The sequence below is a fragment of the Aegilops tauschii genome, chromosome 7 (assembly GCF_002575655.3).
Source record: "Aegilops tauschii subsp. strangulata cultivar AL8/78 chromosome 7, Aet v6.0, whole genome shotgun sequence".
Classification (NCBI taxonomy): Eukaryota; Viridiplantae; Streptophyta; class Magnoliopsida; order Poales; family Poaceae; genus Aegilops; species Aegilops tauschii.
In genome coordinates this window covers 43,258,983-43,331,071 of record NC_053041.3, presented here as the reverse complement: position 1 = coordinate 43,331,071, position 72,089 = coordinate 43,258,983, and the positions used below count along the sequence as shown (strand labels likewise).

General features: G+C 46.9%; 2 pseudogenes; both read left to right on the top strand.

Moving 5' to 3' along the window:
* The first annotated feature begins 44,072 nt into the window (after positions 1-44,072).
* On the top strand, positions 44,073-62,355 carry LOC109749069 (uncharacterized; annotated as a pseudogene).
* An 8,039-nt stretch (positions 62,356-70,394) lies between these two features.
* On the top strand, positions 70,395-71,855 carry LOC109749067 (BTB/POZ and MATH domain-containing protein 1-like; annotated as a pseudogene).
* Positions 71,856-72,089: the final 234 nt, after the last annotated feature.

Sequence of the window (72,089 nt, the reverse complement as noted above, 5' to 3'; positions counted from 1 at the left end):
AGATGGAGAAGTTCGATGATTATAGAAAACTCAGATTTTCCTCGTTATTAAAGAATGGAAACAAGAAGTTCAAAAATAAAATAACAAGAAGTTCAACTATTAAAAATAGAGCGCTTCAAAATTCATGAAAAGGGATTAAGAAAAATCAGATTAAAAATTCATAAAAAAAACTCAACTATTTTCACGTAACCGAGAGAGGTCCAGGTTGATAACTGCCAGAAGTTCATGTACTACACGGTGTGCATTTTGTATTGAAAGAAGAATAAAAAAGCAAAGGCTAAAAGTTTTGTTGTTATAAGTTCAAGCACTTCGTCAGAGAAAGTTAAAAAAATTATTGTTAGAGAGATTTGTACAAAAGGAATATCATTTGTGTAACACTGACGATGGATGAGAAAATTATAAACGAAAATACGTCACAGAAGTTCAACTGAAAATAGCAGGAAGTTCAATTACTACAGTGGATGAATTTCAGATGAAAAACTTTTAAAATTGTCGCGAGTATGAAAAAACGATCAACACGATAAAATTGCGTGTTTACATCAGCTTTCCACCGGTATATTACTTGCTCAATTCCGATGAGTGTTCCAGTGAGTGGATGGAGAGCTACGGGCAAACAAAGCACGTGAAAAACAGAGTGAAGTTCTAGTAGACATGCCGAGAAGTTCAAGTTCTTCACGCGGTGCATTTTTGAAGAATCTATTTCGCAATAAAAGCAGAATGAATGATCTCGTCATTTTTGAAATTACTTGAAAACGGCTAGGAATCAGAGAAAACCATCAACATGAAAAAGTTTTGCATGTTCCTTAGCTTTTCAACGGTATGTTATTTGCCCCATTCCGATAAAGTTTGTAGAAATTACGGTGAAAATACGTTTTTAGCCATTTTCAAAATAGACTTAAAACAATAAGGAATTGGGAGAAATAATATATACCCAAAAGTTTTGCATTTCCTCAAGATTTCCAACGCCATATCATTTGCTACATTCGGACGTGCGGTTAAAAAATTAGCTCGAAAATACAAACTCGGTGCAACTTGGACAGTTTTCTAAATTACTTTTAAACCTTTCAAAATTAGAAAAACTTTAAACATGAAAAAGTAGCGCATTTTCATAAGCTTTCCAACGCCATATCATTTGACTCAATTGGATTAGCCATTTAGAAACGACATCGAAATTACGAACTCAGCTGTTCGGTTTGCGAAATTTTACGATTTTCCAAATTACTCTCTAACCGTAGGGAATTAGAGAAAACTTTCAACATGTGGAAGGAGCGGTTTTGCAGCAGCTTTCCAACGCCATATTATTTGCCTCATTCCGATAAATGGTTTTAAAATGCGATCAAAAATACGATTCATGTTTTTTGTATGAAGAAAAAACGGTTTTCAAAACTGCTCTTAAACCGCTTACATTTTGCCAAAAACTTAACTTGGGTCATGATACTGGTGTCCTTAGTTTTCCAACGGTATATCGCGAGCCCCATTTGGGCAATGTTGGCCGAAGTTCAACCTAGCACTGGGAGAAGTTCAGGTCGAACAACTCGGACAGTAAAATTGCAAAAAACGCAATTTCATCACGACCCGAGAGCAAAATCCGCCAACGAGCAACATTCCTATTTAAAACCGGTATTTAGTTGCTAAAAAACGTTTCTAGATTACAGTAACATTATATAGAACACAACTAACCAGAATAATTCGCGGGGGAAGCCACGGTTGCAAAGATAGCCCGAAGGTCGGGTTCGTGCAGATGGAAGTTCAGGCGCGTTACTCAGGCAGTTCAGGTTGTGAGCAGAATATTATTCTGAGTGATCAGAATAGTGTTTATGTATGTATGTATATATATATATATATATATATATATATATATATATATATATATATATATATATATATATATATATGCGTAACGCGTACAATATGTAGTATCGTAAAATATAAGCAAACGAAAAAGAATTAAATGGAAAACACAAAATTAAAGGAAAGAGAAATCATGAACCCAACCCCCCCAACCTTTTAGTACCGGTTGGTGTTACCAACCGGTACTAAAGGGCTCCCCGCCCCCGGCGCTGGCTCGTGCCACGTGGTGGCCCTTTAGCGGCGGTTCGTGCAGAATCGGTACTAAAGGAGGGGACCTTTAGTCCCCATCCTTTAGTGTCGGTTAGATAACCGGCACTAAAGGGCCTTACGAACCGGTGCTATAGCCCGGTTCTGCACTAGTGGTCCACTGATGTGCCATCTACTTCTTGTGTGCCTTATTCCTCATCTCAGCCAACTTATGGTCTTCGACCTCGGCCTTGTCCTCCTCCTGACCGTTATTATCCTTCCCAATATGGTCTTTCGGCTATACTTGAGCCTACCTCTTATCGCGATGCTATTGTTCATCCCGAATGGCAGTTTGCGATGGCCGAGGAGCTTGCTGCTCTTGAGCGCAACGGCACATGGGATCTTGTTTCTCTTCCTCCCGGTATTCGTCTCATTACTTGTAAGTGGGTCTACAAGGTTAAGACTGGCTCTGATGGTTCTCTTGAGCGTTATAAAGCTCGTCTTGTGGCTCATGGCTTTCAGCAGGAGCATGGTCGTGATTACGGTGAGACTTTTGCTCATGGACCCATATGACCACTGTTCGCACACTTCTTGCCGTGGCCTCTGTTCGTCACTGGTCTGTATCTTAGCTTGATATTAAGAATGCCTTTCTTAATGATGAGCTACGTGAGGAGGTTTACATGCAGCCACCACTTGGGTATTCTGTTCCGGATGGCAAGGTCCGTCGTCTTCGTCGCTCTCTCTATGGCCTTAAGCAAGCCCCTCGCGCCTGATTCGAGCGTTTTGCCTCTGTGGTGACTGCCGCTGGCTTTTCAGCGAGTGCTCATGATCAGGCGTTGTTTGTACACCTTTTTGATCATGGCAGCACTGTTCTTCTTCTATATGTTGATGACATGATCATCACCGGTGACGATTCTAAGTACATTGCCTTTGTCAAGGCCCGTCTCAGTGAGCAGTTTATTATGTCTGATCTTGGTTCTCTTCGTTACTTTCATGGGATTGAAGTTTCTTCCACCTCTAATGGCTTTTTTATTTCCCAAAAAAAAGTATATTCAGGATCTTCTTACTCGTGCGGCTCTTAGTGATGAGCACATTGTTGAGACTCCTATGGAGCTCAATGTTCAAGTTCGCGCTTCTGATGGTGAGCCCTTGTCTGATCCGACGCATTATCATCATCTTGTTTGGAGTCTTGTCTATCTTGCTGTCACTCGTCTAGATATCTTCTATCATGTCCATATTCTGAGTCAGTTTGTTTCTGCTCCCACTTCAGTGCACTATATTCATCTTCTTCGTGTTCTACGATATCTTCGTGGCACGATCTCTCATCGTCTCTTTTTCCCCGTTCTAACTCGTTACAGCTCCAAGCCTATTCAGATGCTACGTGGGCTAGTGATCCTACGGTTCGCCGTTCACTTTCTGCTTACTGTGTTTTTCTTGGTGGTTCTCTCATTGCCTGGAAGACGAAGAAACAGACTGCAGTTTCCCGTTCGAGTGCAGAGGCTGAGTTACGAGCTATGGCTCTTCTGACGGCAGAGGTGACTTGGTTACGATGGTTACTGGAGGATTTTGGTGTTTCTATTACTACACCTACCACCCTCTTGTCAGACAATACATGTGCTATCAGTATTGCACGAGATCCCGTGAAGTATGAGCTTACCAAGCATATTGGTGTTGATGCTTATTACATGTGCGCTCGTGTGCAGGATCATGTTATTGCTCTTCAGTATGTGCCTTCTGAATTACAACTTGCAGACTTTTTCCTGAAGGCCCAGACTAGAGCGCAACATGGATTTCACCTCTCCAAACTCAGTGTTGTGGATTCACCATGAGTTTGAGAGGGGGGGGGGGGGGTTGTTAGAGTTATATTACTCATGTCTTTTGGCCTTTCATTCTAGTCTCTTGGCATCCTCTTGTAGCCTTTTGGCATCCCTATATATGTGTATATATGTTGGCTTTGGCCTCCTAATAATACAAGTTGCATAATCATAACAAGATCAACACTCTCATTGCTGATAAACACAAGACATTAAAATATAATGAATGCAGCTCAAGCATAGAACATGAAAACAGTACGTCTAACGTACGTGCAGACCTTTCATGCAGAGCTCCTATTCAAAATTTGATTCATTCTCACACATTAGAAATCCCTTTTCTGCTGCTTAGCCGACACATAAATTAGCATAACTAAAAACAGGATCAATAGCTCACAGGAAGAACCCCCTACGTTTTTCATTTATAGCGAAATGCATAGTCTAAAACCTGCGTTTTCCTATTATTCCTAATTATCAAACGCAAAATTCATATATGTGTTTATGGCACCCTGACCATGTCTCGACTCCCTACGTAAATAACAACACTATACAACGATATCAAGAAAAAGAAAACAAAAGGTCAGGTAGGTGAACGTGGAGTAGGGCGTTACATATAAACTAATCATTGTGGCATGATAACCCTGATTAAACATACGAGCGAGGAGGCATGAAGAATTGTCTCAGTCCCTACACATATTTCACAGGACGTAAGATCCAGACAGTTTATTCGGAACGTGGATATCCCCCAGTCTATGTATCCATTGATCCATGCAGTTACAATGTGTTTGATTATCAACATTGTTTTTTTTTTGCTTCCTTGCATCTGTGGCTCAGTGTATTTTATCCAGCTAGTTAACAATTGAATAAACGACCATACACTTATTTTGTAAAGAAACTTTGCATTTTCCCCAATAAGTTTTCTATATTCAATTATTCATGCGTGCTCTTTTGCAATGGTCTTTTTCATGCCGTCTCCTCCATTTACGTGGTCACGGACAGCCGTCTATTCATAGCTATGACACTATTCACTGCAAAAGTAAATATTTTGATCCGACGGCCGATGTCTCCCAGGAGCGAGATCTGACAGCTGGCATCGCATCAAGAAAAGGATCCGACGGCCACCATTCATTGAGTTCTGAAAGAGCCAGCATTCTCCCACGGTTCTTATTACACCGGTATAAACGTCAAACAAAAAACTGAGATTAATGTCACAAGTGCCACTGATTGTAAGAGACTCAAGGGAGTTTGGATGCCTCTTTGATTGCCGGGATTCACAAAAATATAGTAGAAATAGGAAAAAAGCAGTATGAAAAAACATGTACACTTGAACACAAGTAGAGGACGGTGGTTGCTTAGGCCCTGTTTGTTTCATAAATCCTAGAACTTTTTTAAGTCCCAACTTATAAGTCCCGAGTCCCTACCTGTTTGTTTACAGGGACTTATCATGGGCTAGAGGTTATTAAATGACATGCCAAAAGACCTAAATCATCACTATAAGTCCCTATAAGTTCCTCTCTGAGAGTCTTTTTTGATAAGTCCCAAATCACCACTTTAAGTACCTATAAGTCCCTCCTGTTTGGTTTAGATGGGACTTATAGAGACTTTTTTAAGTCCCTAAACCAATAAGTCCCTGGAAACAAACACCCTCTTAATTCTTTACCAATCCCTAGTGCTCAATCGCCTGTTCTACAAGAGGGTGGTAGCCATTTGATGCATCTGTACTTGTTCAATCACGTGTAATTGATTACTCTTCATAGAGGTCGTTGCTCACTACTTAGGTCCACTGTCCAGCCGCCCCCTCGAGTATGCATCCATGAGCTTTTGCTAACTAGCTTCTACTGCTCCTCGTCAACTTACCTCTTCAGATTTCCATCGTAAGCCCGCTTCGGTCCACATATTGTATCCATTTTTAAATGTACCATAGGTTGTTCGCTGAGACGTATACGCCGTATGTTTGTTCATTTGGAGAGCCCAACTCTGTGCTAACAGACGCCCCCCACGCATCCTGGGCTCGGCCCATTAATATTTTCTTTAACATTCTCGCGTCCTGGGCTCGACCATTAATATTTTCCTTAACATTCAAAATAGCTGCTGGTAGTGAGATTCAAACTCGTTACCTACCTCTCAGTATCAAGGGAGCAACTAGTTAACGAGCGCTCCTTCGGAAGCCTCGCAACGATCAGCGCCACACTAGTAGAAAAAGGGTCATCTGTCCCGGTTGGTAAGGGCCTTTTGTCCCGGTTTTTGAATCGGGACTAAAGGGTCGTTACTAATGCCCTAGCCCTTTAGTCCCGGTTCTTACACGAACCGGGACAGATGGGCCTCCACGTGGCCGGTGCGACGAGCCCAGGCAGGAGGGCCTTTGGTCCCGGTTGGTGGCACTAACCGGGACCAATAGGCATCCACGCGTCAGCATTTCAGGGGCTGGGGTTTTATTTTTTTTAGGGGGGGGGGGGGGTGTTGGGGGTTTTGGGGAGTTAATTTAGGTGTTTCATATATTGTGTTAGCTAGCTAATTAATAGAGATAAGTGTCCTCTCTTATCTCCGTGCTTGGTCGACGCTACGTACTATATACGTATAGAGAGGACTAGACACGCTAGCTAGTAAGAAAATGAAGGAAACAGAAGATCGTCATGAACATATGCATACAGAGAGAAGTGATATCGACCACCTCTCCTTCTCTGAGAGATTGGTCGAACAACAAGTTCTCGTATATCTATCCGACACTACTGGCTACATATATACAATAATTATCTCTTACAATATAATCTCCTAATTATATACGAAGTCAAGGTCCACATGGTATTCTCCGTCTTCAGCGATCACGTGGTCAAGGAAGAATGCCGCCAATTCCTCTTGAGTTGCTCGCATACGATCTGGTGCTAAGAGTTCATCCCGCATCCGAAAGATCTAATTTGAAGAAGGGGGTCAATACATATATATATATATATATATATATATATATATATATATATATATATATATATGAATAAATGAAACTCAACACAAATGATGGTAATAAAATAAAATTGTGAATATTACTGCCTACGCACTTCATATTGTTCGTCAGAGTAGCCCCGCTAACAGGGTTGTGTGGCGGATGGACTCGCAAACGTAGTATCCACAGAAATCATTCCCTTGTTCCTGCCACAACCACTTTACAAGAAATAGAGGTCAATCAAACTGATAAGCAAGCATGCTAAATGGTATTGATGAAACTAGCGCTTGAATCACTAGGAGATGCGCGGAACATGCTACTATAGTACTTACTTTCGGGTGTCTAAATTGCAGCTTCTTCGGCAGTCCCGGAGCTTTTTTGGTCGATTTTCTCCAAACCCTGCCAGACAAAGAATATAATTACTTGATATCAGGAAATGAACAAAGTTGCTGATATGGTGGATAATGATTGATTTAACTTACTTCTCGAGCATTTGAGTCATGTCTGCATAGTCCTAGGGATCTTTTCGTCTCGAGTCTAAGACGGTTACTACTCCCTGCTCAAGCTTAATCTCTAGGAGAATATAGTGAAAGCTGCGCACGCATGCATAAGTCATCAATTACATTACTATAACATGGACTAATAAGGGAAACCGAATATGCACAAGACAGTAACACTCACTTGAAGTTGTAAGGAAAGAGTGTTATATCTTTGTTTTCATTTATTACCAATGATCGTAGCAAGTTGGCCTCGGTATTTTCGGCATGATATTTAACCTCAGTTGCATCTATGAGATTTGTGTTAATGAATCCAATATCACCAATTTGTCTTTTCTTCAATTCGGCGATCTTCAATCTGCATAATATAGTGAGGATAATTATAAATACATGCAATGAAAGAGTTGACCTATATAGAGAGACTTAATGACAGAAGTAGTACTACTTACAGACAGTAGCAAGTGACCGTTGATTTATCGAGGGCCTTTTGATTGAAAAACTGGAAGAACTCCTCAAATGGAACATTCAACAGTTCAATTCCAACGAGGTCATGCTCCTCTTTAACTCTCAGCATCAAAGTATCCCTCCCCCCAGACTCTCTGCAGGTTTTCATGTACCAATCATGTAATCTTCGCATCATCGTTGTTACAGATCTTTCATCTTTGACGAGAGGCTTCCCGTAATGGTATTTGTGTTCGCCCACCTCCAAGAAATCATAATGTGCATCGTCGGGCAGGTAATCTCCAAGATTGCTATAACCGGCCACCATCCTCGGATCATTAGCGACGATGTCGCTAGACACCTTGAGCGGGGGGCACGATTGGTTCGCTTGTTCGCCGAGCTGGGCAATTTTTTTCCCAGCTCGTCGTTCTTTTAACCTTTGATCACTGACAGTACTTCCCGACCGCTCGGCTTCGGAAAATGTCTTTCCAATAATGCGCTCATAGTTGCCTTTCGGCGGAGACTTTGGTGGTTTTGTCAGGGCAGCCAGAGTGCGCTTCGCTTTCACCGGATCTACCTTCTCCTCCGGAGGTGGATGTTTCTTTGCTTTCACCCCTTCAAAGAAGTTCTTCACTTCGGCTCGCACGATCTTCGTGGTTTCCTCCTCGGTCCTCTCGTATGGTAACTTCTCTGGAGTCTTCAGAGAAGGACCGAATCTGTATTGCCTCCCGCCTCTGGCTGTACTGCTAGCCGCCGGCAGAGCAGACGGAGCGGCTGCGACTGTCTTATTTCCTTGCTTACGAGGCGGAGGAGAAGGACTACGACGCGTCGGAGCAGCCGGAGCGGCGGCGGGTCTCTTCCGCCCATGCTGACGAGGCGGAGAAGGAGGAGGCTGGCTGCTCCGGCGCGCCGGCGCAGGCGGAGAAGGAGGCGGAGTGCTGCCACGCGCCGGAGAAGGAGGCTGAGTGCCCTGATCACTCGCCGGAGGAGGAGGCGGAGTGCCGCCACGCGTCGGAGAAGGAGGCTGAGTGCCCTGATCACTCGGCGGAGGAGGAGCCGGAGTGCCCTTACTCGCCGGAGGCGTCCAGTTCGGAAGGTTGATGAGCTCCTTCCGCCATAGGCATGGAGTCTTCCGAGCAGAACCCAGCCGAGTCTCCCCTTCACCGATAGGGTGGTCAAGCTGGAGGTCCTCAAATCCCTCCGTTATTTCGTCCACCGTCACCCTAGCATATCCTTCTGGAATCGGACGACAGTGAAAAGTTGCGCTGGGTTCAGGAGGTCGAACAGAGTCGACAGCCGCCTTGACTTTGAAGTTCTCCCATCGCGTCATAAGGTGGAAATGTTGAGACTCCGTGATAGCATCCAGGGGGTAGCTAGCAGGAGCCGTCAAGACATGCTCCGGCTGAAGCAGCTCGGTGGAAGCCATGCTGCTTCTCCGCTGAGATGGCGGGGTAGCTTCTGGGGTAGTTTCGGCAGGTCAATTGCTGCGAGCTACGTCTCGTTCCTCTAGCGCTTGAACCCTTTCGTGGAGCTTCTGAATTTGGGTCTGCTCCACTTTTTTTCCTCCTCTCCTGGCATTTGTAACCGCCTGCGTCCGGAAAACCAGCCTTCCACGGAACGAAGCCTGGCGTGCTCGTGTCCGTCCAGGGTGCTCAGGATTGCCGAGGGCCATTGTGAGCTCGTCGTTCTCTCTGTCTGGAATGAACGTCCCTTGGTGCGCTGCATCGATATAGTGCTGAAGCCTCTTGACTGGTATTCTCATTTGCTCGTCCGTCCAAACGCACTTCCCTGATACAGGGTCCAAGGTTCCACCAGCCCCGAAGAACCAAGTCCGACAACGGTCTGGCCAGTTCATTGTCTCTGGTTCGATCCCTTTATCAAGCAGATCATTCTCAGCCTTGGCCCACTTAGGCCGGGCTTTGAGGTAGCCACCTGACCCCGTGCAATGGTGACGCTTCTTCTTCGCAGCATTTTTCTTGTTTGTCGCTGACAACTTCTTACTCTTTTCCGATGTCTTGTGGGCCACAAATGCGGGCCAGTGATATCTGATCTTCTCATATTTGCCGATGAATTCTGGTGTCTCTTCTTTGTCGACAAACGTTTTCAGCTCATTCTTCCACCTCCTGAATAGGTTTGCCATCTTCTTAAGAGCATGAGACTTGATTAATTGCTCTTTAACTGGCTTCTCCGGATCCTCCTCTGGCGGTAGGGTGAAATTTGCCTTCAGCTCAGTTCAAAGATCATCTTTCTGCATATCATTGACATAAGACACCTCAGGGTCTTCCTTCTTAGGCTTATACCATTGGTGGATACTGATCGAGATCTTGTCCCTAACAAGAACCTCGCACTGAGCAGCAAATGCTTCCTTTGTCCGGATGGGTTCAATCGGTTGGCCGTCGCGCGCGATTGCTGTGATCTCAAACCTTTCATCCAAGCGCAACTTTCTCTTCGGGCCTCGTCTCTTTACCGAAGTTGTGCTCAATCCGGAGGGCTAGAAAAAAGAAGAAAGACGAGAGTTAATTAATATGTGTACATACCAAAACAATGAATTCATCAATTAGCTAGTCAGCATAGGCTTAACTAATATATTTACCTGGCCGGACTCTGTTCGGTCACCGGAGCCGTCACCACGGGCTCCTTCTTGCACAAGCATTGGGTCACCGGAGCCATCATAATCATGTCTTTCCTCCTCCACTCTTCGATCACCGTAGCCTGCTTCTTCACCCTGTTCTTCCAGACCATCATTGTCGTTAAGATACAACAAGACATCACCTCCGGCTAAGATTATGTCCCCCAACACCTCTTCTGCTTCCTCGTCTCGTCCCTGCTCCATTGTTTCTGCAAATATTACAACATGGCAATTATTACACAAACATGACAGCAGGTGGATATATTAGTGCAAACGTAGACCTAGCTTATTCCTGGTTTGGGGTGGCCTCGGCAACGCTTCAAGGGTAGGGGCGCGGCGGGAGGGGGTAGGAGACCGACATCGTTTTTTTCTAGGGTTTGGGTGTCCTCGAGAGTTTTGGTCGAGCGAGAGGGCCGGGGGTGCTCCCGTGGTATAAGTTATCACGGTCGAAGTTATCCGGGAGGGGGTTATATCGACAACGACGACATACATACATGGGAAAATAATGTTATCGGGGAGGCGGTAGGTCGAACCCTCCCCCCTCGTGTTGAAGTTATCGGGACACGAGGTATATCGACAACGACATATCCGATAAAAAAAATAAGAAGACGAACAAGAAATAAAAAGAGGAGAAGAAGATATTAATAGAGGAGAAGATTGAAGAAAAACAAGAAGAAAAAAAGAGGAGAAGAAGAAAGGAATAGAGGTCTTCCTCTTCTTCTCCTCTATTCCTTTCCTCTTCTCCTCTTCTTTTTCTTCTTTTTTCTTCTTCTTATTTTCCTTCTTCCTCTCCTTATTTTTCTTCTTCTTCATTATCTTCCTAGCTAGATATATAATACTTTTCTAAAAATGTAACTTTTGCATATATAAAACTTTTTCTTCTTCTTCCTTCTTCCTTCGCTTCCTTCTTTTCCTAAATATATAAAACTTTTCTAAAAATGAAACTAACCTAAAATGTACCCAAATGTACTAAAAATCTAACTTTTATATGCACAGAGAACATACATACATATATACATTTTTATAAAAATGCAAAAAACAAATCATCATATATATGAACAGAGAGGAAGGCCGGCAGCCGGACCGAACGTGGCGGCGGCGTGTGGTCGGGGCAGGCCGGGGGCGTGGGGCGGCGTCGGGGCAGGGGCTCGGGCCGGGGCAGCGCGTCGGGGCAGGGGCGCGCGGGCCGGGGCGGCGCGTCGGGGCAGGGACACGGGCCGGGGCGGCGCGTTGGGGCAGGGCAACGGCGCGGGGCGACGGCGACGAGGAGTGGGCAGTGACGAGGAGTGGGCGGCGGGGCGGCGACGGCGAGCACGGGCAGCCTGGCGGCGTCGGCGAGCACGGGCAGCAAGGGCGCGGGGCGGCGACGGCGAGCACGGGCAGCCTTGCAGCGTCGATGAGTTCGGCGTCGTCGGGGGGCAAATGTTCGATGGAACTGGAAAATTTACAAGTCCTGCTTATATACGGAGAGCATTGGTACCGGTTCATGGCAGCAACCGAGACCAATGCCCCTTTTAGTCCCGGTTGGTGCCACCAACCGGGACCAAAGGTCTCTTTTGAGCAGCCCAAAGGGCGGGAAGCGGTGGCCTCCTGTTGGTGGCACCAACCGGGACTAAAGGGGGGGCATTGGTACCGGTTAGTGCCACCAACCGGTACCAATGCACCCCTTTAGTCCCGGTTGGTGCCACCAACCGGGACCAAAGGCCTTGTGCTGCTGCGCCCGCGTCGAAAGTTTAGTCCCACCTCGCTAGTTGAGAGGGGCGCGCAGTGGTTTATAAGCCCCACTGCCGCTCCCCTCTCGAGCTCCTCTCCATTGCACGCTTACGAGCCTAATTGTCACTGCTATGCCTGATGGGCCTACTGGGCCTTCTGCGGGCCTGAATCCTGGCCCATTGATGGGTTTCTAGTCGTATTCAGGCCGTGGTGGCCCAGTAGGTGGCATGTTTTCTATTTTTTGCCTGTTTTTTGTTTTCTTTTTTGCTTTTTTTTTGTTTCTACTTACAACAAGCAACTTATTTATTTTATTTTGTTTTGTTTCTAATTACTTATTTATTTTACTTTATGATAATTCTTTTTGCTATTAAAGTTTCTAACAAAAAAAGTTCTTTATGAAAATTCTTTTTGCTTTCAATGATTTTGAACAGAAAATACTTCGATAATTTTAGTTGCATCAATTTTATATAATTTTAGTTTCAATAATACTAGAGGTTGCTTATAATGTTTTGAACAGAAAATACTTTGATAATTTTAGTTTCATAAATTTTATTTATGTTATTAAAGTTTATTTTATTTTGTTTGTACTTATATATTTTATTAAAGTTTATATTATTTTGTTTGTAATTACTTATTTATTTTATTTGTTATTTTTCATCAACCGTTTTCATGCATTTACTGATTATTTTGAGCTATAAGACCCTAAAATTGAAAAGCATTTCAAATGAACTCTGAAAAGGTTGAAAGTTGGCATGGTATCATCATTTCATCCACATAGCGTGTGCAAGAAAGTTGAGAGGGTTACGGCAAAAACTGGATGCACTTGATGTACAAAACGGACAATCTCTTTCGAAGTATCAGGATTTCATACGGAAACTCGTCTGTTACAAAGGGATTTTATTTTTTAAAACTTATTTGAACTCCTGACTTTTTGTGTGTTCAAAATGCACCATTCAAAGCCACATCATCAATTTTCAACCCTTTCTGATTTCATTTCTTATTTTTCATGCATTTATTGATTATTTTGAGCTATAAGACCCTGAAATTGAAAAGTATTTCAAATGAACTCTGAAAAGGTTGAAAGTTGGCATGGTATCATCATTTCATCCACATAGCATGTGCAAGAAAGTTGAGAGGGTTACAGCAAAAAACTGGATGCACTTCGTGTACAAAACGGACAATGGTATCATACTCGTCTGTTACAAAGTTGGCATGGTATCATCATAATAGTTGCGGGAGAAAGTCTTCACTTTTTCTTCGCTTGTGTCATTTGCTTATTGCGCCGTAACCATGGATAATCTTCATCGTTTATCAGGATGCTTGGGTCAGCCTTGACTTTGAAGGGAGGAATTTCATTAAACTTTTCATAATCTTCAGACATGTCTTTCTTGCCCTCCACTCCCACGATGTCCCTTTTTCCTGAAAGAACTATGTGGCGCTTTGGCTCATCATATGATGTATTCGCTTCCTTATCTTTTCTTTTTCTCGGTTTGGTAGACATGTCCTTCACATAGATAACCTGTGCCACATCATTGGCTAGGATGAACGGTTCGTCAGTGTAACCAAGATTTTTCAGATCCACTATTGTCATTCCGTACTGTGGGTCTACCTGTACCCCGCCTCCTGACAGATTGACCCATTTGCACTTAAACAAAGGGACCTTAAAATCATGTCCGTAATCAAGTTCCCATATGTCCACTATGTAACCATAATATGTGTCCTTTCCCCTCTCGGTTGCTGCATCAAAGCGGACACCGCTGTTTTGGTTGGTGCTCTTTTGTTCTTGGGCGATCGTGTAAAATGTATTCCCATTTATCTCGTATCCTTTGTAAGTCAATACAGTCAAAGATGGTCCCCTGGACAACGAGTACAACTCATCACAAACAGTGTTGTCACCTCTGAGACGTGTTTCCAACCAATTGCTGAAAGTCCTGATGTGTTCACATGTAATCCAGTCGTCGCACTACTCCGGGTGTTTGGAGCGCAGACTGTTCTTGTGTTGATCGACATACGGGGTCACCAAGGTAGAGTTCTGTAGAACTGTGTAGTGTGCTTGAGACCAAGAATGCCCGTCCCTGCATATTATTGAGTCCGCTCCTAGCGTGCCTTTTCCAGTCAGTCTCCCCTCATACCGTGATTTAGGGAGACCTATCTTCTTAAGGCCAGGAATGAAGTCAACACAAAACCCAATGACATCCTCTGTTTGATGGCCCATGGAGGTGCTTCCTTCTGGCCTAGCGCGGTTACGGACATATTTCTTTAGGACTCCCATGAACCTCTTAAAGGGGAACATATTGTGTAGAAATACGAGACCCAGAATGACAATCTCGTCGACTAGATGAACTAGGACGTGCGTCATGATATTGAAGAAGGATGGTGGGAACACAAGCTCGAAACTGACAAGACATTGCGCCACATCACTCCTTAGCCTTGGTATGCTTTCTGAATCGATCACCTTCTGAGAGATTGCATTGAGGAATGCACATAGCTTCATAATGGCTAATCGGACGTTTTCCGGTAGAAGCCCCCTCAATGCAACCAGAAGCAGTTGCGTCATAATCACGTGGCAGTCATGAGACTTTAGGTTCTGGAACTTTTTCTCTGGCATATTTATTATTCCCTTTATATTCGATGAGAAGCCAGTCGGGACCTTCATACTGAGCAGGCATTCAAAGAATATTTCTTTCTCTTCTTTCGTAAGAGCGTAGCTGGCAGGACCTTCATACTGCTTCGGAGGCATGCCGTCTTTTTCGTGCAAACGTTGCAGGTCCTCCCGTGCCTCAGGTGTATCTTTTGTCTTCCCATACACGCCCAAGAAGCCTAGCAGGTTCACGCAAAGGTTCTTCTTCATGTGCATCACGTCGATTGAAGAGCGGACCTCTAGGTCTTTCCAGTAGGGTAGGTCCCAAAATATAGATTTCTTCTTCCACATGGGTGCGTGTCCCTCAGCGTCATTCGGAACAGCTAGTCCGCCGGGACCCTTTCCAAAGATTACGTGTAAATCATTGACCATAGCAAGTACGTGATCACCGGTACGCATGGCGGGCTTCTTCCGGTGATGTGCCTCGCCTTTGAAATGCTTGCCTTTCTTTCGACATTGATGGTTGGTCGAAAGAAATCGACAATGGCCCAGGTACACATTCTTCCTGCATTTGTCCAGGTATATACTTTCAGTGTCATCTAAGCAGTGCGTGCATGCGTGGTATCCCTTGTTTGTCTGTCCTGAAAGGTTACTGAGAGCGGGCCAATCGTTGATGGTTACAAACAGCAACGCGTGCAGGTTAAATTCCTCCTGTTTGTGCTCATCCCACATACGTACACCGTTTCCATTCCACAGCTGTAAAAGTTCTTCAACTAATGGCCTTAGGTACACATCAATGTCGTTGCCGGGTTGCTTAGGGCCTTGGATGAGAACTGGCATCATAATGAACTTCCACTTCATGCACATCCAAGGAGGAAGGTTATACATACATAGAGTCACGGGCCAGGTGCTGTGATTGCTGCTCTACTCCCCGAAAGGATTAATGCCATCCGCGCTTAAACCAAACCATACGTTCCTTGGGTCAGCTGCAAACTCAGCCCAGTACTTTCTCTCGATTTTTCTCCACTGCGACCCGTCAGCGGGTGCTCTCAACTTCCCGTCTTTCTTACGGTCCTCACTGTGCCATCGCATCAACTTGGCATGCTCTTCGTTTCTGAACAGACGTTTCAACCGTGGTATTATAGGAGCATACCACATCACCTTCACAGGAACCCTCTTTCTGGGGGGCTCGCCATCAACATCACCAGGGTCATCTCGTCTGATCTTATACCGCAATGCACCGCATACCAGGCATGCGTTCAGATCCTTGTACGCGGTAGAGGATGCAGTCATTAGGCATGCATGTATCTTCTGCACCTCCAATCCTAGAGGGCATACGACCTTCTTTGCTGCGTATGTACTGTCGGGCAATTCGTTATCCTTTGGAAGCTTCTTCTTCAATATTTTCAATAGCTTCTCAATCCTTTGTCAGGCACAACATTCTCTGCCTTCCACTGCAGCAATTCCAGTACGGTACCAAGCTTTGTGTTGCCATCTTCGCAATTGGGGTACAACCCTTTTTTGTGATCCTCTAACATGCGATCGAACTTCAGCTTCTCCTTTTGACTTTTGCCTTGCGTCCTTGCATCGACAATGACCCAACGGAGATCATCATCATCGGTTACTGGTTCCTCGTGATCTTCAGCAGCTTCCCCCGTTGTAGCGTCATTGGGCACATCGTCTGGTTCCTCTTGATCTTCAGCAGCTTCCCCCGTTGCAGCATCATCGTATTCAAGGGGCACATAGTTGTCATCGTCCTCTTCTTCTTCGCCGTCTTCCATCATAACCCCTATTTCTCCGTGCCTCGTCCAAACATTATAGTGTGGCATGAAACCCTTGTAAAGCAGGTGGGTGTGAAGGATTTTCCGGTCGTAGTAAGACTTTGTATTCCCACATTTAGGGCATGGACAACAAATAAAACCATTCTGCTTGTTTGCCTCAGCCACTTCGAGAAAATCATGCATGCCCTTAATGTACTCGGAGGTGTGTCTGTCACCGTACATCCATTGCCGGTTCATCTGCGTGCATTATATATAATTAAGTGTGTCAAAAACCAATACAGAACATCATGAATAGATAATTAAGTGACCAAATTAATAGAAGTTCATCATCACATTAAAACCAAAGTACATACATAATACTCATCTAACAACATATAGCTCTCCAGAGCATCTAATTAATTAAACCATACATTGAAACTATGTAAAACATTTCAATGCAAAAACAAATGCGATCATAATCGCAACCAAGGTAACAATTGATCCAACGGCATAATGATACCAAGCCTCGGTATGAATGGCATATTTTCTAATCATTCTAATCTTCAAGCGCATTGCATCCATCTTGATCTTGTGATCATCGACGACATCCGCAACATGCAACTCCAATATCATCTTCTCCTCCACAAATTTTTTATTTTTTCCTTCAAGAAATTGTTTTCTTCTTCAACTAAATTTAACCTCTCGACAATAGGGTTGGTTGGAATTTCCGGTTCACATACCTCCTAGATAAATAAAATCTATGTCACGTTGGTCGGCATAATTTTCATAAACAATAAATGAACCAATAGTTATAAAGATAATATATACCACATCCGAATCATAGACAGGACGAGGGCCGACGGGGGCGGATACCAAAACCATCGCACTATATAATAACAAGCAATAAAATAGTAAGAAATTAGACAAGTATCTATCTAAAGTAAAAAAAAATTCTTTCAGAAAGAAGATAAGAACAAGAGGCTCACCACGGTGGTGTCGGCGACGAGATCGGCGCTAGCGATCGACGGCGGTGAAGACGGGAATGGGACGTGACGGGCCGCTAAACCTAGACAAATCTCGAGGAAAATGGAGCTTTGAGGTCGAGCTTCGAGAGGACAAAGCTTAACTAGTGTGGCTCGGGCATTTCATCGAACACCTCATGTGCATAGGAGGTGAGCTAGAGCACCACAAAGCCCTCCCCTCGCCGGCCAGAAAAAAACAGAGCACTGGAGTGCTCTGCTCGGAGGGAGGGGTATATATGGGCACCTCATTGGTCCCGGTTCGTGGCATGAACCGGGACTAAAGTGCAGCCTGTGGTCCCGGTTCAAGCCACCAACCGGGACCAATGGTGGTGGGCCAGGAGCGAGGCCCATTGGTCCCGGTTCGTCCCACCAACCGGGACCAATGCCCCCACGAGGCCCGGCAGGCTCCTGGCCTCACGAACCGGGACCAGTGCCCCATTGGTCCTGGTTCTGGACTGAACCGGGACTAATGGGCTGACCCGGCCTGAACCAAAGCCCTCTTTTCTACTAATGCTCCCTCCAGATTTTGCCTTTTTTTTATTTTTCTGCACACGTTTTCGGCTTTTTAGACGGGTTTTTCCCGGGTTTTTTCGACGTTTTGGTTTTTCCCCGGTCTTCCTTAGCGTTTCGACCAAAAACAAATTTTTTTGCGCAAAAAAACGCGATTACTTTTTTTTCTTTCATGAAAAGTCACGTTTTTTTCGCGAGAGGCACGGTTGTGCTTTAGCGAGAGTCACGGCCGTGCCTTTCGGAAACGAAAAAAAACGCGTTTTCTGTTTTTTTCTTTCGCGAGAGTCACGGTTTTACTTCCGCGAGAGGCACGGTTGTGCTTTCGTGAGAGTCACGGCCGTGCCTCTCGGAAAGGGAAAAACAAAACGCGTTTTCTGTTTTTTTTTTCCTTTCGCGAGAGTCACGGTTTTGCTTCCGCGAGAGGCACGGTTCTGCTTTTGCGAGAGTCACGGCCGTGCCTCTCGGAAAAGGAAAAAATACGCGTTTTCTGTTTTTTTTTCTTTCGCGAGAGTCACGGTTTTGCTTTTGCCAGAGGCACGGTTGTGCTTTCGCGAGAGTCACGGGCGTGCCTCTTTCGGAAAGGGAAAAAAACGCGTTTTCTATTTTTTTTTCTTTCCACGAGAGTCACGGTTTTGCTTCCACGAGAGGCACGGTTGTGATTTCGCGAGAGGCACGGGCGTGCCTCTTTCGGAAAGAAAAAAACCGTGCTCCCGGTTTGGTTTTTTCGTCCGGTTTTTTTTGTGAAAAAAAGTTCGTCAAAACCTATCAACATGGGATCTAGTTTTGAAGATCTCGACGCGAGGAATCCAATGGTGAAAACGGTTTGAGATTTGGACGCACGGTTTAAGAGCTAAAATGTTTTGAATAAACGAATCTATGAAAAAAGGGAAAACTCCCAGGTTGCGGCAAGTGGCGCGCTGCATGTGCGCCACTTGTCGTGACCTTGGAAGATGGAGTGTTCTTTGCAACGAGTACTCTTTAATTAGTGATTTCGCAGTATCAATCCTCTGACAGAACCAACTGGGACACCTCGGGCTGCTGTGCCACCTACGACATTTGATTCTTCTTGTTCACGCGGCAGATGTGACGCTAAAAAAAGAGAAACGTAGGGATCAGATCAGACCACTTCGTCATCATTGGATTTGTAGAAACTGAGACACAAATCCGATTGGAAGGCATAGAACGTGCGCCAGCAAAGCTTTTTCCTTATGTGATTGGTGGAAACTAATAACTGCCCATAGATCACGTGAGTTGGGAAACAAATCACTGATTTAAGGAAGCAAAATAAATCTTAGAAAACTAATTCAAGATTTTAAAGGAAAATAATCAATCTAGCGAAATTTGTATCCAATGTTAACAAAATTTACTTCCTGTGCAACTAAAAAGACACCAAAAAATTTCACCTCTATTGATTTGTAGTGCACCAAAACTACGCTCAAATTTTGCCTCCACATCAACTCAAAATTAACATGCTTCATTGGTCCGTATAACATGTTTCCAACGACCTAAATATTTGCTTCATTCCCATCTCCAAAATCATAGGCTTCATATTCTCATATCACATGTATTCTGTATTCACCATAATATTAGCTTCAAGTCTGGTATCCATGTGCTTGCTTCCTTACGTTCTTTTTATACAAGCTCGTAGCCACTGCCGACCGAGGGTGTGTTGTGAACTGACATGGTGAAGTTGTTCACAAGATCGGACCAGGTGATTAAATTATGATTTTACATTATTTTTCCTTCACATATTTATTAAATATTTTTTTAAAAGCATTTATATTTTTCAAATTTGTCCCTAATTATTTATTAGTTATGTTAAAAACTTAAAAACAGTTTTAAGTACCTACCTAAATTATGATTTTAAATATATTTTCCAAACTTACCATAGATGCTTACTATAGGCAGGCCCACCTGCTAGCAAAATTGTGGTCATTTCAAGAATGTCCCAAAATACAACATATGCAACGTAGGTTGGCCAGGTAGGCCAGAAGGCTCTGTTTTATAGCATATTGTTTCTCAACATCCGTCAAATGAACCTAACTTTTTTTATTGGCTTGTATGACTAATTCAAGGCATCATGACAAGTTGTTTTATTTTTCAACAAATTTTGCATTTACTAGAGTTTTCTTGGTCAAAAAGACCGATAAATGGCCAGACGTGTCGTAGCTTGCATATGGTGTCGGAAATTGTCCAAACCTGGCATGAATGCCTACCATGGACATGCCTACCTATTTCCAGAAGTTGGGGTCATTTCAAGAATTTCCAAAACAAACCATGTTCAACGTAGGGTGTGCAGGTAAGGCAGAAGGCTCTGTTTGAGAGCTCGTTGTTTCTCGACGTCCTTGAATTGGCCCCAACTTCAACCGAGGGTGTGTCCACCTTATTTCAAAAGTTGGGTTCATTTCATACTTGTCAAAAACACCGTGTTCAACCGAGGGTGTTTGGGTAGGCGAGAACGGTCCGTTTGGGAGCACTTTGTTGGAAATATGCCCTAGAGGCAATAATAAAATGGTTATTATTGTATTTCCTTGTTCATGATAATTGTCTATTGTTCATGCTATAATTGTATTAACTGGAAACCGTAATACATGTGTGAATACATAGACCACAACATGTCCCTAGTAAGCCTGTTGACTAGCTCGTTGATCAATAGATGGTCATGGTTTCCTGACCATGGACATTGGATGTCATTGATAACGGGATCACATCATTAGGAGAATGATGTGATGGACAAGACCCAATCCTAAGCATAGCACAAGATTGTGTAGTTCGTTTGCTAAGAGCTTTTCTAATGTCAAGTATCGTTTCCTTAGACCATGAGATTGTGCAACTCCCGGATACCGTAGGAATGCTTTGGGTGTACCAAACGTCACAACATAACTGGGTGGCTATAAAGGTGCACTACAGGTATCTCCGAAAGTGTCTGTTGGGTTGGCACGAATCGAGACTGGGATTTGTCACTCCGTATGACGGAGAGGTTGTTGGGGATCGTAGCAGAATTTTTAAAATTTCCTACGCATCACCAAGATCCATCTATGGAGTATACTAGCAACGAGGGGAAAGGAGTGCATCTACATACCCTTGTAGATCGCGAGCAGAAGCATTCCAACGAACGGGGTTGATGGAGTCGTACTCGTCGTGATCCAAATCACCGATGACCGAGTGCCGAACGGACGGCACCTCCGCGTTCAACACACGTACGGAGCAGCGACGTCTCCTCCTTCTTGATCCAGCAAGGGGAAGGAGAGGTTGATGGAGATCCAGCAGCACGACGGCGTGGTGGTGGATGTAGCGGGATCTCGGCAGGGCTTCGCCAAGCTTCTGCGAGAGGGAGAGGTGTTGCAGGGGGAGAGGGAGGCGCCAGGGGCTGTGGTGCTGCTGCCCTCCCTCCCCCCCACTATATATAGGGACCCCTGGGGGGGGCGGCCCTGGGAGATCAGATCTCCATGGGGGGCGGCGGCCAAGGGGGAAGGGGGGGTGGCTTCCCCCCAAGCCAAGTGGGGCGCCCCCCACCCCCAGGGTTTCCAACCCTAGGCGCAGGGGGAGGCCCAAGGGGGGGCGCCCCAGCCCACTAAGGGCTGGTTCCCTTCCCACTTCAGCCCATGGGGCCCTCCGGGATAGGTGGCCCCACCCGGTGGACCCCCGGGACCCTTCCGGTGGTCCCGGTACAATACCGATAACCCCCGAAACTTTCCCGGTGGCCGAAACTGGACTTCCCATATATAATTCTTCAACTCCGGACCATTCCGGAACTCCTCGTGACGTCCGGGATCTCATCCGGGACTCCGAACAACTTTCGGGTTTCCGCATACTAATATCTCTACAACCCTAGCGTCACCGAACCTTAAGTGTGTAGACCCTACGGGTTCGGGAGACATGCAGACATGACCGAGACGCCTCTCCGGTCAATAACCAACAGCGGGATCTGGATACCCATGTTGGCTCCCACATGTTCCACGATGATCTCATCGGATGAACCACGATGTCGAGGATTCAATCAATCCGGTATACAATTCCCTTTGTCAATCGGTATGTTACTTGCCCGAGATTCGATCGTCGGTATCCCAATACCTTGTTCAATCTCGTTACCGGCAAGTCTCTTTACTCGTACTGCAATGCATGATCCCGTGGCTAACTCCTTAGTCACATTGAGCTCATTATGATGATGCATTACCGAGTGGGCCCAGAGATACCTCTCCGTCATACGGAGTGACAAATCCCTGTCTCGAACCGTGTCAACCCAACAGACACTTTCAGAGATACCCGTAGTGTACCTTTATAGTCACCCAGTTACGTTGTGACGTTTGGCACACCCAAAGCACTCCTACGGTATCCGGGAGTTAAACGATCTCATGGTCTAAGGAAAAGATACTTGACATTGGAAAAGCTCTAGCAAACGAACTACACGATCTTTTATGCTATGCTTAGGATTGGGTCTTGTCCATCACATCATTCTCCTAATGATATGATCCCGTTATTAATGACATCCAATGTCCATAGTCAGGAAACCATGACTATCTGTTGATCAACGAGCTAGTCAACTAGAGGCTTACTAGGGACACGTTGTGGTCTATATATTCACACGTGTATTACGATTTCCGGATAACACAATTATAGCATGAACAATAGACAATTATCATGAACAAAGAAATATAATAATAACATTTATTATTGCCTCTAGGGCATATTTCCAACAGTCTCCCACTTGCACTAGAGTCAATAATCTAGTTACATTGTGATGAATTGAACACCCATAGCGTTCTGGTGTTGATCATGTTTTGCTCTAGGGAGAGGTTTAGTCAACGGATCTGCTACATTCAGGTTCGTATGTACTTTACAAATATCTATGTCTCCATTTTGAACACTTTCACGAATGGAGTTGAAGCGACGCTTGATATGCCTGGTCTTCCTGTGAAACCTGAGCTCCTTGCCAAGGGCAATAGCTCCAGTGTTGTCACAGAAGAGAGTCATCGGGCCCGACGCATTGGGAATCACCCCTAGGTCGGTAATGAACTCCTTTATCCAGACTGCTTCCTGTGCTGCCTCTGAGACCACCATGTACTCCGCTTCACATGTAGATCCCGCCACGACGCTTTGCTTGCAACTGCACCAGCTTACTGCTCCTCCATTCAAAATATACACGTATCCGGTTTGTGACTTCGAGTCATCCAGATCTGTGTCGAAGCTAGCGTCGACGTAACCCATTACGACGAGCTCTTCGTCACCTCCATAAACGAGAAACATATCCTTAGTCCTCTTCAGGTACTTCAGGATATTCTTGACCGCTGTCCAGTGTTCCATGCCGGGATTACTTTGGTACCTTCCTACCAAACTTACGACAAGGTTTACATCAGGTCTGGTACACAGCATGGCATAAATAATAGACCCTATGGCCGAGGCATAGGGGATGACACTCATCTTTTCTCTATCTTCTGCCGTGGTCGGGCATTGAGCTATGCTCAATTGCACACCTTGCAATACAGGCAAGAACCCCTTCTTGGACTGATCCATATTAAACTTTATCAATATCTTGTCAAGGTATGTACTCTGTGAAAGACCAATGAGGCGTCTTGATCTATCTCTATAGATCTTGATGCCTAATATATAAGCAGCTTCTCCAAGGTCCTTCATTGAAAAACACTTATTCAAATAGGCCTTTATACTTTCCAAGAATTCTATATCATTTCCCATCAATAGTATGTCATCCACATATAATATGAGAAATTCTACAGAGCTCCCACTCACTTTCTTGTAAACACATGCTTCTCCATAAGTCTGTGTAAACCCAAACGCTTTGATCATCTCATCAAAGCGAATGTTCCAACTCCGAGATGCTTGCACCAACCCATAGATTGAGCGCTGGAGCTTGCATACTTTGTTAGCATTCTTAGGATCGACAAAACCTTCCGGCTGCATCATATACAATTCTTCCTTAAGGAAGCCGTTAAGGAATGCCGTTTTGACGTCCATCTGCCATATCTCATAATCATAGTATGCGGCAATTGCTAACATGATTCGGACGGACTTCAGCTTCGCTACGGGTGAGAAAGTCTCATCGTAGTCAACCCCTTGAACTTGTCGATAACCCTTAGCGACAAGTCGAGCCTTATAGATGGTCACATTACCATCCGCGTCTGTCTTCTTCTTAAAGATCCATTTATTTTCTATGGCTCGCCGATCATCGGGCAAGTCAGTCAAAGTCCATACTTCGTTTTCATACATGGATCCTATCTCGGATTTCATGGCTTCTAGCCATTTGTCGGAATCCGGGCCCGCCATCGCTTCTTCATAGTTCGAAGGTTCACCGTTATCTAACAACATGATTTCCAGGACAGGGTTGCCGTACCACTCTGGTGTGGAACGTGTCCTTGTGGACCTACGAAGTTCAGCAATAACTTGATCCAAAACTTCATGATCATTATCATTAACTTCCTCCCCAGTCGGTGTAGGCACCACAGGAACATCTTCCCACGCTGCGCTACTTTCCGGTTCGGAAGGGGTGACTATCACCTCATCAAGTTCCACTTTCCTCCCACTCAATTCTTTCGAGAGAAACTCTTTCTCCAGAAAGGACCCATTCTTGGCAACAAAGATCTTGCCTTCGGATCTGAGGTAGAAGGTATACCCAATGGTTTCCTTAGGGTATCCTATGAAGACGCATTTTTCCGACTTGGGTTCGAGCTTTTCAGGTTGAAGTTTCTTGACATAAGCATCGCATCCCCAAACTTTTAGAAACGACAGCTTAGGTTTCTTCCCAAACCATAATTCATACGGTGTCGTCTCAACGGATTTCGACGGAGCCCTATTTAAAGTGAATGCGGCAGTCTCTAAAGCATAGCCCCAAAATGAGAGCGGTAGATCGGTAAGAGACATCATAGATCGCACCATATCCAATAGAGTGCGATTACGACGTTCGGACACACCATTTCGCTGAGGTGTTCCAGGCGGCGTGAGTTGTGAAACGATTCCACATTTCCTTAAGTGCGTACCAAATTCATGACTTAAATATTCTCCACCACGATCTGATCGTAAGAATTTTATTTTCCTGTCACGTTGATTCTCAACCTCACTCTGAAATTCCTTGAACTTTTCAAAGGTTTCAGACTTGTGTTTCGTTAGGTAGACATACCCATATCTACTTAAGTCATCAGTGAGAGTGAGAACGTAATGATAGCCACCGCGAGCCTCAACACTCATTGGACCGCACACATCGGTATGTATGATTTCCAATAAGTTGGTTGCTCGCTCCATTGTTCCGGAGAACGGAGTCTTGGTCATCTTACCCACGAGGCATGGTTCGCACGTGTCAAATGATTCGTAATCAAGAGACTCCAAAAGTCCATCTGCATGGAGCTTCTTCATGCGCTTGACACCAATGTGACCAAGGCGGCAGTGCCACAAGTATGTGGGACTATCGTTATCAACTTTACATCTTTTGGTATTCACACTATGAATATGTGTAACATCACGTTCGAGATTCATCAAGAATAAACCATTTACCAGCGGGCATGACCATAAAACATGTCTCTCATATAAATAGAACAACCATTATTCTCGGATTTAAATGAGTAGCCATCTCGAATTAAACGAGATCCAGATACAATGTTCATGCTCAGAGCTGGCACTAAATAACAATTATTGAGGTTTAAAACTAATCCCGTAGGTAGATGTAGAGGTAGCGTGCCGACGACGATCACATCGACCTTGGAACCATTCCCGACGCGCATCGTCACCTCGTCCTTCGCCAGTCTCCATTTATTCCGCAGTTCCTGTTTTGAGTTAAAAATATGAGCAACCGCACCGGTATCAAATACCCAGGAGCTACTACGAGTACTGATAAGGTACACATCAATTACATGTATATCACATATACCTTTGGTGTTGCCGGCCTTCCTGTCCGCTAAGTATTTGGGGCAGTTCCGCTTCCAGTGACCACTTCCCTTGCAATAAAAGCACTCAGTCTCAGGCTTGGGTCCATTCTTTGACTTCTTCCCGGCAACTGGCTTACCGGGCGCGGCAACTCCCTTGCCGTCCTTCTTGAAGTTCTCCTTACCCTTGCCCTTCTTGAACTTAGTGGTTTTATTCACCATCAACACTTGATGTTCCTTTCTGATCTCCACCTCCGCTGATTTCAGCATTGAATATACCTCAGGAATGGTCTTTTCCATCCCCTGCATATTGAAGTTCATCACAAAGCTCTTGTAGCTTGGTGGAAGCGACTGAAGGATTCTGTCAATGACCACGTCATCCGGGAGATTAACTCCCAGCTGAGACAAGCGGTTGTGCAACCCAGACATTCTGAGTATGTGCTCACTAACAGAACTATTTTCCTCCATTTTACAGCTGAAGAACTTGTCGGAGACTTCATATCTCTCAACCCGGGCATGAGCTTGGAAAACCATTTTCAGCTCTTCGAACATCTCATATGCTCCATGTTTCTCAAAACGCTTTTGGAGACCCGGTTCTAAGCTGTAAAGCATGCCGCACTGAACGAGGGAGTAATCATCAGCACGTGATTGCCAAGCGTTCATAACGTCTTGGTTCTTTGGGATTGGTGCTTCACCTAGCGGTGCTTCTAGGACATAATCTTTCTTGGCAGCTATGAGGATGATCCTTAGGTTCCGGACCCAGTCCGTATAGTTGCTGCCATCATCTTTCAGCTTGGTTTTCTCTAGGAACGCGTTGAAGTTGAGGACAACGTGGGCCATTTGATCTACAAGACATATTGTAAAGATTTTAGACTAAGTTCATGATAGTTAAGTTCATCTAATCAAATTACTCAATGAACTCCCACTCAGATAGACATCCCTCTAGTCATCTAAGTGAAACATGATCCGAGTTAACTAGGCCGTGTCCGATCATCACGTGAGACGGACTAGTCAAGATCGGTGAACATCTCCATGTTGATCGTATCTTCTATACGACTCATGCTCGACCTTTCGGTCCTCCGTGTTCCGAGGCCATGTCTGTACATGCTAGGCTCGTCAAGTCAACCTAAGTGTATTGCGTGTGTTCCGAGGCCATGTCTGTACATGCTAGGCTCGTCAACACCCGTTGTATGCGAACGTTAGAATCTATCACGTGGTGCTTCGAAACAACGAACCTTCGCAACGGTGCACAGTTAGGGGGAACACTTTCTTGAAATTATAATAAGGGATCATCTTACTTACTACCGTCGTTCTAAGCAAATAAGATGCAAAACATGATAAACATCACATGCAATCAAATAGTGACATGATATGGCCAATATCATTTTGCTCCTTTGATCTCCATCTCCGGGGCACCATGATCATCTTCGTCACCGGCATGACACCATGATCTCCATCATTGTGTCTTCATGAAGTTGTCACGCCAACGATTACTTCTACTTCTATGGCTAACGCGTTTAGCAATAAAGTAAAGTAATTTACATGGCGTTATTCAATGAGACGCAGGTCATACAAAAAATAAAGACAACTCCTATGGCTCATGCCGGTTGTCATACTCATCGACATGCAAGTCGTGATTCCTATTACAAGAATATGATCAATCTCATACATCACATATATCATTCATCACATCTTCTGGCCATATCACATCACATAGCACATGCTGCAAAAACAAGTTAGACGTCCTCTAATTGTTGTTGCAATTTTTTACGTGGCTTGTATAGGTTTCTAGCAAGAACGTTTCTTACCTACGTAAAACCACAACGTGATATGCCAATTTCTATTTACCCTTCATAAGGACCCTTTTCATCGAATCCGTTCCAACTAAAGTGGGAGAGACAGACACCTGCTAGCCACCTTATGCAACTAGTGCATGTCAGTCGATGGAACCTGTCTCACGTAAGCGTACGTGTAAGGTCGGTCCGGGCCGCTTCATCCCACAATACCGCCGAAACAAGATAAGACTAGTAGCGGCAAGAAGAATTGGCAACATCTACGCCCACAACTGCTTTGTGTTCTACTCGTGCATAGTAACTACGCATAGGCCTGGCTCATGATGCCACTGTTGGGGATCGTAGCAGAATTTTTAAAATTTCCTACGCATCACCAAGATCCATCTATGGAGTATACTAGCAACGAGGGGAAAGGAGTGCATCTACATACCCTTGTAGATCGCGAGCGGAAGCGTTCAATTGAACGGGGTTGATGGAGTCGTACTCGTCGTGATCCAAATCACCGATGACCGAGTGCCGAACGGACGGCACCTCCGCGTTCAACACACGTACGGTGCAGCGACGTCTCCTCCTTCTTGATCCAGCAAGGGGGAAGGAGAGGTTGATGGAGATCCAGCAGCACGACGGCGTGGTGGTGGATGTAGCGGGATCTCAGCAGGGCTTCGCCAAGCTTCTGCGAGAGGGAGAGGTGTTGCAGGGGGAGAGGGAGGCGCCAGGGGCTGTGGAGCTGCTGCCCTCCCTCCCCCCACTATATATAGGGACCCCTGGGGGGCGCCGGCCCTGGGAGATCAGATCTCCAAGGGGGGGCGGCGGCCAAGGGGGAAGGGGGGGTGGCTTCCCCCCCAAGCCAAGTGGGGCGCCCCCTACACCCAGGGTTTCCAACCCTAGGCGCAGGGGGAGGCCCAAGGGGGGCGCCCCAGCCCACTAAGGGCTGGTTCCCTTCCCACTTCAGCCCATGGGGCCCTCCGGGATAGGTGGCCCCACCCGGTGGACCCCCGGGACCCTTTCGGTGGTCCTGGTACAATACCTATAACCCCCGAAACTTTCCCGGTGGCCGAAACTGGACTTCCCATATATAATTCTTCACATCCGGACCATTCCGGAACTCCTCGTGACGTCTGGGATCTCATCCGGGACTCTGAACAACTTTCGGGTTTCCGCATACTAATATCTCTACAACCCTAGCGTCACCAAACCTTAAGTGTGTAGACCCTACGGGTTCGGGAGACATGCAGACATGACCGAGACGCCTCTCCGGTCAATAACCAACAACGGGATCTGGATACCCATGTTGGCTCCCACATGTTCCACGATGATCTCATCGGATGAACCACGATGTCGAGGATTCAATCAATCCCGTATACAATTCCCTTTGTCAATCGGTATGTTACTTGCCCGAGATTCGATCGTCGGTATCCCAATACCTTGTTCAATCTCGTTACCGGCAAGTCTCTTTACTCATACCGCAATGCATGATCCCGTGGCTAACTCCTTAGTCACATTGAGCTCATTATGATGATGCATTACCGAGTGGGCCCAGAGATACCTCTCCGTCATACGGAGTGACAAATCCCAGTCTCGATCCGTGTCAACCCAACAGACACCTTCAAAGATACCCGTAGTGTACCTTTATAGTCACCCAGTTACGTTGTAACGTTTGGCACACCCAAAGCACTCCTACGGTATCCGGGAGTTACATGATCTCATGGTCTAAGGAAAAGATACTTGACATTGGAAAAGCTCTAGCAAACGAACTACACGATCTTTTATGCTATGCTTAGGATTGGGTCTTGTCCATCACATCATTCTCCTAATGATGTGATCCCGTTATCAATGACATCCAATGTCCATACTCAGGAAACCATGACTATCTGTTGATCAACGAGCTAGTCAACTAGAGGCTTACTAGGGACACATTGTGGTCTATATATTCACACGTGTATTACGATTTCAGGATAACACAATTATAGCATGAACAATAGACAATTATCATGAAAAAAGAAATATAAAAATAACATTTATTATTGCCTCTAGGGCATATTTCCAACAAAGGTATCTCTGGGCCACTCGGTAATGCATCATCATAATGAGCTCAATGTGACTAATGAGTTAGCCTCGGGATCATGCGTTACAGAACGAGTAAAGAGACTTGCCGGTAACGAGATTGAACAAGGTATAGGGATACCGACGATCGAATCTCGGGCAAGTAACATACCGATAGAGAAAGGGAATTGTATACCGGATTGATTGAATCCCCGACATCGTGGTTCATCCGATGAGATCATCGTGGTACATGTGGGAGCCAACATGGGTATCCAGATCCCGCTGTTGGTTATTGGCCGGAGAACGTCTCGGTCATGTCTGCATGGTTCCCGAAACCGTAGGGTCTACACACTTAAGGTTCGGTGACGCTAGAGTTGTTATGGGAAATAGCATGTGGTTATCGAAGGTTGTTCGGCATCCCGGATGAGATCCCGGACATGACGAGGAGCTCCGGAATGGTCCGAAGGTGAAGATCGGTATATTGGACGAAGGGTATTGGAGTCCGGAATTGTTCCGGGGGTACCAAGCTATGGCCAGCATGTCCGAAAGGGGTTTCGGAGGCCCCGGCAAGCGTTTGGGGACCTTATGGGCCAAGGGGAAGGGGCAAACCAGCCCACTAAGGGGCTGTGCGCCCCTCCCAAGCCCTCTCACGTAACCAGGAGAGGTGGGGGCGCCACGCCTAGGGCAGCCGCCCCTCCCGGCTTGGGGGGCAAGTTTCGTAGGGGGTGGGGGCGCCCAAACCCATCTAGGGTTTCCCCTGGCCGCCGCCTCCTCCTCTAGATCCATCTAGAGGGGCCGGCCCCCTCTCCCCTTCCCCCTATATATAGTGAGGGGGTGGGAGGGCAGCCAAACCCTTCCCTTGGCGCAGCCCCCTTCCTCCTCATACATCTCCTCCACCTCCGTAGTGCTTGGCGAAGCCCTGCCGGAGAACCACGAGCTCCATCGCCACCACGCCGTCGTGCTGCTGGAGTTCTCCCTCAACTTCTCCTCTCCCCTTGCTGGATCAAGAAGGAGGAGATGTCCCCAGGCTGTACGTGTGTTGAACGCGGAGGCGCCGTCCGTTCGGCGCTAGATCGGATCTTCCGCGATTTGAATCGCCGCGAGTACGACTCCATCAACCGCGTTATTGTAACGCTTCCGCTTAGCGATCTTCAAGGGTATGAAGATGCACTCCCTCTCTCTCGTTGCTAGCATCTCCTAGATTGATCTTGGTGACACGTAGGCAAATTTTGAATTATTGCTACGTTACCCAACAGTGGCATCATGAGCTAGGTCTATGCGTAGATTCTATGCACGAGTAGAACACAAAGTAGTTGTGGGCGATGATTTGTTCAATTTGCTTGCAGTTACTAGTCTTATCTTGATTCGGCGGCATTGTGGGATGAAGCGGCCCGGACCGAGCTTACACGTACTCTTACGTGAGACAGGTTCCACCGACTGACATGCACTTGATGCATAAGGTGTCTAGCGGGTGTCTGTTTCTCCCACTTTAGTCGGATCGGATTCGATGAAGAGGGTCCTTATGAAGGGTAAATAGCAATTGGCATATCACCGTTGTGGCTTTTGCGTAGGTAAGAAACGTTCTTGCTAGAAACCCATAGCAGCCACGTAAAACATGCAACAACAATTAGAGGACGTCTAACTTGTTTTTGCAGGGTATGCTATGTGATGTGATATGGCCAAAAGGATGTGATGAATTATATATATGTGATGTATGAGACTGATCATGTTCTTGTAATAGGAATCACGACTTCCATGTCGATGAGTATGACAACCGGCAGGAGCCATAGGAGTTGTCTTAATTTATTGTATGACCTGCGTGTCAATGAAAAACGCCATGTAATTACTTTACTTTATTGCTAACCGTTAGCCATAGTAGTAGAAGTAATAGTTGGCGAGACAACTTCATGAAGACACGATGATGGAGATCATGATGATGGAGATCATGGTGTCATGCTGGTGATGAAGGTGATCATGCCGCGGCTCGAAGATGGAGATCAAAAGGCGCAAGATGATATTGGCCATATCATGTCACTTTATGATTTGCATGTGATGTTTGTCATGTTTACATCTTATTTGCTTAGGATGACGGTAGCATAAATAAGATGATCCCTCACTAAAATTTCAAGAGATGTGTTCCCCCTAACTGTGCACCGTTGCGAAGGTTCGTTGTTTCGAAGCACCACGTGATGATCGGGTGTGATAGATTCTAACGTTCGCATACAACGGGTGTAAGCCAGATTTACACATGCGAAACACTTAGGTTGACTTGACGAGCCTAGCATGTACAGACATGGCCTCGGAACACAAGAGACCGAAAGGTCGAACATGAGTCGTATAGTAGATACGATCAACATGGAGATGTTCACCGTTGATGACTAGTCTGTCTCACGTGATGATCGGACACGGTCTAGTCGATTCGGATCATGTATCACTTAGATGACTAGAGGGATGTCTATCTAAGTGGGAGTTCATTAAATAATCAGATGAACTTAATTATCATGAGCTTAGTCAAAAGGTCTTTGCAAATTATGTCATAGCTTACGCTTTGGTTCTACTGTTTAAGATATGTTCCTAGAGAAAATTTAGTTGAAAGTTGATAGTAGAAATTATGCGGACTGGGTCCATAAACTAAGGATTATCCTCATTCCTGCGCAGAAGGCTTATGTCCTTAATGCACCGCTCGGTGTGCTGAGCCTCGAGCGTCGTCTGTGGATGTTGCGAACATCTGACATACACGTTTTGATGACTACGTGATAGTTCAGTGCGTAATGTTAAACGGTTTAGAATTGAGGCACCGAAGACATTTTGAAACGTCGCGGAACATATGAGATGTTCCAAGAGCTGAAATTGGGATTTCAGGCTCGTGCCCACGTCAAGAGGTGTGATACCTCCGACAAGTTTCTTAAGCCTGCAAACTAAGGGAGAAAAGCTCAATCGTTGAGCATATGCTCAGATTGTCTGAGTACTACAATCGCTTGAATCGAGTGGGAGTTGTCTTCCAGATGAGATAGTGATGGTTCTTCGAAGTCACTGCCACCAAGCTACTAGGGCTTCGTGATGAACTATAACATATCAGGGATAGATATGATGATCCTTGAGCTATTCGCAATGTTTGACACCGCGAAAGTAGAAATCAAGTAGGAGCATCAATTGTTGATGGTTAGTGAAACCAGTAGTTTCAAGAAGGGCAAGGGAAAGAAGGGATACTTCATGAAACGGCAAATCAGTTGCTGCTCTAGTGAAGAAACCCAAGGTTGAACCCAAACCCGAGACTAAGTGCTTCTGTAATAAGGGGAACGGTCACTGAAGCAGAACTACCCTAGATATTTGGTAGATGAGAAGGCAGGCAAGGTCGATAGAAGTATATTGGATATACATTATATTAATGTGCACTTTACTAGTACTCCTAGTAGCACCAGGGTATTAGATACCGGTTCGGTTGCTAAGTGTTGGCAACTCGAAATAAAAGGCTACGGAATAAACGGAGACTAGCTAAAGGTGAGATGACGATATGTGTTGAAAGTGTTTCCAAGGTTGATGTAATCACACATCGTACGCTCCCTCTACCATCGGGATTGGTATTAAACCTAAATAATTGTTATTTGCTGTTTGCGTTGAGCATAGACATGATTGGATTATGTTTATCGCAATACGGTTATTCATTTAAGGAGAATAATGGTTACTCTGTTTATTTGAATAATACCTTTAATGGTCTTGCACCTAAAATGAATGGTTTATTGAATCTCGATCGTAGTGATACACATGTTCATGCCAAAAGATATAAGATAGTAATGATAGTACCACATACTTGTGGCACTGCCATTTGAGTCATATTGGTATAAAACGCATGAAGAAGCTCCATGTTGATGGATCTTCGGACTCACTCATTTTTGAAAAGATTGAGACATGCGAACCATGTCTATTGGTAGATATGCATGAGGAAACTCCATACAGATGGATCGTTTGGACTCACTTGATTTTGAATCACTTGAGACATGCAAATCATAACACATGGGCAAGATGACTGAAAGGCCTCGTTTTCAGTAAGATGGAACAAGAAAGCAACTTGTTGGAAGTAATACATTTCGGTGTGTGCAGTCCAATGAGTGCTGAGGCACGCAGTGTATATCGTTATGTTCTTACTTCACAGATGATTTGAGTAGATGCTGAGTATATTTACTTGATGAAACACAAGTTTGAATTATTGAAAGGTTCAAGTAATTTCAGAGTGAAGTTGAAGATCGTTGTGACAAGAGGATAAAATGTCTGTGATATGATCATAGAGATGAATATCTGAGTTACGAGTTTGGCACACAATTAAGACATTCTGGAAATTGTTTCACAACTAATACTGCCCGGAACACCATAGTGTGATGGTGTGTCCGAATATCATAACCGCACCCTATTGGATATGGTGCATACCATGATGTCTCTTATCGAATTACCGCTATCATTTATGGGCTAGGCATTAGATACAACCGCATTCAGTTTAAATAGGGCACCACGCAATTCCGTTGAGACGACACCGTATGAACTATGGTTTAGAGAAACCTAAGCTGTCGTTTCTTAAAAGTTTGGGGCTGCGACGCTTATGTGAAAAAGTTTCAGGCTGATAAGCTCGAACCCAAAGCGGATAAATGCATCTTCATAGAATACCCAAAACAGTTGGGTATACCTCCTATTTCAGATTTGGAAGCAAAAGTGATTGTTTCTAGAAACGGGTCCTTTCTCGAGGAAAAGTTTCTCTCGAAAGAATTGAGTGGGAGGATGGTGGAGACTTGATGAGGTTATTGAACCGTCACTTCAACAAGTGTGTAGCAGGGCACAGGAAGTTGTTCCTGTGGCACCTACACCAATTGAAGTGGAAGCTTATGAGAGTGATCATGAAACTTCGAATCAAGTCACTACCAAACCTCGTAGGTCGACAAGGATGCGTACTTCTTCAGAGTGGTACGTAATCCTGTCTTGGAAGTCATGTTGCTAGACAACAATGAACCTACGAGCTATGGAGAAGCGATGGTGGGCCCAGATTCCGACGAATGGCTCGAGGCCATAAAATTCGAGAGAGGATCCATGTATAAAAACAAAGTATAGACTTTGGAAGAACTACTTGATGGTCATAAGGCTGTTGGGTGCAGATGGATTTTAAAAGGAAGACGGATAATGATGGTAAGTGTCACCATTAAGAAAGCTCGACTTGTCGTTAAGATGTTTTCTGACAAGTTCAAGGAGTTGACTGTGATGAGACTTTCTCACTCGTAGCGATGCTAAGAGTCTGTTGGAATTATATTAGCAGTTACTTCATTATTTATGAAATCTTGCAGATAGGATGTCAAAACATTGCTTCCTCGACGATTTTCTTGAGGAAAGGTTGTATGTGATACAACTAGAAGGTTTTGTCAATCCTGAAAGATGCTAACAAGTATGCAAAGCTCCAGCAATCCTTCTAAGGACGGGAGTAAGCATCTCGGAGTTGGAATGTACGCTTTGATGAGATGATCAAAGATTTTGGGTTTTTACAAACTTTATGAGAAACTTGTATTTCCAAAGAAGTGAGTGGGAGCACTATAGATTTTTGATGAGTATATGTTGTTAACATATTGTTGATCAGAAATGATGTAGAATTTCTGGAAAGCATACAGGGTTATTTGAAAAGTGATTTTCAATGGAAAACCTGGATTAAGCTACTCGAACATTGAGCATCAAGATCTATAAGGATAGATCAAAAACGCTTAATAGTACTTTCAAAATGAATACATACCGTGACAAGATTTTGAAGGAGTTCAAAATAGATCAGCAAAGAAGGAGTTCTTGGCTGTGTTACAAGGTTTGAGTATTGAGTAAGACTCAAGACCTGACCACGACAGAAGAGAGAGAAAGGACGAAGGTCGTCCCCTATGCTTTAGACGTAGGCTCTATAGTATGCTATGCTGTGTACCGCACCTGAAGTGTACCTTGCCATGAGTTAGTCAAGGGGTACAATAGTGATCCAGGAATGGATCACATGACAATGGTCGAACTTATCCTTAGTATCTAGTGGAGTAAGGAATTTTCTCGATTATGGAGGTGGTAAAAGAGTTCGTCGTAAGGGGTTACGTCGATGCAAACTTTGACACTAATCCGGATGACTCTGAGTAGTAAACTGGATTCATATAGTAGAGCAGTTATTTGGAATAGCTCCAAGTAGCGCGTGGTAGCTGCATCTACAAGATGACATAGAGATTTGTAAAGCACACACGGATCTGAAAGGTTCAGACCCGTTGACTAATAACCTCTCTCACAAGCGAGATATGAACAAACCCCATGGGTGTTGGATTCATTACAATCACATAGTGATGTGAACTAGATTATTGACTCTAGTGCAAGTGGGAGACTGTTGGAAATATGCCCTAGAGGCAATAATAAAATGGTTATTATTGTATTTCCTTGTTCATGATAATTGTCTATTGTTCATGCTATAATTGTATTAACTGGAAACCGTAATACATGTGTGAGTACATAGACCACAACATGTCCCTAGTAAGCCTCTAGTTGACTAGCTCGTTGATCAATAGATGGTTATGGTTTCCTGACCATGGACATTGGATGTCATTGATAACGGGATCGCATCATTAGGAGAATGATGTGATGGACAAGACCCAATCCTAAGCATAGCACAAGATCGTGTAGTTCGTTTGCTTAGAGCTTTTCTAATGTCAAGTACCGTTTCCTTAGACCATGAGATTGTGCAACTCCCGGATACCGTAGGAATGCTTTGGGTGTACCATACGTCACAACGTAACTGGGTGGCTATAAAGGTGCACTACATGTATCTCCGAAAGTGTCTGTTGGGTTGGCACAAATCGAGACTGGGATTTGTCGCTCCGTATTACGGAGAGGTATCTCTGGGCCCACTCGGTAATGCATCATCATAATGAGCTCAATGTGACTAATGAGTTAGCCACGGGATCATGCGTTACGGAACGAGTAAAGAGACTTGCCGGTAACGAGATTGAACAAGGTATAGGGATACCGACGATCGAATCTCGGGGAAGTAACATACCGATAGAGAAAGGGAATTGTATACGGGATTGATTGAATCCCCGGCATCGTGGTTTATCCGATGAGATCATCGTGGAACATGTGGGAGCCAACATGGGTATACAGATCCCGCTGTTGGTTATTGGCCGGAGAACGTCTCGGTCATGTCTGCATGGTTCCCGAACCCGTAGGGTCTACACACTTAAGGTTCGGTGACGCTAGAGTTGTTATGGGAAATAGTATGTGGTTACCGAAGGTTGTTCGGAGTCCCGGATGAGATCCCGGACATGACGAGGAGCTCCGGAATGGTCCGGAGGTGAAGATCGGTATATTGGACGAAGGGTATTGGAGTCCGGAATTGTTCCGGGGGTACCAGGCTATGGCCAGCATGTCCGAAAGGGGTTTCGGAGGCCCCGGCAAGCGTTTGGGGGCCTTATGGGCCAAGGGGAAGGGGCAAACCAGCCCACTAAGGGGCTGTGCGCCCCTCCCAACCCCTCTCACGTAACCAGGAGAGGTGGGGGCGCCACCCCTAGGGTAGTCGCCCCTCCCGGCTTGGGGGGCAAATTTCCTAGGGGGTGGGGGCGCCCAAACCCATCTAGGGTTTCCCCTGGCCGCCGCCTCCTCCTCTAGATCCATCTAGAGGGGCCGGCCCCCTCTCCCCTTCCCCCTATATATACTGAGGGGGTGGGAGGGCAGCCAAACCCTTCCCTTGGCGCAGCCCCCTTCCTCCTCAAACATCTCCTCCACCTCCGTAGTGCTTGGCGAAGCCCTGCCGGAGAACCACGAGCTCCATCGCCACCACGCCGTCGTGCTGCTGGAGTTCTCCCTCAACTTCTCCTCTCCCCTTGCTGGATCAAGAAGGAGGAGACGTCCCCGGGCTGTACGTGTGTTGAACGCGGAGGTGCCATCCGTTCGGCGCTAGATCGGATCTTCCGCGATTTGAATCGCCGTGAGTACGACTCCATCAACCGCGTTCTTGTAACGCTTTCGCTTAGCGATCTTCAAGGGTATGAAGATGCACTCCCTCTCTCTCCTTGCTAGCATCTCCTAGATTGATCTTGGTGACACGTAGAATTTTTTTGAATTATTGCTACGTTACCCAACACACTTCGTTTCTCGACATCCTTAAAATGACTCCAACTTTTTCTTGGTCTTGTATGGCCAATTCAAGGCACATTGCCAAGCTGTTTCAGTTTTCGACAATTCTTGCATTTTCTGGATGAAAAACGACCGAACGTGATGCAACTTTCACACGGTGTCGGAATTCGTTCAAACAGGGCATAGATGCCTACCATGGGCATGCCCACCTGCTTGCAAAAGTTGGGGTCTATTCATGCATGTCCAAAAATAACCATGTTCAACAGAGGGGGTTCGAGTAGGCCAAAACGGCCCATTTGAGAGTCCATTTTTATTCATGGCCTTGGATGACCGATTCAAAGCGCCATGCCAAGTTGTTTGAATTTTTTACAATTTTTGTATTTTCTGGAGTTTTCTTAGTGAAAAAATGGTCAATAAATGGTCGGACATGATGAAACTTGCAAACATTGTAGGAAGTCATTCAAACATGACATGGATGCCTACCATGGGCATGCCCACCTGCTGACAAAAGTTAGATCATTTCATGCATGACAAAAAATAGACCATATTCAATGGAGAGTGTTCGGGTAGGCGAGAAGTGTCCGTTTGAGACCATTTTTTTCGGCATCCATCACATGACCCAAATTTATTCCATGAGCTTATATGCCCAATTCTAGGCACCATGCCAAGTTGTTTGAGCTTTCGAAAAAAAACCTTTTCTGGAGTTCTGTTGGTGAAAAAGGACCGATAAATGGTCGGACGTGTCGCAACATGCAAACGATGTCGGAAGTCGTTCAAATCTGGCATGGATGCCTCATGTGTCCGTACTAGGCTGAGAGGAGTGTGCTAAACTAGGCCAGACGAGTCCCGTGAGCATGTAGTTTTTCCCAATTTGAAAGCTTCTGTTATTTGTAACTTCTGCCATTATCAACCAACATGAACATTTTGTTGTGAACTAACCATCTCTTGAAATTTGCGAACAATTTTGAAATTTCAATTTGTGTATGAAAGTTTTACAAGTTCGAACACCTTTTCCACAATTGGTAACAAATTCCCAACAATTGATGAAAATTATGAACAAAAATAGGAAAAAACGTACTTTTCTATAAAATTATCATTTTTTTAGGAGCACGAACATTTATTCTATTTGCGAACAAAATATTCGAAAACACAAACATTTTTTGAGATTCCAGAATATTTTAAATTGGTTTGGAGTTTATAAATGTGTTCCGCTTTTCGGAAATTTTGTTTGAATTTTAAAACTTTTGTTTACAATTTGAAAAAAATGTCCGCGTATAAAAAAAGTCACGTTCTAATATCCAAAAAATGGTCAAATATGTCACTGGTCATAGTTCTTAAAATGCCGTGCTGCCAATTAGTCAAGATGGCTTTCTTATTCTAGTGGTTGTGCTAGGTTGTGTTATTGTGGGAGGTCTTGTGTTCTATTGCTGCTGGAAGCAAAAAAAAATTAGGATTTTCCACTGTTTCACTACAAGTCACACATCGTTTGCTGCTGGGCCGCCTAGTTTACTGCTCCCTGTTGTACTGTCCGGGCGACGTATTTCATAAAAAGGCCATCCTACCCTTTCTTGTGAAAAGGTATGGACAGATCTGGTTTGTCGATGTATTTAACGGGGTTGTATCGAAGAAGAAGTGCCAGTTTAATTAGTTGGGAAGATGAACGTGCTTTGATAATTTACTACACCCTTCATTCCAAAATAATTAAAATTTCTAGGTTTTTGCCTAAGTCCAAACTTAGTTAAGTTTGACAAACTCAATAGGAAAAAAATGCTAAGATCTACTCGCTCCTATAAGAAAACTATAATAACACCTAGAACACCATATTAGTCCCATGAGATTCTTTATGAAATATATTCTCATGAGATTCTTTATAAAATATATTTTTGTGCTACTTGTTTTCTGGAATGCTTCCATGCTCTCAAATTTCGTACCTACGGCTAGCTTTAAGTTCTCAACACTTTGGGGTGTATATGATGACTCTAAAAATTACAACACTACTTATCCATGCACGTTAATAAATATTAAAGATTTCTTTCTAAAATGGAGCATTCTACTATCGATGAAGTGAATACTCTAATTTTCAAATGTTGAGCTCTATTGTTTGGAATAGGCTCAGTCCACCTTCTTCAAGTGGTGCTTGTACCTATTTTTTTTAGTGGTCTCCTGGTATTTGTGTAAACACCCGGTTTGAATGTATCATGGATTCCTTATTCTTTGGAAGGGAATCCATTTCCTCTCATATCACCGAACTAGGTTAATTCGGCAGTAAAAGGAAAACAATGTTATTTTAGAGAGGTTTACAGGGTAACTCATCTAATGGTATTTTTATTAGATTAAATATTAGATAAAGTTATGCTCAAGACACAACCCTACCACCTGAAGTGAAACATACCTAGTAGGGCCTGAAGTGAAGCAATGGGGAAAATATATTCTAAGATAACATGTATTCCCTCCGTTCCAAAATGTAAGTATTTTTAAAGATTTTAATATGGACTACAAACGGAGCAAAATGAGTGAATCTACACTCTAAAATATGTCTATATACATCCGTATGTAGTCTATATTGAAATCTATAAAAAAGACTTATATTTAGGAAAGGAGGGAGTATAAGATAGGAAAATGAAATAATACACCACTTCGTAGAGATAAACAAGACAATCAATAACAAGAATCGCCACTCCCGTAATGTCTAACAAAATTAAACTTATCTATAGGTGTTGTTTTCCATATTCACATGAATATCTTGGAATAACATAGTTCATCCGTCCAGCCAAGTTGAGGCAGACATGCATGTGTATGGAAGATACAATATTTGCATGACTCCATGTTTCATAATTGTATAAGTTCTCCAGGAGCAATGCATATTTTTTGTTTCTTTTCGAAAAGGAGGATTACACCGGTCCTTTGCATCGAGCGATGCACATAACCATTTGTTAAAGTGAACCAGGTACGAAGTCCCGAGATCATCTCCGGAAAAAGAGAAATAAAAATTATAGGAAGAAATGCCACAATGGGCAAACATATGACATCATGCGTACACACATACCCTAGTCTGGATATTGGACCGCCATCTAAACTAGCTGGATAAAAATGCATTCACTGCATGGTTCAGCATGAAAAAAGAAACGGCTCGATCCTACGTCCAGAAACGCAGACAATTCGGTGTAAAAGAATTCGCCAGAATTGTCAGTGTTGCTTTGTCATCGTTCCTCGTGTGTCGTCGTCACCGAAAAGTACTCGGCATCGGTTCTGGGCCAACAATTGGTATCTAGGGCCTGGTTGATCTTCTAGTAACATATGGTCATGTCGGGCTAGAAGATCGTGGATGAGTCCGGTGCGGCTAAAGTACTTGCCATGCCTGGTTCATCGTACCCACGGTTTGATCGCGAGAACTTCAGGGTCTGGCAGGCCCTGATGGAGTGTGGTCTCCACACCAGCAAGTTGTGGGATGTAGTCGATCCAAGAGGCGACACATTCAAGAAGGAGGGAGCCGAGCACCGGAAGGATCGGGAGGCGGCGTCAACGATTTACTCAGTGATGTCAATGGATGTCCTCCAACACCTAATCGCCAATGAAACGGCGAAGGAGGTGTGGCATACACTAAAAGTCATGTTCGAAGGACACACCTGCGTCAAGCAAGCCAATCTGCAAACTCTTCTAAGGAACTACGAGACTTTGGTCATGGGCGATGATGAGTCCGTGGACACGTTCCCTTCATGGGTAGTAACTCTCGTCAATCGGATTCACACGCTTGGAGAAAACCTCACGGATACCTCGGTTGTCCGACGGTTCTTGCGCGCGGCCCCTCCTCGATACCTGCAAAGTTTCACGGCGATCGAGGAGTGCGTCAATCTCGCGGCTCTCTCCATCAACGACCTCTTCGGATGATACAAGGCTCACGACGAGCGGATGTAGTACAGTCTTGGAGACGGAAGGAACAACGATCTTGTGATGCTCACAAAGGCGCAATGGATCGCCCTGTTGAAAGAAAAGCAAGGCGGATCCAAAAGCAGCAGCAAGAAGAAGGGGAAGAAGCGTTCGGTCAGAAATAACTTCGCCGACTCAGACGACGACTTAGACGATGAGGCTGCACCACCAACGAGAATAAAGTTTGACATTAGGAAAGTAAGGTGTCATAAGTGTGGTCTCCTTGGCCACTTCAAGGCTGATTGCGAGGAAGCACCAAAGCAGAAGGCGCTCATGGCCAGCAAGGAGATGATGGTGACATGATATTGATGAGCGAACTTGTGGACGAGGAGGATCCAGACTCTCATACGTTGACTAAAGAGATTGTCGAGTTTGCGGAAGAAAAAGATTGACATCGTGTCGATGCTACAGATGGGGGTGTGGTTCCAAAGCTTAGGTCAATGATACGGACATAAGTGCCATCTTTGCTGGAGGGGATCCAGCGAGAGCTGCGTGTGCTCGACCATGAAGAAGCAGTCTCTGTGCTGGTCGACTGGAGGAGAGGTCCGTAGACAGTTGCAAAAACGACACGGAAGTTTTGACTCCGGACAAAGACATGGTGCCTCAACACCACGACGCAAGGCGGACCGCTGTGGTGGACACGCCAGAAATCCATGACGCGCGGCGAGCTATGCCGCTCGTACTTGACGAGCGTCGCATGTACACTGAGGCGAGGCAAGCTGTAAAGAGTGCGCAAGTCACGTTAGAGAAAGGTGAGGCGAGGCAAGAAGCTCCACGCGCGGCTGTCGCTGTGGACAGTCTAGGTGCTCGTCCACGAGCTATTGTACGAGCGGTGGTAGCTACAACTAGGTCAAAGGTTTCTTTTAAATATAGATCAAAGTTAAAAAAAAGTGTGAAGAATCGGCCGGCGCCAAGCACTTGAATTAGAACGCGTTTGGTAGGCCACATCAAGCCCAACCAGACTCTGGTGGACCCAGTATGCTGTTTTTTTGATTGCCTGGATGCAGAAACTGACTCACACGAAGCTTAAAGCGCACTCAGCCAGGCGCGCAGGAAACGCTCGTATAGACCGTTTTCCACATGCAAGGCTCGTCCTAGTGCAATTTACACTATGGAGATAATGCGTGGCCCCAAGCCTCTATAGTCTTAAACAGGCTCACTGGGTCAGGTTACTGAGAATGAAACCAAACACATCCTAAGTGATGCTGGGAGAGTAAACCTAGCCTACCTAGGAAGTCCTAGTCTATCATGTTGATGTTCTTTCCTTGTTTTCTGGTCATTTTGGCTTGTGTACAGAGACGTCCCCTGCCTCTGTAATCTAAATGGATGGAACCTCTTTTCCCCCTCTTGCGTAATTAATGATAAGGTTTCTTCAAAAAGAAGTTAAAAAAGTTTGAAATAAAACAAACCAAATGAGATTTATAAATCCGGCCTGGGGTGTGGGGGGGGGGGGGGGGTATAAGTCATATACTCTTACAAACTTGTCGTGGTTGTGTAATAAATCTGGGTAAAATTTGTACTACTAGTAAAGTAGTGGTTCTTTCTTGTGTGTGATTATTATATCACAGTACACGTGGACCTACGGTAGAAAAGACCTCCTTATTTATTTATTTATTTTTAGAAAAGGAGGATGACCCCCGGCCTCTGCATCTGGGCGATGCATACGGCCACTTTATTAATTATCCTCATAATACCTTGCAAAGCTATACAACAGCAAGACTAAAGCCACCGTCTAAGCAACAACTGTCGCTACACCTATCCAATTAATGAAGGGGCGCAGATAGTCTGGGCCTAATACCAAACAGACATCGCAGCCAAACCTAAACATCTAAGACATGAGGTCCCAACCAGGACGCCTGCCAGGTATGGGGCACCTACCAGTCCGGCGCACTCCTCAACCAGGACGCCTGCCGGGTATGAGGCCGCCGCAGCCACCTGCCACCAATCCATCTTCAGAGCTGTACTGTTGCATGTATCGTGCCAGGTCTCTCTGCCATCGACGCCACCACGACGCCCGACAACGTCGTTCTCCTGCGCGAGTCCATCCTCCCACAGCGAACTCCGAATCTGCACTGCGCCACGCCGTCAAGATCCTTCGCCATCAGTGTGTAGGATGAATCACCGCTCCACCAAAGAATCCGTCCTCTGGTCCCTCGATCACGTGTGTACCTCCAAAAAAGGACCTCCTTATAGTAAACCGAAAACAACACGTACCGATCGATGGAGTGTTCGTCTCCGGCCACAACTCAGAAACGACCATGGCGGCCGGACTCGATTATATCCCTCCTTGTCCTCCCTTGTATACGCAAAATCGATCGATCCAGCAGGAGCAGGCGCAACAACAAGCAACTAGGAGGACGGAGACGGACGACACGACCATGGCGGCGCCGCAGCCGCAGAAGACGGCGTCGACGCTCAGGTTGGCGATCGCCCGTGGCGCGCACCAGCTCGACATCATCGGGTATAGCACGTGGCGCATGCTCGGTGCCCACAACACAGTTAGGTCCCGCAGCTTTGACGCCGGCGGCTTCGCCTGGGCCCTGGTCTGCTACTTCGTGTCAAATACCACGACAACGCGAGGCGTCACCCTGGCGTCCATAGCCCTGGCCCTGGAGCTGTTGAGGAACGAGACCGACGAGGCGGTCGTCGCCACGGCCAGCATCAGGATTGACGAACCCACCGGCGCCGGCCGCTGGCCCGCAGCCGAGTGGCACAGCGCCGAGCCCCACGTCTTTCCGGCATGGTCCATGAGTGCCGTCGCCTGGGAGCTTGCCGTCCCCGACGCGTTCGTGCAGCACAAGAAGCGCTACGTCATGGACGACTGCCTCACCGTGCACTGCTCCGTCGAGGTCCTCAAGGAGGAGTCCGCGGACGGGGCCACAAGGAAGTACATGGTCGGCATGCCCCCTCCGCCGAGCCTCTCCCACGACATCCACAGGCTACGGCAGGACATGTGGTGGCCTGATGTCACGTTCACCGTCGACGACGCCAAGGTCCAGGCGCACAAGCTCGTGCTCGCCGCCCGGTCACGGGTCTTTGACGCCCAGTTCTTCTACGGCGACAGAGTGAATTGCAAAAAACCATCACATTTGAAGTTGAAGCATCCAATTGCCACCACATTTCTAGCGCGTCCCAAAAATCCACCACTTTACTTGTAAATTTTCTCAATAAAAATAAATGACCGGTTTGCTGCAGTTAACACGATTTCTGACAGGGCTGGCCCACCCGTCAGGTGCCACGTGGGCGAGGCCAGACGGCGAGTGGGTTGACGGCCGTTAGGGCTGTCGGTACAAAACAGAGCCCCCACTCCCCGCCGCTCACACTCCACTCCACTCGCTCACTCTCTCACTCTCACTCCTCTGCTCTGTCCCCTGTTGCTGCCGCCGGAGTTCTTTGCCGCTGCCGGAGGCACGGTTCCCTTCCCGCCATAGAAGATGCCGTCATGGATGGAGAGGAGAGCAGCGAGGAGGAGGAGCTGGTCGGCATGGATCTGGAGCAGCACTGGGTAAGATATCTGCTTTGCACCTAGGGTTAGGGTTAGTGTTCAAGTGTTCTTCGATTTGAGACCATGTTTGGAGCAGTTGCTATCTTTTCTGCGGTTCACTAGTGTGCTACAATGCAGGCGAACCCTGGCACCACTATAGATGCATCCTTCTGTGGTAGAGCTGCAGATGCAAGCATCACATGTAGACTGCACTTGGCCCCATGCATGAAATATGTTGCATTTGAAGGAAAGGACATTGTGAGGAGGTTCTATGGATGTGTTGTTCCTCAGGTCAGTGTTTCCAACGAGGGTTTGTGTTAGTGGTAGTTAGTCTGCAGATTGTTGTAATTGCTGTAAGTAAATTCAGTTAATTTGGACTGTCTGCAGTTGCAAGAATCAAATGTAAGTTAGTCTGCAGTAAATTTGCAGTGTCTGCAGTAAATTTGGTAGTTAGTATGCAGTAAATTTGGACTGTCTGCAGTTGCTGTCAGTAAATTCAGTTAATTGTGTTAGTGGTAGTTAGTCTGCAGTGAATTCAGTAAATTCAGTCAATTTGGACTGTCTGCAGTTGATGAAACATGTTTTTAACAGTGATTTTGCAAGCATCAGTTTCTGTCAGTAAATTAAGTAAATGAAACATGTTTAGGACATTGATTTGAACTTGAAGTTTCCTGAATGTCTATTGTATCTGCAAGTATGACTGAATCACTAGATATCTCATCTATTTTCTTTTTGAAGTTAGCATATTTCTGTTCTGAAAAAGTCGAGGTATTTCGAATCGTTTGTTGACACGGACAAAAGTTTAGATCAGGGAATACCCTAGGTTTCGGCTTTTTCCAGGCCCAGCCCACCAGGGATTTCCAAATCGTTAGCGGCGGGTTGTAATACTTGATGCAGGATGGTATTGACTATGGAGTTGCTCAGTGGGTTGATGCCCCATGGCCTTCTATTCTGCAAAGATGTTTGGAGAAGATATGGGAGATGTTTCATGAGGAGAATCATGGCAGAATGATTGACCATGAGAAGTATAAGAAAGAGTTGGGCAAGGTGAACAAGCAATTGGATAGACTTGGGGATCAGTTCAGTCAGCTGGTTGAGGATGTCACCAAGATGTTTGATTGGGCAGATAAGAACAACAGGGTCATGAGTGATGAAGAGTTCAAGCAGAAGCAGATGGATGTGGACAAGGACATGGAGAAGCTAGCTATCAGCAAGGAGAAGCAGAGTGCTGACTTTGGCAAGATGAAGGAGATGGAGAAGCTGGCTCAGGAGCTGAAGGAGATGAAGTGCATTCTTAGGTCTCAGGGGGAGATCATTAGGAACACAAGGAAGGAGAGGGATGAGATGAAGAAAGAGAGGGACTGGCTGGTAGAGGAGAAGAAGAAGCTGGAGTTTCTGGTGGGTGATCTTATGAAAGCTGGTCATGGCAACAAGGACAAGCTTGCCAAGATCAAGTCAATCCTTGATGAGTGAACAATGATGTTCATCACCTCAGTTATGTTAAGCTAATATGTGGCCTTGGAACAATATAGCTGGCCTTGGGGTTGTATATTTTGGGAATCCCCTAGTTATGTAATGACTGTAATGATTATCTACAAAACTACCTCCAGTTAAGTTATGTAATGTATGTAATGACTAGCTGCAAAACTACCCCAGTTATGTAATCTTGTTAGCTTTCTATAGTAAGAGCTATGATATTATGAATCTGCCACCTAAAACTATCATTTAGGCTTTAGGGTGGCTTGGGCTCTACAAAACCACCCAAAACTATCATTTAGGCTTTTGAGTGGCTTGGGCTCGACAAAGCCACCTAAAACTATCATTTAGGCTTTAGGGTGGCTTGGGCTCGACAAAACCACCCAAACCACCATTTAATCTTCAAGGTGGCTTGGCCTCGACAAAGCCACCTAAACCTATCATTTAGGCTTTAGAGTGGCTTGGGCTCGACAAAACCACCAAAACCACCATTTAATCTTCAAGGTGGCTTGGCCTCGACAAAGCCACCTAAACCTATCATTTAGGCTTTAGAGTGGCTTGGACTCGACAAAACCACCCAAACCACCATTTAATCTTCAAGGTGGCTTGGGCTCGAAAAAGCCAGCTAAAACTATCATTTAGGCTTTTGAGTGGCTTGGGCTCGACAAAACTACCTAAAACTATCATTAGGCTTTTGAGTGGCTTGGGCTCTACAAAGCCAGCTAAAACTATCATTTAGGCTTTTGAGTGGCTTGGGCTCGACAAAACCACCTAAAACTATCATTAGGCTTTTGAGTGGCTTGGGCTCGACAAAACCACCTAAAATATCATTTAGGCTTTAGGGTGACTTGGGCTCGACAAAACCACCCAAACCACCATTTAATCTTCAAGGTGGCTCGGGCTCGACAAAGCCACCTAAACCTATCATTTAGGCTTTAGAGTGGCTTGGGCTCGACAAAACCACCCAAACCACCATTAAATCTTCAAGGTGGCTTCAGCTCGACAAAGCCACCTAAAACTATCATTCAGGCTTTTGAGTGGCTTGGGCTTGACAAAACCACCTAAAACTATCATTTAGGCTTTTGAGTGGCTTGGGCTCGACAAAGCCACCTAAAACTATCATTTAGTCTTCAAGGTGGCTTTGGCTCGACAAAGCCACTAAACCTATCATTTAGGCTTTAGGGTGGCTCGGGCTCGACAAAACCACCACTCCAAACTAACCATCAAATGCCAAAATCTTTTAGAATAGAAAAAGCATCAAATCAAACAAGTAAATTGTTGATGACACAAACATGTTCTCAACCATAAAAGTTCTCATCCATAACAGTTCTCAAACTTAGCATGGTAACACAAGCAAGTTCTCAAGCTAAATACTGATTACACATAGCAGTTCTCAGGCATAGTTTCTGAAATTTAGAAATACTTAAGGCAGGCAGTTCAAAAGACAACAGCCAAATTGTGCTTTGACTAGTTGCCACTGGCATAAAAGTAACCCCTCATCCTGGTGCTCTGGAACCTCTTCCTTTTAGACCCTACTGTTGCTCCCTCCGTTGTAGTTGCAGCCCTAGGTGCCACGTAGGGCCTTCCACCTCTCCTGCTGGCTGCATTGCTTGAACTTGAAGCTCTTGTGGCAGCCTGGGAAGAAGTAGTAGAAGCATCACTGGTGATGATTGCCCTTCTAGAAGCAGCAGTTGTTCTTCTTGGCCTTGTAGAAGCAGCAGGTTGGGCAGGACCAGTAGAAGCAGCAGTTGATTTTCTTCCCCTTGTAGATGTAGCAGGCTGGGAATGACCAGTAGCAGTTGTTCTTCTAACCCTAGTAGTTGCAGCAGGTGGTGCACTGGTTGCAGGCTGTGCAGTAGCAGTAGAACTTCCCCCAGCTCCATGGTAGTGAGTTCTGGTTGTCTAAGAAAGCACACATCATAGCCCAACAATTAGGATGAATCAAATGATTAAAACAATGAAAACTGGTGAGGCTAGTTGTTTGTGCCAATTTCATGGTAATAAGTTGAAAACAATGACAACAGTGTGCATATTCCATACCTTGTGCTTGTCCTTTCTTGCCTGCAGATGAGGCTTCAGGGGCTGAGGGCAGTAGGTGTACCTATGTTTCTGCATCTTGAAGTTGCTACAGGTGATAGTTGCCATCCTTGATGTATCCTTCTTTGTTGGGACCTCAAATTGCCCCTTCCTCCTAGTTGTTTGCTTTCTGCCCTTCTTCTCTTTGAACACTGGTGGATCTATGTCAGCAGTTGGTGTCCTAGGCCAACAGTCAGGCCCTGGTACAGGGTAGATAATGTGCTTGTATGTTTCCTTATACAATGGTTTTTTGAAGAACTCATGCACATAGTCTTCTGGCTGCCCCTTCACTCTTGTAATGGCAGAAACTGCATGGTTACATGGCCAACCACATAGGTCCCATTTCTTGCAGTCACAGGTCCATATCAAGGTTCACACAGTAGGTAGACTCCGCACTAGTGACTTGCCAAATACCAGGACCTGCCATGTATGCAGTGCATTGCCTTCAGTACTTCTTTGACTCCTCCAACTTCTCCATATAAGTGGGTGTTATCTCCCACTTACTCTTCTCTGTCTTCTCTTTAACTGCTTGGTACTTAACCATCAACTTAGTTCTGAATCCATCTACACAGCTCCTTATTGGCTTGTTCCTCACATCTAGTATCATCTTGTTAAATACTTCACTAAGATTGTTAACTACTAGGTCTGTCTTGCATGTGTGATCCATAGCATGCCTTGCCCAGGTCTCTTTAGGGATATCACAAAGCCACTTCCAAGAATCTTCATCCTCCTTTCTCAGTTCATTCATTGCAACCTCAAAACCATTCTTGGTGTATGAATATGCAGCATTGTCCATATGCTTCTTCAACTCCTCACTCTTGAAGCCAGCTGACTGGAAATTTGCATAGATATGTCTAAGACAATATCTTTGAGGTGAGTGTGGGAACACATCTTGAATTGCATTCAACAGCCCCTGTTTAAGTCATTATATAGATTATTAATCATATAACTTCATAATTGCAGCAAGTATTACAAAATATTAATCATATAACTTCATAATGGAAGCAAGTATTAATCATATAACTTCATAATGGCAGCAAGTATAACAAATTATTATTTCTAGAAATTGCTCATTCAATTGTGAAATGAAAAATATACCTTCTGTCTATCAGAGATGATTGTGTATGTGCCCCACTTGTTCCCCTCTCCAATGCAAGCTCTTAATTGGCTAAGAAACCAAGTCCAACTTTCCTTGTCCTCCTTATCAACAATACCAATTGCAATAGGGAATATGTTGTTATTCCCATCCCTACCAGTGGCAGCAAGTATCTGTTGCCCAGTAGAAAGCTTGATAAAGCAACCATCTAAACCTGTATTAAAGCATTGGGTAGTGAAATGAGGGCATTATTAAGTACAAGATATGGGCAATGAATTGGAGTAATTTAGAATGCATATAATACCTATAAAGGGCCTACACCCATTCAAGAAACCTTCTTTTGAAGCATTCTGACAGTAGAACATGTAGTGGAACCTAGGATTTGGGCTAGGATGGAGCTCAAGCTCTCTGGTAGTCACAATGCATCTGCTCCCAGGGTTGGTATCAAGCACAGCTTGAAGATAATCCCTAAACCTTGTGTATTGTCCCTTCATGTCACCTTCCACCACTTCAATGGCCAATGACCTTGCCCTGTAGGCCTTGGTCTTTGGCACTTCCAGCCCATACTTAGTCTTTGTTCTTTTTGAAATTGCATCAACACTAGCCCTTGGATTATCTCTCAGTTGCTGCTCACATGTTCTGGTCATCCAGTCAACTATCACTTTGGTTTTTTCTCCATGTGCACCACAAGTGTGCAACAACTTCATCTTCTTGATGTAGAATGTCTTCTCATGAGCAATTGTGGATGCAGTCATGAAAAAAGGACACCCATTGTCCCTTTCTTTGCAATGCACAATGATCCTATCCTTGCAGTTCCTATGGTACTGGAAATTTTTAAGGATTCTGATATGAAAATTCCTAAGTGCTCTTCTAAACTGATACACATCAGTGAAGCACATACTCAAGAAAAGTTGGTCATGAGCATCTGGCTTGCTCTCATCATACCAGATCCTAGTCCTGGCCCTCTTGGCTTGACTCTTCCTTCCACAAGGCAGTGGTAGACCTGACTCATCATCTGAATCACTAATGCCATAGTCCCCAGGGAAACAAGCAGAATCATCAGATGGAATGAAATCAGGAATTACCTCAATGTCAGCTTCATGGTGTGATCTTGTAGTGGGGCCTGCTTTGCCTACTTTCTTGAATGTTTGAGGAAGAGGTGTCTCAGGTTCTGTGTCTGAGTCCTCTGCCTCTGGACACATCTCTTCCACTTCTATGTCTCCTTCAAAGTGAAGCATAGGATCCTCTCTCTGTTTCCTTTTCTGCTTCAGCTTCTCAATGATTTCATCTTCCTCCTCATTACCTATGTCATGCTCTTCCTCCTCAATGATTTCATCTTCCTTCTCAATGATTTCATCTTCCTCCTCACAGCAGTTCAAATCAACAAACACTTCATCATCAGAGGGGCCAACATCTTCCTGTAATTTCTCTTTGCCCTTTGCTTTCTTCAAATTCATGCTCTGTTGTGTGTTAATATATGCAGACTCTCCACCTGGCTCTACAACAGCAATAGGCACAGCATAGAGCTCTTCAACTGTGTCTTCAACAGCAATAGGGAACAATACTCCTGCCTCATCAATAGAAATAATGTTGGAATCCCCCACATTACTTATAGGCACTTGTTCCTCCACAATATTTGACCTGTTAAACTCTCCTGGATTAGGCTCATTATCCTTAATTACAGTTATGTTGAGCACCTTCTACTCAGCATAATAGTCTAGCATCTCTTCCACACTATCTTCACTGTCAATAACCTGCATTCCTGCTGCCCCCTTTCCTTCTTCTTTCATATAGAACATGTAGTCAGCTTCAGTATATCCCTCTTCAGTCTCTAGCAGTGCTAACATGTTAATATAAGTAATTTCTGACAGAGAAATGGTCCTCTCCAAGTTGACTCTCCCTTGAAAATGGTACCTTATTTCCCATATCTCATCATCCAAACTACAGAAAATTGAGGAGAATTAGTGCTTGATTGATTCTGTTTTAATAATGTAACATGTTATTCAGACAAGATATTAGCACTATCTTCACTGTCAATAAGGACTAAACAAAGCATTCATGCATAAAACCATAAACCCAGAGCTGTATTTCCTACTGAAACATGTTATACAGAAAAGATATTAACTATATCAGCTACAACACTTGAGTAAACAAACAATAATCTTCAGTAAACAAAGCCCTAAAATCAAACTGCCCTAAAATCTCCTAAAATCTAACAACCCTAAAATTTCCTCAAATCTAACAGCCCATTAACAACCCTACTATAACATGATAGGTTTATATGCAATCTAACAACCCTAAAATTTCCAATGAATCCAATGAAGAGAGGGGTGGAGGGGGAAGAAATCTTACCACACGCCGCCGAACCCTGAAGCCCACGGATGGCCTTCTCCCATGCCTGAAGCCCTGATCTTGCGTGCTAGGCCCGCCGCCGCACGACGCTCTATGTCCCACTCCGGCGGCGAGGGGGGCGAAGGGGATCACTCCGGTGAAGGAGCCCGCTGCGTCGGCAAGCTACTGCTGCCGAACCAGTTGTCCACCTCCGAGAACCCATCACCATCGCCTCCAGTCCCTCCGCCGCCGCCGCTAGGTTTAGCCGCCGCCGCTAGGTTTAGCCGCCGCCGCCATCGCAAGACAGAGAGAGAGACGGGGGAAAGAGGGGAGAATGGGCCAAGCAGTCAGAGCCGTGAGCGCTTTGACCACGCGCGTGCCCTAACGGCCGTCAACCCACTCGCCGTCTGGCGTCCCCACGTGGCACCTGACGGGTGGGCCAGCCCTGTCAGAAATCGTGTGAACTGCGGCAAACTGGTCATTTGTTTTTATTGAGAAAATTTACAAGTAAAGTGGTGGATTTTTGGGACGCGCTAGAAATGTGGTGGCAATTGGATGCTTCAACTTCAAATGTGGTGGTTTTTTGCAATTCACTCGCGGCGACATGAAGGAAAAAAACATGCGGCACATAAAGATCGATGACATGAGCGCACCGACGTCCAGGGCCATGCTCCACTTACACCGACAAGCTGCCGGAACCAAAGGAAGCTGGAGCCATGGCGCGTGACCTCCTCGTGGCCGCGGATCTGTACGACCTCGATAGGATGAGGCTCATGTGTGAGAACATACTCTCTGGGAGCATTGGCATCTCCAACGTCATGTCGACGCTGATGTTGGTGCACGGCCGACACAGCTGCCGGCAACTCGAGGCCTCTTGCGTTGAGTTCATAGCGTCCGACCCGGACGTGTACGATGCTGTGCAAGCCACCGAGGAGTACAAGGAACTCGAAAAGACGTGCCCCACTTTTATTAACGAGATCATCAAGAAAGTTGCCACGCGCGCGGTGGCCGGCAACAGATCTCCGACACCTACTTCTTCCACCGGCGGTGGTGGTGGCGGTGGCAGAGGAGAGATCACGTCGAGGTATAACCCATCGGCGGTGATGATCGGCATACATGAGTTCAGGATCGAAAGCTTGAGCGCCGTGAGGAAGACTCACGGCCCTAGAGAACGCATCCGATCTGACACCTTCGAAGTGGGGGGCTACGAGTGGGCCATAGATGTGTTCCCGTCTGGATATAGAGAGGACACGGCCGAGTATATTGGCCTCCTGCTGACACCCATGACTAATGATGATGCCAATATCAAAGTCTTGTTGAGTTTCATGCTCGATGACCCCGTCTGCATGTCACCGGGGTTGCACCATAGCATTACACACGTCTATGCTGGCCGGCGTCGACAGTTGCAGTACCTTGGGTGGATAAAGTTCATCACCGTGGAATCTGCCAACTCACGCTATGTGGCGCATGATGGCTCGTTCACCGTAAGATGCCGACTTGAGGTAACCACGGCGTCCTGCACTAGCATCACCACTGCAGGAAACACCGAGATTCCTGTGCCCGTGCCCGTGCCGCCATCCAACCTGGCCTGGCACCTCGAGCAATTGTTTTTTTTTTCGAAAAGGAGGGACTCCCCGGCCTCTGCATCAGAACGATGCATACGGCCACATTAATAAATAAGTAAAAAGGTTCAACAAGATCTTAAAGTCTGGAAACAAAAAAAAATAAAGGCGAACTCACAAAGAGCCTCAACGCCGCAAAAAAAAGGCCATAGAGCCACAACCGGCTGGCAAAACAAAGATAGGTAAACTAATCGCCTATCCTATTACATGGCCGCCATCCAAACCGGTTGAAGATATCCCGCGCTACCATCTCCCACCGGACAGATCCAGTAACCAAACGTTCCCTGGCCTCCATCGGAGTGAGTAAGGACCACATACGGAGCAGCGCCGTAGCTCGGAATAAAACCTGCAAAAGATGAATAGTTGTTGTTCTGTTAAAAGTCAAATCATTTCTGCAGTTCCAAATTGCCCATAACAATGCACATACTCCTACACGAATATGTCTAGCTGTGTCGGCTCAATCCCGTCAAGCCACGTTCCAAATAACGTACCCACCGAATTCGGAGGAGTGATGTTAAAGGCAATTTGCACAGTGCGCCACAAAACTCTTGCCAGCGGGCACTCAAAGAAGAGGTGCTTAATGGTCTCGTCCCGATCACAGAAACTGCACCTAGTAGATCCTGTCCAATTGCGCTTAACCAAGTTGTCCTTTGTTAAAATGACTTGTTTATGTACAAACCACATAAACACTTTGATCTTCAAAGGAACTTTTACTTTCCAAACATATTTGGATCTAGGAATGACACTGGAGTTAATGACGTCGATGTACATCGACTTGACCGTAAATTCTCCAGACCTAGTAATTTTCCAACACAACTGATCGGGCTGATGAGCTAGCTGAACCTCCATCAGTCTACTCACCAAATGGAGCCAAGCTTCCCATCGATCACCAACAAGCACCCTCCGAAACTAGATATTAAGGGGAATGGACTGCATAATCGTTGCAACTAACGCTTCACGTCGTTGAACAATACGATACAGGGACGGGTACTGGAGGGCCAGTGGCGTATCACCAAGCCAAGTATCCTCCCAGAAACGGGTATTGTTGCCATCACCGACAATAAACATTGTTCTATTAAAGAAGGCTATCTTAACTCTCATAAGACCCTTCCAAAATGGCGAATCAGTTGGCCTCACTGTCACCTGAGACAAAGTTTTGGACTGCAGATACTTGTTACGGAGAATCTGCGCCCAAGTTGCGTCAGTCTCAACAGATAACTTATACAGCCACTTACTGAGAAGGCATCTGTTCTTGACCTCAAGATTCTCAATACCCAGACCCCCTTGGTCCTTTGGTCTACAGATTACATCCCACTTGGCTAGTCGGTACTTTCTCTTTAGTTCATCACTCTGCCAAAAAAATCTTGATCGGTAGAAGTCCAGCCTTTTCCTAACCCCAACTGGAACTTCAAAAAAAGATAGTAGGAACATCGGCATACTCGTGAGCACCGAATTGATAAGGATCAATCGGCCTCCATAAGACATAAGTTTGCCCTTCCAGCAACTAAGTTTCTTCTCAAACCGATCCTCGATGCATTTCCACTCTTTGTTTGAGAGCTTGCGATGGTGAATGGGTATACCAAGGTAAGTAAAAGGTAAGGCCCCTAATTCACATCCAAACAATTGCCTATAAGCCTCTTGTTCCTCCTTGGCTCTACCAAAGCAGAACAGCTCGCTTTTATGAAAGTTAATCTTTAATCCTGATAATTGTTCGAATAAGCATAGCAGCAGCTTCATATTTCTCGCCTTTGCCAAGTCATGCTCCATGAAGATAATTGTATCATCAGCCTACTGTAAAATGGATATGCCCCCATCGACTAGGTGGGGCACCAAGCCACCCACCTGGCCGGTCTCCTTTGCCGTACCTATGAGAATTGCCAACATGTCAACCACAATATTGAACAAAATAGGGGACATTGGATCACCTTGCCTTAGACCTTTGTGTGTCTGGAAATAATGACCTATATCATCATTCACTTTAATTCCAACACTCCCTTTTTGCGTGAAGGATTCTACCTGGTGCCGCCAAGCTTCATCAAAACCCTTCATGCGTAAAGCCTGTTGCAGGAAGGGCCATTTGACCCTGTCGTACGCTTTCTCGAAATCCACTTTGAAAATAACCCCATCCAACTTTTTCGTGTGGATCTCATGGAGCGTTTCATGAAGGACCACAACCCCTTCAAGGATGTTCCTGTCCGGCATGAAAGCAGATTGGGTAGGCTGCACCACAGCATGCGCAATCTGTGTGAGCCTATTAGTGCCGACCTTGGTAAAGATTTTGAAACTTACATTAAGAAGACAGATGGGACTGAATTGCTCAATTCTCACAGCCTCTGTTTTCTTAGGAAGAAGGGTTATCGTTCCAAAATTCAGCTGAAAAAGCTGAAGCTGCCCAGAAAAGAGATCATTGAACATAGGCAACAGATCCCCTTTAATAATATGCCAGCACTTCTTATAAAACTCGGCAGGAAAACCATCGCGTCCCGGCGCCTTGTTATTTTTCATTTGCGAAATGGCCTCAAAAACCTCTTTCTTAGAAAAAGGAGCCGCAAGAATATCATTCTCCACCTCAGTGAGTTGAGGAACATCCTCAACCCGGGACTCATCCAGAGACACATAGTTATCCTCTGGAGGACCAAATAACTGCTTGTAATACTCTGTAATATACAACTTTAGGTTCTCCTGTCCTAAGATTGCTCCTTCATCTTGCTCAAGCTGAAAGATCCTCTTCTTTCTATGTTTAACATTAGCAATCATATGAAAGAATTGGGTGTTCGCATCCCCCTGGACTACTCACCGGACCTTGGCCCGCGACGCCCAATTCAATTCCTCTTCTCGAAGAAGTTCTTTCAGCCTCATCTCCGCATCAAGCTTGGCATGAAGCTCCGCGGCCGGCAGCACCGTGGTTTCTGCTTTTACATCTAGGGACTGAATAAGGAAAGGAGCCTTTCCTTTTCGACCTTATAAATCACGCTAAGATGCTTAGCTCACCCACGCAGAAAACTTCGCAAATGTCTAATCTTATTCTGCCAGCGCTGAAGCGCAGTCTTCCCTCCTGCATCCTTAGCCCATTCTCTGGCTATGAGATCAAAGAAACCTTCTCGCTCAAACCAAGCCAGCTCAAAGGAGAAAGAGTTTTTGTTACCCAGATGGGTGGCCTCACCAGAGTCCACGAGTAATGGTGTGTGATCAGAAATTCCACGTGACAAAGCCTGAACTGTGACTAGCGGAAACTTCTGTTCCCAATCAACAGAAGCCAACACTCAATCCAACTTCTCATATGTCGGATTTGGCAGCGCATTAGCCCATGTGAATTTTCTACCCGAGAGCTCAATTTCTCTCAGGTCAAGACTTTCAATGATGGTATTAAACATGAACGACCATCTGCCGTCAAAATTATCATTATTCTTATCCTCACGCCTCCTAATGATATTGAAATCACCCCCCACCAGGATAGGGAGCTGCTCGGACCCGCAGATCCTAACAAGATCTGCCAAAAACTCGGGCTTGAGTTCGGGCTGTGCAGCACCATATACCACAACCAAAGCCCAATTAAACCCATCATCCTTCGAACGCACCCGAAACTTGACTGCAAAATCACCCATAACCACACTTCGAACCTCAAGCGCATCGCATCGAACGCCGAGTAAGATCCCACCCGATCTTCCTCTCGGAGGCAAGCAATGCCAGTCAAAATCAATACCTCCTGACAACGTATTTAGAAATTGAGGCGCAAAATTATCTCTACCTGTCTCCGATAGAGCGATAAAGTCTAATCGATGCTCGACAGACGCCTCAGCAAGAAACCGTCTTTTAGCCAAGTCCTTTAGACCTCTGCTATTCCAAAAGATGCCTTTCATAGATCATCATGGAATTTTTTAGCAGTGCGCATCCTAGCACTCCTACGCACTGCGGACACCAGGTACACATGCCGTTTCCACTTGCGTTTAGAGACATTTTGACTCTGCAACCGGTCGTCACAACCAGTCTCAGAAGGTCCAGCCATAACCAGCTCAGAAGAATCATCCTCTTCTTCCGCCTCAGGAATGGTGGGAATAAGATCCGCACAAAAGTTGTCAAGAGCCCTGACCCCCAACGCATCAACCTCAGAATCACTCATGGGTTTAACGGCCGCTAAATGACGAATCATCTCTAAGGCCCGCTCAGCCTCTAGATCGAGAAGATCATTAACAGAATTAGAGATCTCAGTAACATTACTACCCAGTGAAACTCCTAATTGGTTCGCATTTTCAATAATCTCATCATTAGAAAAATGCAGAATAGAATTAGAAGTATTAACCAACATACCGGCAGTGACCTCAATGTCACGGAGCTTAGCCGCCCTCATGGCGCACCGCTGCTTAATGTCGTCCACATCCGGCTGAGTCTGGAGACGGCCACTCACCCGTCGCCCCTCAGACATCGGATCCGGGATCCCACCGAACGCAATCACCTCCTCCCGAGAGATCCTGGTCGGGGTAAGGCCTCCTGCCTCACCCCAACCGCCAGGCCGGTCCGTCTGCACGGACTGGCTCTCCCCACAGGACAGCACCGGTGGCGAACGGGGGGAAGGGAGTGCAAGGGTCGCCTGCCCTGACGCCCCCCCAGCACCGCAGAGGCCACCAACATAGGCGCCTTAGGAGAAGGAGGCCCCGAGGCCACCTGCCCCGAGCCCCCCCCCCCAAAGGCACCGACGCCACCAGCAGAGAGGAACAGGCGACGGGAGAGGAGGTATCCGTGGCCACCTGCCCCAGACCCCCTCCCAACGCAGAGAAGGACACGGGAGCCACCTGCCCCGAGTCCCCTACCTCAGCCGGAGAAGAGCGACCCGAGGCCGCCTGCCCCGGGGTCCCTCCCGACAACCCATCCACAAACACTGGCGCCATGCCCTGAGGATGGACAACGTGCTGAGCAGGAGAGAGAGTGGCCACCTGCCGACTCACCTCCACCTCTCCGCTACCCGAGATCAACGAAACCTCAGTAACCACAGGCATAGAACAGTCAGTATCCTCAAACCCCAAAGCAGGCAACGCGAGCTCAAAAGCCTTGTCGGACTCAACCCGATCACTCCACAGCCTCGGGGGTGCAGAAGCGGGTTCGAAGGACCCAAATCTCAGTGACGTCACAGGCAGCGAGGAGGGTGGATCCGCTCCCTCCTCGGTCATCGCAGTCTCGGACCCCGGTCCCTTGGACATCGGTCGTCCAGAATCCTCGACCGGTGGCTCCATCGCTCCTGCGCTGCCGTCACCCTCGTGCATATCCACATCAGACCCGTGAGCCGCCGCAACCAAAAGGCTCTCATCCTCAAACTCAATAACCAGATCATAGATCCTGCCTCGATAAGCCCACTTAACCACTTCCGGCACATACTCAATGTTCAAAATACTAACCAAAACCCGAGCAATCCCGTGAGCTCTGGTGAACGCCATATCCACTCGCTCAGGCTTCCCAATCAAAATACCCAAGCTGGCCACAACCCGAGCATCCTGCAAAGGCTTGGATGGGGCCCCGGAGAAACGCAACCACACCTGAGTAAGCGGCGTACCCTGAGGCTCCACCAGCTTCCACTCGTGGAACTCAAGGATGCCATCAGTTCCCGGTACATTACACATCCCAAAACTCAGCAACCTCTGTAGGTCCTCAACCGAAGGAAACTCAACTCTGAACATCTTATCAGCGAGACTGAGGAGGTCCCACTGGAAGTCCCCAGGGGCAAGCTCCCGAAGCCTCTGCACGATCTGCGTCTCAGAGACCTCCCCTCTGGCGACCTTAACAATCCCCGTAGTCATGCTCGGGGTCTCATCAGTAACCTCTCGCTCATTCGGAGACTCAAAAACCGTGAGCTCAGCACAGTAAACGCCATACATCATGACGGTGCCTGCTCTCGCAGAATCGTGCAGTCCCCAGAATCGTGTGCCGGCTTGCCGCAGGTATCACATAGCCGAGCCACACACTCCGCAATGAAGTGGCCCTTGTCGCCACAGCGATAGCAAAGCATCTTTTCCTTCTTACGCGCCCATTTGGACGCCCTATCTGACTCAGCCCTTTCCATCGTATCCGCAGACACATCAGTCATAACCTCATTCTCAGGGACCTGAACAGTAGCAAGAGCTGTCACCACCTCCATAGCGTGACCGGTCAGAACTGGCTCCTTGGCAGCCCCGCTATCTGTCCCCTGCTCGACAACAACAGGAGGGGGTGGTTGACAAGGACGGTATCGGCCTCCTCGGCCGCCCCGACCCCCCCCCGATGGCCACGGTAACCACCACACGGCCGATTATCTGGACCAGACGGCCCCTCAACGAAGCCACCAGACGGACCCAAGAACGGCCTCTCAGCTGTACCGTCGCTTTGCCAAGCGTAACCTCGACCTCCACCCGTTGACGAAGAACCGCGGTGTTGTCCAGCCCCGTAGACATCGTATCCGTCATCCCCCCATTGACCCCGGGGCACAGCCACAGAGCCACCACCGTTGAACTGCGGCGGCGGAGACGGGCGAGCAACGACGTGGGGTGGAGGGGCGGGTCTGGGCAGCGGACCCGACGACACCGGCGCCTTCGGAGGAGCAGCCCCCCGGCCCGCAGCGGCCAGCAAAGCCCCGCCGGCGGCCACCGGCCGAGGACCGAAAGTCGGCCCGCCTCGCCCGCCCGCCGACAAGATGGGAGCCAGCGGCTTCCCGGCGGGTGCCACACCAAGACCACCTGCCCCGCGTCCCGCCACGGCCTTGGGGGGCGCCACTCCGCCCCGCCCAGCCCCAGGCGCCGGCGCCGGCGGCACGCCCCGGCCAATTCCTTGGCCCGGCGGCGGCGGCACAAAAGCCCTCGCAGACCCGCTAGGTGCAGGCGGCCTCTTGCCCGGAGGAGGCGCACCGCCAGGAGCGGCCATCGCGCGGAATGGAGGGATGCGGCGAGCCCGGCCCGGCCCCGCAGAACGGCGATGCGGCACCCGACGCAGCAAAACCCTAGGTCTCGTCGTGCGCGGCGAAGGGGTGGGAGACGACGAACGTAGCGTGCATGCGCCCCCCTCAAGAGTATTGATTGGAATCGACTCCGGCTGGGCCTCATACCCACCGGAACTCGGCCCAATAATACCACACGGCCCAACATCTTGCGGCTCGACACGGCCCAGCAAAAAATTCAAACGCACCCTTCGAGCGTCTCGGATCGGGATCGCCGTGACCGGCTGCGACGCAGCCGCGGTCACCTCCGGCGCCGATCGAGAGCTCGTCCGGTGAGCAGCCTTCCGTCCCGGCGGCTGTTTAGAAGCTGCCACACCATGCTTCTTTTTCTTCCGCGTAACTCTCGTCCAACCATCCGAAGAGAAATAATCCGACAAAGTATGAGGCGGCAAACATACCTTGGGAATAGGTCCTTTCCACGGCTTGATCTTCATCGACAAGGATTTACCGTGTCCCTCCGTTTTTTGATCGAGAACCTTCTTGTCCTGGTGCCCCTTAGCCGGATCTCGTACCAAGCCCGAATCATACCGATGCATGATCGCGTTGGGCTCGGTCTCGTCAGACAAGATGTATCCGCCCCCAAACCGTCCTCCGATGTTTGGCTTAGGTACTGCACTCTCGGAGTCCGACGCGAGATCGACTAATTCAATCGACTCCTCCTCAAGCAAACTCTCCTGCACACACTCGCGAACGACAATTTGAAAATTATCAATAGCAAAACACGCACCTGCTTGGATCTGTTCATCCACATCCAAATAGCGTCCCGCGAGAATGTCATGATCTCGATCTCGAACTGTCGTCCATCTAGATGCCGCATGATAGTAGAGGAACCCATCTCTACCCGATCCAATCTGTGGTCATCGATGAAATGGATCCTTCATCTGACAGGGACCAAGTGAGGATCAACCTGAATCAGATCCGTCATCCGATCCGGCCGGCCCCCCCTGAATTGCTAGCGCCGGTGGCGGCGGAACCACGGCCTCTAGTACCGGCGGCGGTGGATCTGGAGGTGGCCGATCGGCGGTTAGACGTTCGAATCCTGGCGCGTCGGCCGGCGGTGGCGGGGCGGCCGCCGGGACGCCGCCCGGCTCCGCCTCGAGATCCATGTGTGTTCGGTTAAACAAGTTCTGCCATTGCGAGGGAGCACGGATGGGACGTGATGTTTCTAGTTGAGGAGAGCGAGATCCGAGCGCACATGCTCGTGATTGCCACACGCGCGCCGGTGCTCCATGAGGTGGTGGGATCGTCGACCGGCACGGACCATGTAAGAATCAATGGAATGAGATTCATGATTTTCAAGGTCATGCTCCACTTCATCTACACCGATGAGTTGCCTCGCGTCGACGACCTAGTGTGTTCCCTTCCGCTAGACAGAGATCCCAGGACGCCGGTGGTCGGAGAGATGCTGGCAGCGGCGTGTCGATTCCGGCTGGACAGGATGAGGCGGTTGTGCGAGAACCTGCTCGCGGAGAATATCACGACGGCGAATGCGCTGGCAACGCTGAGGCTGGCAGGGCGACTTGGTTGCACGGAGCTAGAAGGCTATTGCATCGAGTACATCTCGCTGCCACACGTTGTCGACGACGTGATGAAAACTCTCAAGACCATTGTACTATGAAACAAACATTATGAAGACGAACATGTACATGTAAATTTGTAGCACATATAGAGTGTAGACAATATTACTACGGAAGCGGTTATTCTGCACCCGAGCACAGGTGCAATCGGTATCTGGGCGGCTCGTTTTGTCATTTGGATGCGCCGCATTAAATTATAAACCAGTCAGTGGTTCGTTTTTAAATCAAGTGGGGAGGAAATACAGTAGACGGCGGGGGCATACGGGTTGCCGGTCACGGCGCGTGCAGATGCCGCTGTGACGGAAGGAGAGCAGAGCCATGTCTCGGGACTGTCATATTTTCCTGATCCGTAGCTCAGGAAATCGGTTTTCCGTTAGGCGGTGGTGCCCCGGGCTAGTAAATGAGGAATGGATCCGAGGCGGAGTGGTCTCCTACCTCTTGCTACGCCTGTTGGATCTCCATTGACGACTGCGGCCTGCTGAGCAGTAACGGGTGGCGCTAGTTGGGATGGAGTTTTGATGAAGCCCATTAGAAGGTAAACCCCCGTCCCCAACCCGCAAATCCTTGGTGCGCAGTTCATGTTTCTTTGGATTCGTGTGGAAAGGGATCTGTGTCATGGTACTAAATATGGCCGGTGCAGGACGGCTGTGGTGGAGGAGGTGAACGACAACGAGCTTCCAACTGAGCCGCTGCACTACCCCGCCGTCGCGGTATCAATTGAAGAGCTACCCCCACGGTATTCTCAATACTCTAAAATATTGTGGTATGTCAAAACTGTGGTATCATGTACCTACAACCTAAAATACCGTGGTTTTGCAATACTTTAAGTTTTGCAAAACTTTGCTACCAAACACAGCCTAATCTGTTGGCCAAGTTTGTTTCGATTGCAGTCTAATCATGCGATTTTAGGTGTATTTTAAAAAACGTGGACTGACTTGAAGATAGGGTGATTTAGTTTTGCCAAAAAAGATTTCAGTTATATACTCCCTCCGTTTCAAAATAGATGACTCAACTTTATACTAATTTTAGTACAAAGTTAGTACAAAGTTGAGTCATATATTTTGGAACGGAGGGAGTACGTTGGAACAATGAAATTCAGGAGAAATTAGAAAATTTAAAAATATTTTGTGAGCTGCTTTTTTATCATAACCTGTTCTGCTTTCCTCCTATCCAATACTGAAGTTAGTAGCACCCATCACATGCCCTAGGGAAAAAATGGATAGCAGTATTGGTTGGTTTTCTGGATCCTGGGTCCTAATATGAGCGAGTAAACAGCGTAATTTAGTTGACACTTTTTGTTACAGATTTAAATCGTGACACCAAAGAGTGTAGGATTCCACACTGTGCTGTCTGATTTGGGTGAACTTGCAATTGCATAAACTGATATGCAGACAGGGTGATCAGTATTCTAAGAGATTCCGTTTATATATTTTTCAAGTAGCAAAAATCCTGGCTAAATTAACCTAGCTGAATAGAATTTGTGAAAGGCACTACTGTGACCCCTTCCCCCTCCCCCCGCGTCGCTCCCGCGGGGGGGGGGGGGGGGGGGGGGGGGGGGGGGGGGGGGGAGGGGGGACCCTAGCCGCCACCGCTCCTAGTCCCCTCCCCTCCTCCACTCCCCTTGCCGCCGCCGAGCACGCTGGCGGGCAAAGCCCAGCCAGCGGCGGCGGCGGCGGCGGCGGCGGCGGGGCCTCTTCTCCTCCTCGAGCGGTGGTGGGCGACGCAGGACGGCCTCGTCGTTCGGGGGCGCAGTGCTTCGTGGGGCGCGGCGACGCTGATGGTTGTTGCCCCGGCGTGGTGGGCTACGTGGTGTGCCCGGCGGGATGTGCCCCTGGTGGTGGCGGTGGCGTGAGCCTGGCGGCGGCGGCGGTCCAAATCGGCTGGATCTGGGGGCTCTCCCTCGACAGTCGGCGCGGGGGCTGGCCTCGACCCGGCGTGGTCGTGGCGCTGGGAGTGGACCGCGGCAACGCGTGGCGAGCTGCTACAGTGGCGGCTGCCGATGGTGCGGTGGTCCCTTGGTGGATGGGCGCTCTGGAGGCCCTCTTTGGCGGCTGGGTGCGGACGGGCCGGCGGCCCTCGCCAGTGGACGGGTGACTGATGTTGCCCCGCGTGGAGCTGCGGGAGGCCGTGGTGGGGCGTCAGGGGTGACGTGTGGGGAGGTTGCAGGGGGGATGGGTGGTCTCTCTACCCGTCACCGGCGCAGGGGCCGCTGGTCCGGACATGCTCCGCTCCTCTTCTCCTCATTTCCCCTACCTAGCGCTTCCGAGCTTCAGATCGCTGTTCGGGGCAGTCCAGTCATCGGCGGCTCTGCTATGCTAGGGTTTTGCCGGTCGGTTCCAAGTCCGTCCATTTGTTGGTGTCTGGAGAGTCGGGATGCAGGGCGGCGGCCTTGGTGGCGGGAGCGGCGTGCTCGTGGGCGGAGCTCGCGGCTCAGGTGTGGGCTAGTCTCCATGGTCGTGTGGGCGGCATGGCGGCTGGTGCTTGTCGATTGGTGGCTGTGATGCGGCGTCTGTCTCCAGGACTGGCCGCAACCTGTTCGGAGTCGGAGTGTGTTTACCTGGGTGAATACCCTGCCTGGCATTCCTAGGCCGGCGGAGGCGTTGTCCGTGGACGTCGTGATCTTCTTGAAGGCTCCGTCGTGGTTACTCCATGGCCTCCAAGGTGCCCCGGATGAAAATCGTGATCCTCTGGATCAGGTGGTGGTGGCACTTCGGTAGCGTATCCTTCTTGAAGGCATCGCCTTGGGGCTCATAGCTAGATCGACAGCGGGTAGCTTGGTCTCTTCTCGGTGGCTTGTTCCCGTTTGAGTGCTCCCTCGACTTCCTAGTGAGGCTTAGTGTCTATCTATTGTTTACTTGGATTTGTTGTGGGAGTGTTAGCTGCTTCTTAGCATCTTTGTACCTTGCCTTGGGTGCGTGTGGTGTTGTATCACTCGTTGTAAGTTGGTTGTGGCTTTATATATAAAGCGGGGCGAAAGCCTTTTTCGATTAATTTGCGAAAACCTTGTGTGGTTCCTTCCTAGGTAGTGATGGAACTACTAGCACACAGTAGATGGTCATAAAAAGCAATACAAAAAAGTTGGTTGGTTTATTCTGCATACTGGATTCCAATATAGCACAATTCAGTTGGAAACTTTTGATTACAGACTTCAGGTGTACACATTCATGGCGGGTGTGTCTCGTAAGGAAAATAGAGACCATATGAGGTGCCAATGTCAAATGAATGTAAAGAGAAAAGCATCTTCTGGGTTGTTTTGGGAAAGGATTTCTGTTATATTATTTTCGAATAATGAAATCGTGATGAAATTAGAAAAGGTAAGTAGCTTCTGTGGAAAGCCTGATTTGCTTTTCCTCCTAACCAGTAATGAATACACTAGCACCAATCACATGATGAACAATGAAAAAAATAGCAATGTGGGTTGGTTTTATTGATACTGGTTACCGATATGAGTGATTAAATAGCACAATTTAGGTGGCAAACTTGTAATTACAAACTTAAATACTAAAACCCAAGAAATTTAGTATGGCCTGTAACGTAATCTCTTGCGTATAGATGTTTGGATTCCATAATGTTTGCCTGATTTGAGTGAGATGGAATCAGAGGACAAAAGAAAGTGTCAAACCAATGAATGTGTACATGAGAAAAACATCATCCGTGTTGTTGTTGTTTTTTCCCGAAAAGATGTTTGTGACAGTTTGAATTTTTATGAGACGCAGGGTGAGAATTGGAGCTGCTGCTCCAGGATGGACGCCCTGCCCTGGGCAGCCCAGCGCCCTTGAGAAAGCAATTCGTGGATTCGTTGACAAACCGTGTGAAAATGTAATCGTGCCTGCCCTGGGTACAAGCTTTGATACACTCGACGAGGCGTACAATTTTTACAATCTCTACTCTTGGGAGAAGGGTTCATGTCTCATAAAGAACTGCATGATAGAGATGCAGCCTTTTGCTGAAGTTAGGGATGGGCTAGGATTGGAGGACATGATAGCTGAAAATGGAGATGTCATCAATCAGCTGCTGGTGCAAATGGCAATTGCTAATGCTAGCGGAGATGCAACTATTGGGGCTTTGAACGATGATGCTAATTCAGCAAATGAGAATGGGAATAGGCTTGTTGGATTGTTGGCACCAAAGAAGCGGAAAGAGATGGGGCGCCCAACAACTAGCCGGGAGAAAGCACCATACGAGGGCCTTAGCAAACGGACAAGGTTTTGCGCTATATTTTTTTTCGAAAAGGGGGACTCTCCAGCCTCTGCATCAAAACGATGCATACGGCCATCTTATTAAACAAATAAATAGGTTCCAATAAGGTCTTAATAACTCCAAAAGATAATAAAAAAAGAGCTCACACAGAGCCAAAAAGGCTAGAAGACAAACTAGCCAAATAAAGGACGCCACAACCGGCTGGCAAAAGAGAGAGATAGGTAAACTAATTGCCTATCCTATTACATGACCGCCATCCAAACCGGTTGAAAATATCCCGAGCTACCATCTCTCAGCGGATAGATCCAGTAACCAAACGCTCCCTCGCCTCCGTCGGAGTGAGTAGCGACCAAGAACGGATCAACGCCGTGGCTCGGAAAATAACCTGCAAAAAATGAATGCGTATTGTCCTGTTAAAAACCAAATCATTTATGCAATTCCAGAGAGCCCACAACAAGGCGCAAACTCCTATGCGAATATGTCTCGCTAACTCGGGCTCTATCCTGTTAAGCCACGTTCCAAATAACGTGTTGACGGAACTCGGTGGAGTAATATTAAAAGCAATATGGACCGTCCGCCGTAAAACTTTGGCTAGCGGACAATCAAGAAAAAGGTGTTTGATCGTCTCATCCCGATCACAGAAACTACATCTAGTAGATCCTGTCCAATTACGCTTTGTCAAGTTGTCCTTGGTTAAAATAACTTGTTTATGAACAAACCACATAAACACTTTAAGTTTCAAAGGAACTTTGACAGCCCAAACATGTTTGGAACTAGGAATCGAGCTTGAATTGATAACATCAACATACATTGATTTAACTGTAAATACTCCAGACCTAGTAAGCTTCCAGCGTAATTCATCGGGTTGTTGAGAAAGCTAAACCTCCATCAGTCTACTTACTAGACGGAGCCATTCTTCCCAACGATTGCCCACTAGTGCCCTTCTGAACTGAATATTAAGGGGCACAAGAGGACAACCTGCCCGGACCGGGGTGACATTCCAAAGCCTGTCCGCAAACCAGCTAGGTAAAGATCGTGGCACCGAAGGTCACAGGATAAACAAGTGCCACAGAGTGGGTGATCTCCGGATGAACGCCATGTGATCAGTGGCTCCCGAAAGTCTGTTTTTATAAAGACTATGCTAAATGTGTGTGTGTGTGGTGGGTGGGTGGGTGGGGGGGGGGGGGGGGGGGAGGTTATTCCATATGTAGAACTCATCCTGTTTCATGTTCCCCGAGTGTACGGCTAGTTGTTAGTCGTAGCAATTGCCGAAATGCCTTGTTTGGGAATAAGAGGGAAACTTATCTGCATGAATGTTTTTGACTGAATTTAAGATGGTATGCGCAATGTACGTGCGCTGATAGGATGCTGTCTTTTTTCATGAATTTTCTGACATTATGGGCTATGGCCATGCTTTCTGAATTTTGTCACAGTAAGCTATTCAAGACTGAAATTCCCAGGGATATGATATTGCATCAGGAATTTTTGTAAGCATCAGCATATGCGTACAGACTGCTATACATATTTAATAGATATTATGAGAATTAGAGTGGCCATTGCAAAACATGGCTTTATGTTGACTGAATTTGAAGTTTGGGGTAACCTGGCTATGTTTTGCCTATTTTGCGCTGGGTCATGCAGTTGAATGCTTGACACCTAGCTATGTGCAGTGTGGACAAGTTTACGCGGCTGTGAGACCGCGCGCCCAGTGCTCTGCCGATCCCATTTGAAATTCAAACTGTGAGGGCGGGGAAAGCAGGGCAGCATATACATAAGCAGCAGGGTAGTCACTCCTCCCCCTACGCATGCAGTAGTTGAGCAATTGCCCGTTCTGAGTGAAAACAAATCTGAAGGCTACAGGGCAGTTCTCGCCATGGCTCCTACGTTTCTATTTCTCTCAGAGTCTTGGCATTACAAAATGAGATCCAACTCACACAAGCTGCTGGATGAAGTCTCGTCAGATGCGGATGAATGAATCGTGGTGGAGAAGATTTGTGTCCAGCTGCGGTGGTGGGGGCGCAATAAATGACACAACACCCGACGTTGGTCCAGAATCCACGCAGTGATGGTCCAGAATCGTGGTAGCAAGCCCGTTATGCCAGACGTGGGCCACTCGAACTGTTCATTAAAACATAGGAGTATACGATAGCAATACCTTGGCCTATACACGTGGGATTGTCAATCCCGAGGTTCTCGTGCGGGTAGGATACCGATAGCATCTGTGCTCGAGCATAGAATAGCACTTTCGATATTACTACACAGTTTGTTGCTCACTATATCAGACATATGTTTATTATGACATCTTCAACACGGATCGCCAAATCGCCCGCAAATAGTCGGGCAAAATGGTCCGGACACTTGCAAGACTTAAGGGCGGGTCATCCACTAGTGTAGATTGTATCATCGCACATGGTTTAAATATCCCGTTACACCGAAATTTCAAACCGCCACCTTGCGATGTTGTGCGATAGGGGGGTCCATCACACATGCTTTTAAGAGCATCTCCAATAAAAAATATAGATATAAAAATACCTAAATTTTGCATCTACAGAGCCCAAAACACTTCTCCAACAGATCATGTAGATGCAAAAAGATTACAGCCTCCCAGAGATGTAAACTACAACACTTCGTGGTGCAAATATACATCTCCACCTACAGGAAATGTATATTGCCAGCTACGCACCAACCGCCAACTGTTGTTTCCTTTCACTTCCCTTCCTTCTTCCTCCCACCTCCCACCGCACTGCCGCCCGCCTGCCTACAGCGCACGCCGCAGTGGCCCAGTGCCAGATTCGGGCATCCGGCCTCGCCATCGCCCCCGCTACCGGTTCCGACGCTTCTCCAACAAATCACCAGAAGTCCTTTTACCTCTCATTTGAATATTCTATAAACTCCAAGGGTTTCAGATTCGGCTCAAATTCAAACAACATCAAAGTAAAAAATTATTATTATTTAATTACTTAACATTTCAAAATTTAGAATTTTAGGATGTAACAACCATATGTTCCCGTAGGGTTCACACCGTGTTACTCCCTTTGGGTCGGGTTTACAAAGTTCATTTGTTTTGTCTTATGCAAAGTTGTTTCAGTGTGACTAAGCTTATCGGGGAAAATATCAATACAGTATAAAAGATACACTTCACGTTAAATTTTCTGATATTAGTTTGATAATGCAGATGTTGATATTTTCTCGATAAACCAAGTCAAAGTTTAAAATGTTATATTAAAACAAACCAAATGAGATTTGTAAATCCGTACTAAATGTGTCTGAGTTATGCGCTTATAAACTTGTCGTGGTTCTCGCCAGAGCAGCGAGGTTAGAGTTTTTTGTCATGCGCATGCAACGATAACATTTGGTATCAGGTTATTCAGAATGATTTAAGGATTTAACAATGACGATTAGGGCTTGGAGGCGCTGGTCCTTAGGGGCACCTGCATAAAGACTTCCCGACTATTGTCGGGAAGGTCGGTTAGGCTCCGGTATGGGAGCGGCCATAACGGTGAGTTAACAGCTTGTTCTCATGGTGGCAATGGTCGTTCAGTGGTCCATAGACCCTAATATAATTTTCATTACGTTCGAGATATTTTGTACTTCTGGTGAATTTTTATAATAGATGTGACCTTTTTTCAAGAAAATGAAAACAAAATTTGTCGTGGTTCTGTGCTGAATGTGGAATAAACTTGTGGTTCTTTCTTGTGGGTGATTATCTCACACGGAAAAAATACATGACGGCGTACGGCAGAAAAGACTCCTAAACCGAAGCCCAACACGTTCCGTCTCCGGCTACAACTCAGAAAGGAGCCTCGTCTTCCTCGTCCTCCCTCATATATGCAACCGATCGATCCCGCAGGAGCAAGCAACTCGAAGGACAGACACGGCCATGGCGACGCCGCAGCCGCACAAGACGGCGTCGACGCACAGGTCGGCCGTCGCCCGTGGCGCGCACCAGCTCGACATATTGGGCTACAGCACGCGGAGCAAGCTCGGCGTCCGCAACACCGTCAGGTCCCGCACCTTCGACGCCGGCGGCTTCTCCTGGGCCCTCGTCTGCCGCTTCACCGCGAACCCCGCGCGAGCGCGAGGCGTGACCCTGGCGTCCATCGCCCTGGAGCTGTTCCGGAATGAAAGCGACGAGGCAGTTGTCGCCGCCGCCAGCGTCCGGATCGACGACCCCGCCGGCTCCGGCCGCTGGCTGGCCGCCGAGTGGCGGAGCGCGGAGGCACACACCTTCCCCGCCTGGTCCAGGAGCGCCTTCGCCTGGGAGCTCACCGTCCCCGATTCGTTCGTGCGGCACGAGGAGCGCTACGTCATGGACGACTGCCTCACCGTGCACTGCGTCGTCGACGTCCTCAAGGAGGAGGAGTCCGCCGAGGGGGCCACGAGGAAGTACACGGTCGCCGTGCCGCCGCCGCCGAGCCTCTCCCAGGACATCCACAGGCTCTGGGAGGAGATGTGGCGGCCGGACGTGACATTCACCTTCACCATTGACGACGCCAGAATCCAGGCACACAAGCTCGTGCTCGCCGCACGGTCGCCGGTCTTCGCCGCCAGTTCTTCCGTGGCGACGACATGAAGGAGAAGGCCATGCGGAGCCTGCGAATCGACGACATGAGCGCGTCGACGTTCCAGGCCATGCTCCACTTCATCTACACCGACGAGCTTCCTGAACCCAAGGAAGCTGGGGCATGCCATGCGAATGTGACCACGGCACGCGACCTGCTGGTGGCCGCCGATCTGTACGACCTCGAAAGGCTGAGGCTCATGTGCGAGAAGATATTGTCCGAGAGCCATGCTCATGCTCGTGTACGGCAGGCACAGCTGCTGGCAGCTTGAGGCAGCCTGCATTGAGTTCATGTCATCTGACCCCGACGTGTACGACGCCGTGGAGGCCACCGAGGAGTACAAGAAACTCGACAAAGCATGCCCATCTTTTATAACCGACGTATCGAAGAAAGTAGACAGAGGCGCGGTGTCTCTCCTTAGGTCTCTCCCATCTACTTCATCCATGGGTGGCGGCACCGGCACCGTGACCGGCAGCAGTAGAGAGACGACGACGAGGATCACGTCGAGGTATAACCCGTCGGCGGTAATGATCGGCACACATGAGTTCACCATCGAAAACTTGAGCTCGGTTAGGAAGACGCATGGTGTTAGACACTACATCCGATCTGGTAGTTTCCACGTAGGGGGCTACGATTGGGCCATAGACGTGTACCCGTCGGGAGTTTCGAAGGACGCTGCCGAGCACATTTCCGTCTTTGTCATGCCCTCCATCGATGGCAATGGTACCAAGGTGAAAGCCTCGGTGACTTTGAAGGTCGTACTTGACCCCAGAAAATAAGGAGATCGTTTACTCCTCCCGCACTCAACGCTGGACGCCGGCCCTTGCGTGCGTCACCGGCTCACCCAACCAGCCGTCCCATGGTCTCACAACTTCGAGCATTGCGTGTCGCAGGAGTCGTCGCTCGTTGTAGCACCTAGTCGCCGCAGTAGTAGCACGCCACACGGCCGTTCCAGCAGCACCATGCACCACCGCGCAGCTCCTTAGGCGTCACCACTTGCACCATGGTCAACC